Below are 70,452 nucleotides of genomic sequence, written 5' to 3'. Positions count from 1 at the left end.
AACTTTAGCATATTTGGTTAGAGGCCAAACTCAATATATTGAAAGTTTCACATCGATTAACAATTTTATTATAAGTAGATATAAATCTTACCTTACAAATTAATTTTTGTGAGATTGACTTAGATTTAAAATCCACCTCTTAATACGGTATCAGAGAGAGATTCACAAGACTTTCCTAATGAAATAGTCACAAAGTGATGAAACTTGTAAACTACTTGATTAAGTATTGACTAGGTTTTATAGGAAAAAATAAATGCTCTGGCCATTCTAAATTTCTTGAAATTGAAAACAAAAATGTAGATTGCTCAAACTTTTCAAGTTAAAATTTAAATTGCTTTCAAAATCGCAAAATCATGTCTTTTCAGCGTTAAATGTAAAAGCTTATTTTCCCGCACCTCCAATTCCCCTAGGTGGAAGCTACTTTATTTAGTGTCAATTTTCTCGTTTTGATCCCATTGTTATTTGGTGACTAAAAGTGAACAAATAACGTATGGTGTCCAATGTCTGCAAACAGTGGTTTCTAGAATAGCACGGACTTAATGGGTAAAAAGCTTCATACATGGAAACTATAGGAAGTTTCTTTCGGAAAGGAAATAAGCATTTATAGTGGAAGAAGCATTTATAGTGGCTCTGCACTTTACACAACAATATACTTTCTCTCAATTGAAAAATATTTGAGATTACTCAACCGAAAGGCATTCAGCGGAAGTTACAGCAGCTTTCAAAAGCTGGTATTGAACTTTCTCTAAGAATGTCCAAACTGTGTTTAGTTGATGCAAGTTTAAGCGTTTTTAGAAATTGAGATAAGTCAGCATCTTCAAAGTAAAACTATAGCTAATTAAGTAATTGCTGGATAGATACCAAACTCCCTTCCAATGGAGCAAAGTGCAGAGCCACTATTTCGACATTAAAACTTCTCTGTGTTCCTTAGTTCTAATGTTGTTCTTTACAAGTGGAATGTTAAACTGCTGAATTAACATCATACTTCAACGAAAAACAAGAAGAAAAAACGGTAACTGTAGAAGTAAATGAAACAGTCATCCATTAATAAACAATAGAATCAGTCGCTAGTTTGTCCCGCGATACAAGATATCATGACGGTCAGAGAAAGAAAAACATCGAAAAGAACATTTTTACAACTAATGTTGTTGTCCTAATCCTTGTAGGATTTGATGCTAATCTGGGAGGAAATTCGCCACTATTATACAGACAGTGTCACTGGGTGCAAACCTGTGAAGGAAGAATAATATTCTTCATCAAATTTCACAACAGCTGAAGGTGGCCTGAAACCATCAAAAGAACACAATTAGCTTTTCATTGTTACAACATATATATATGCTGTTTAAACACTGGTAACAGCTACGCATAGCTAGGATTATACTAAAAGTGAAAAGATTAGATATTTCCGAGTTTGATTCTTAGAATCATACCTTGTATGCAGAATGAGTTCTGAAACAAGAGTTGAGTGACGTAAGTTATGCTGGCACCCAACAAGTGGAAGCATACAAAATGCGACCCTTCCAACCTTGAAGCATCCAACCGCCATCTTCATCAAAGACAAAATCCTTGTGGTACCATTCCCTTAACTTGCCCCTAAATTTGGCCATTAACTCCTTGTCGAGTGGTAGTTGCCTAAAACCAGCTCTAGTATTCCGAACCTGCCATTGTTTGTATGTCTCTGGCCTCTCAACCCTTTCAAGAGCTTCACAGGCTACAACATTCATGATCTCCCGACCCAAAAATTCTCTCTCAAGCATCAACCTCCATTCATTTTCACGGGAAACGAGAGTGTCAAACATGTCATAAATGGAAGAATAATGGAACAGTGCCTCCCGGAAGCGCGTGACAAAGAAAGGGGCATTGTAAGATCCATTTACCACAGAGTGAACAAAAATATGCGGATTCATCTTCCTGATTAAATTCAGAACTGCATTTTTGGGACTGCTCACTTCAATTGATTCATCAAGCAAATTCTTAAACCTTACCAGACAGTTCACAGCAAGCACCTCGTTGCTCTCAATCTTAAGGTCTTCAATTTTAATGGTTTCCCAGTTTCTTGATGGTATGGCCTTGTACTCAAAGGGAACATTGAATCGGTTGCAATACTTAGCTAGACGACGACCAGTCTCCTCGATTCTTTCAGATGGACGAAAGCCTGGTTGAGGATACTCTATTCCTGTGATGCGCAGCTTGGGAGGCCCTCCAGTTCTACTTGATAAAAACTTGATGAGAATTGGCCACTGGAAACCATACAAGATACCAAAGTCAATAATATGAAGAGTTTCTGCCTTTTCTGCTGTTTTCATAATCATTTTATTTGCGAAGAAATGTGCAAATTTCTTGAAAGGACAGGCAGATATGAAAACTTGGTAAGCTTTCAGGAAATCAGTAGTAGTGAAGTTCTTGTAGCTCATATAAAATATCTGTGTTCCAGTTCCGGCACCGATCAAGCGAGCCTCCAAAGCATTGGCCACGTAATGAGCCAACCTTTGTGAGGCATCACCCAAAGCAGAAGAATGTTGCCTAATCTGCTTCAATAGTTCATTAGCAGTTCTGTTGTCACTGGCAGACGCAGCTTGCGCACATAGAACCAAAAGGGTCCTCAAATCCACTGTTTCCTTCTTCTTCCCTTGCCTCTTGGAACGAACCTTCCCAACATCAACCGATGGAGGTTGCTCACTCAGCTTTGTGTTACTATCTCCCACTGCCACAGACGCACTCTTACCAGCATACAGTGGCACATTTTCAACACTAAGCAATACCTTATCAAATATTTCAGATATTTCATTCTCCTCATCAACACAAACCTCAGAGTGTTTGTTGCTTCTTCCTTCTTCTTCATCCTGGCGCGCGTGATTCTTTCTACTCTTCACCCCAATTGAATTCTCACTCTTCACGGTTAATTCCCCTCCTACCTTTGGTTCCGCAGAAACCGTGGCGCTCTCCAACCCAGTGAAAAGCTGAGGTCTCTGAGGAAGAAACTTACTAGCCTCCTCCAACCCTCTCCTAAACTGCAACATAGATTCTGCATCGCTGAAAATATTTTCAGCCAAGAGCTTGCTCACAGAAGAATCCATATCCACGGTTCCCTCGTTAATTTTAGTCAAAGCAGACGGCGGAACAAAGAAAGAGGGCGCGTGGGTAGGGGAATGCAAAGCCTCACCACCACCAGAAACCGGTGTATTGGGTGAAGAAGGTTTCAAGTCGTGAGAATTTGCTGAATCAGTAGTGGAATTGGAAGAATTACCATCGGGGCTCTCAAGCGGGTGCTGATTAGGGGAAAGGGGCAGCGGCGGTTCCAATTCCAAAGCATCATAGAATGATTTCTCAGTGTGTTGCAGAGTCAAAGGGTCATAGCACATGCACGGTTTCTGTTCGAAGTTCTCTTCCATGAGAATTTGACTTATGAACTTGAAGGTTTCTGAAAAATCAGTGTCTTCCTCAACCGTAGCCGCCATAGCGGCGGAGTCCGCCGAGGATGAAACAAGCGGGTCAGAGTTTAAAATTGTATTCGGAGAAAACCCAGGTTGGCCCACATCGGACTGATAGAAAAAAGGATCCGTGACGAGGTTCGTGTAGTGTCCATTGAGATCCCACTCATCAAACTCGTAGCCGCTCGTGACAGTGTTTGGATCCATAACAGTTTTTTCAGGATAACAGAAGCGCAGAAGAAGATGCAGGATTTTGAAACCAAGATGGGGAAAAGAAAAAAACTAACATGTCATGGAAAAATACTATAACATAAGAGAAGAAAAAACACAAACCCCTAAAAGAGAAAGATTATGAGTGGGCATGAATTATGGAAGTTGCAACTCTTCTGGGAAACTGGGAGAAAGGAAGGAGAAGATAGAAGCTGGCATAGGAAAAGAAACGCGGTAGATATTAGTGAAGAGGTGTTTATATTCACCAAACAACACCATTTTATTACTCAATTCTTTTTTTTTTTCCATATTTTCTGCTCTCAATTATAAATAAAAAATAAACTCCAACAGAAATCAATTTTAATTTCATACTTAAATTTCCGTAATTCCAATTTAAGTATAATTAATATGAATCACTATTATGAACAGTATAATTAAATTGCTGTCCACTTCTTACATTTTGAAATTTTTTCTTACATTTTGTTTTTCTTTTTAAAATTTAGTTAAACTGGCTACACTATAGGCAAAGTATTAAACTGAAATATTACAGATGGAAAATAAATTTATTTAATCAAAAAGTAAAATGTATGTCTTTATTTTCACCGGCCACCGACAATTTAACAAAATAGGACATTTGATTAGCCGTTAATATTTTAATTAGGCCTTTTGTGTTAGTGTGGAATGAGAAATGGGAGGAAAAGAGAGCTATGTGATTCACTAATAATATAGGAAAAGATTAAAAAAAAAAATATTGATTTCATTTTTTTCTTAGTAAATTATTATATTATCTCTAGTTGATAGTTGACGTGAAAACTCCAATAATTAAAAAAAAATTATGCTTTTTCATATCAACATTTAATTATTTAGTTTTGATACATAATTTGATTACGTATAAATATGTATATGTAATCATTCTAATAAACATTTATATACAGTTGTATTAACATGTGAATCGTGTTAATTTATATTTAAGATAGTATAATGTACTCATTGAATATTGCTTTTGTAAGATACCAAATTCAAGAGATGAATTAAATATTATTGAACTCTATTAAATGTGTATTTTTCATTATCCTAAAAGTAAAGTACTTTCAAAGGGATTCTCCTAAAATTAAATAAAATATTAAACAAAAGGGTAGTTCTTAATGATATGAATGAAGGTGTTGTTTGCCCTATCTTGGTTGAAGCTGTTAATGGTATAATTATTGAGTCTGCCATTAATGATTGGGTTGTCTTAATGTAATTATGACTATTATTTAGTTATTTAGCTAATTAATGTCGTATTATCGGAAAGATCATAATTTTCCCACCTTACAACCACGTGTCTTATTTATATGTCATTGTCAGTATCTGAAAGGAATCTCAACTTCCTAACCTTATCAAGCTAAAGACATTAGTTTGGCTTTGCCAACTTATTACTAATCACAAAATCATCAGAAGAGGGAAAAAAATAATCTCAGTCAATTCATGTCTGATCAGAGTAATTTTGGTCCGTAATGAGAATAATATTTAATTAGGAAAACGAGAGTGATGTCTTAATTATATTAGTTGTTTTTAAAATTTCGAAGACAGAAAAACAAATGATTTAGAAGTTGAAGCAGGTGATAGAGACGTACCCAGAATAAACAGTGACAAAATATAAGATAAATGTTGAAATTCTGATAGTCAACCTCGCTAATAAACTCATGTTAATTCCAATTAAACATGTATAATTGAATTACTATTGTTTTATTGGCTACCAGAGAAAGACCAGGTTGTTATTTTTACTTGGTCGTCAAGGATTCAAACTTTCTTAAACCGCACGAAAATAAAACAGTAAACTTTGACAAGGAAACAAGTCTTGATTTAAGACCAGATATGTAATTTTTTATGTGTTGATGTTTGAAATGTAACAGTAACATTGATGCTGAGGTAAAACAGATTAAAACCAGAAATATGTGTTGTGGTTGAAGGAAGTTTTGTTCCAGTGGGATGAAGTATCCGTTGAACCAAGAAAAAAGAAGTATCCAATCAAATATGAAGAAATTTGAAATTTGAAATAAATTTATTTATAAAGTCAGACACGGTTCAAGCGTGGAAAACCTAAAACAAACCAAAAATAATGAAATATTTTTATTTACAATTAATTTAATAAAAAATATTAATATTTGAAGATTTTTTTTTTTAAATCTAAAGCAAAACTTTATCTGGTGGGCCTTAAGTTGATCTGCATAATGTCAGTTCGGATTGGATAAATAAATAATACTGGATAATAGGTTGGAATTCTATGATACCCAACTCAATTTTTTTTTATGTTTTTATATTTATAATTTTATAAATACATTTTAAACTTTTAGTTTTACTATTTAAAATTTAAGAATAATTTGTATAAAATCATAATCTATTATAATAATTATTATGAAAATTTTACATATATTTTTTTAATTAAAGATTTATCATTATTTAAAACAAAAATAATCTTTTTATTAAAAGCAATTTACTTAATATAAATTTATAATTAAAAAATATGATCAAATTAATCTATAATTCAAATAATCTAGGTTGGATTAATTCAATAAATTAAATGATTAAATATAAAATTTAAAATATTAAATTTAGATTATATTGAATGTGTGAGATGGGATCCAAAGTGTGATCCTATAGAATCTATGGTCAGCAAGTAATGGGAACTTTTATTGATACCTTATCTATCCAATGTATTGGGAGAAGGGAGTTTGGTGGTAAATTATGAGGTGGGGAGTGATTATAATGCTTCCAAACTATAATATATTAATGTTGTTATGAGGTGAATAATTGACTTCCCAAGGTTCGTTTCTGTTGTTGAGATCACAACCTATGATTACCATATCCATGGTTGTAGGGGTTTCTTTATGATGTTGGTCCTTTTTGTCAGTTTTTCTTTTTTACCACAGGAGAGACATGTCCTATATATATATAAACTTTCCACGTAAGAGTGTAACAGTGACGAGTGTAACAGAGACATACTAATAAACAAAACTATATAAAAAACATGATTTTTTTTTTTTATTTTACTATAGAAGTAACCTTTAATACAATCAAGTTCTCTCAATGTACCATCTTGAATTGTATCTGAGAAAAAAAAAATGTTTTTGCTTAACAAAATGTCCATCTATAAGTATAGATTAAAAAGAATATATAACAATAGCACCTATTTATATTTTGCAGTGTAAAGAAAAAAGAAATTATGCAGAGATCTCAACCTTGTGTTCCATGTATTCAATGTGCAAAAATAGACCGTTCAATTAATGGTGTTGAATTATTATGCAGAGAAATTATTATGTTGTCTCGTAAATTTATTGTTTCGAGGTTTTGAATTAATGGTGTTGTCTATCCTTATGGTAGATTTCAGAAAATACCTTATTGCATGTTGTTGTTCAAATCATCAAATGTTATATTTGATTGACTGATTATGTCTCTGATAAAGAAGGACAATAATGTAGGTGATTTTTTTTAAATGCTTTGACATGAGAACTAGAATTAGAGAAAGAAAGGTTACTAATGCAGAGCAAGTTAGCTAAAAATTTTCAAGTGTGGACTGAGTTAAAATAAGCATTGATGGTGCTGCTCTTAATAGCCTAAAATATGCTGGTTGTGTTGATTTATTTAGAGGGAGCAGGGAAGAATATATTGGTAGCTTTTCAGCATTTTGGAATTTTTGGAAATTCAAAATTTCTTTTACACAAAGTTAATGGGGGACATTTTTGGCTTTTTAGCATCAATTTATATATAAAATTAAAAGTTAAAAGAGTTATATCATAACCGAAAAAATAAGGTAATATTGGAAACCTATAAATATCATCGTATTTACATCAAGCGTGAAGAAAAAAAAACTTAAAAAGATACTAAAAAGTTATCCTATCACGTTTGAATAGGTAAAGTGATCTTGAAAAGTTTATTAGCATCTATTTTTCTTGTGGACACATACATGTGGAGAAGGTACAGACATCGAGGACATATCCTCCATTTCTGGAACCTATGATTGTTAGATATGTAAGTAGAAAACAAACTACATGTCGGTAGAGACTGACTCATAATTTTGCTTTTGCTGATATGAAACATGAAATGAGGTAGTGAGTCGAAGGAAAGTAGCAGTTATGTGTAAGACTAGATTTTGAAGTTGGAAATTACACTATGCCGGAATCCAACAAGAGGAAGCATGTACAATTCGACCCTTCCAACCTTGTAACACCCAACCACCATCCTCCTCAAGCATGAAATTGGTGTCGTGCCCATCCTGTCTCAACCTGTTCTTCATTCTGTCAATGATTCGTTGATCCAAAGGAAGTAACCGAAACCCAATTCTCATGTTCTGAAGCTGCCATTGCTTGTAGGTTTGTGGCCTCTCAACCCTCTCACAACCTTCACAAGCTACGATGTTCATGATCTCCGGTCCAAACAACTCCTTCTCAAACATCAACCTCGTAGGATCTTCACGGTCCATGTTGGTTTCAAGCATGTTAAACAGTGCAGAGTAGTGGAAGAGAGCCTCTCGGAACCGTGACACAAAGAATGGAACATCATGGGAGCCGTTGACAATGCTGTGCACAAATATGTCAGGGTTTGCCTTCTTGATCAACCTCAAAACAGCATCTCTTGGATTATCCAACACCACAGACTCGTCAAGTAGATGCTCCAACTGAAACATGCAGTTCAATGCTACGAACTCGTTTTTCTCTATCTTGAGGTCCTCGACTCTGATGGTGTCCCATTTTCTTGCAATGGCATTGAACTCAAATGGAACATTGAAACGCTTGCAATAATGTTCGAGTCTACGCCCGGTTTCCAGAACCCTCTCCTCTGGCCTGAAACCTGGCTGCGGCTGATCTATCCCCGTGATGCGAAGCTTGGGTGGTCCACCGGGACGTTTTGACAGGATGCTGATAAGCGAAGGCCACTTGAAGCCATAGCGGATACCAAAGTCTATGATATGAACAGTTTCTGCATTCTCAGATAGAAAACAAATTGCTTTGTTGGCAAAAATGATTGTAAGCTTTTCAAACGGGCACACCGAAGCATATGCACAGTAAGCTTTTATCATGTCTTTGGCAGAGATTCTTTTGGAGGATAGAACACGATAAACCTGGAAACCGGTTCCATCCAAGCATGCTTCAAGGGCATTTCCAAAGTAATGTGCAAGCCTCTGAGTATCATCCCCTATTGGAGAAGAATGCTGCTTAATCTGCTTCAGTAGTTGCTTTGCAAATGAAGCACTATCAGAAGCAACAGCTTGTGCACAAAGCATCAATAGTGCCCTCAGATCCACAACTTCCTCGCTACTTTTCCTGACATCAAACATGTTTGTTAATAATGTTGCATCATTTTGGTAAAGGCCTGTGTCAGAAGGCACCCCTTTTCCCAAACCAGTGCCTAGCACCACTTTATCAAGCAATTCAGATAGCTCACTTTCATCCGTGTACGTTGCTGATGTCTTCCTGATTCTCCCATCTGCCTCATACTCTTCCTGATCCCGGTTTCTCCTTCTTGACACAGACAGAAAATGCTCCTCTTCAACACCTTCTTCTGCTTCTGTCTTGATTACCACAGTTGGAACCATTGTGAAAGAAGGGGAAAAGGCTGTGCTGTCCGTGTCAACAACGAATGGAGTATGTTTAGGAAGGAATCTGGTACCTTGTTCAAGACCTCTCTTGAATTGCTCTTGAAATGCAGAATCAAGAAGGGTATTATCCAAGATTCCAAATCCAGTATTCATGGAAGATTGAGCGGTGGAGGATGAATTTGAGTGGGAAACAAAGGTATCCGGAAAGGTAAAAGTGTTTGGCAGTGCAGGGGTGTTAAAGTCAACACTCCACTGAGACTCGGAGGAGATGGATGTACTGCCATAACTATAACTACCAGAACTGTTATCACTGGAGCAACCAGAGACATTTTGGTCAGGACTCTCCACTCTGAAACTGGGGAAACTCTGAACATGATGATGGTGTGTGGAAGAAGGTGAAGAAGATGTTTGGTGAGTGATAACCTGATAAAATGATCTCTCAGTATGTTGCAGAGCTAAGGAATCATGGAACATACTGTACTTTTCTTCTGTGTCCTCTTCCATCAGCATTTGCTTTATGTAGCCAAGGACAGCAGAGACATCACTCTCATAAAAGCATGACTCTGCTTCATCATTAGCAAAATTGATGGTGGAGGAGACTCTTCTATCCATCTATGAATTGTATTAATATGATCACAGGTTAAGGTGAGGAAGAAAGACAAAAAATTTCATACCAAATTAAGGGTGTAGTGTCGTGTGATCTGAAATTAAGGGCAAGGAAAAGGAGTGTTGATGAAATAAGATTAAGTATAGAGAGGAAATGAAAAAAAATGCATACCAAAGCAAAGCAAAGGAATGAAGGAGAGAGAGCAGTATATTCAGCTTTTAAATGTGGCAGGGAAATCCCCAGAATTAGAAGATAAAACCATCCAATTCCAACCTCATGTGAACAAAATCATCATTTTCATTCTGAAAATATTATAATAAACAAATTTTACAGACTAATTCTCTTATTATTAGAACTTATATTTAGTCGTCTGTTAAATATTAAATTAAATCACTATTTAAATATCAATAGATGTTGAATATTTTTAAAACTGTATAATTTAATCAGTTTAAAAAATATCTAGAAAAAAAAAAAAAAACTAGGAGGACTAATTTGTAGTTTCTAGGCATAACAAGTGTACCTGACTCTGCCACGTCACATTCCACTTCTTTACTAAGCTGGTGAGTGTGGTTCACGACACAACAATCCAGTCACATGAATTATAATTTAAGATATGAATACAAAACGAAAGAAAAAGTACTTTGGCTCCTGAAAATAAAATCCACACCAGTATTTTGAGACTGTATCTTCATTTATTATCATTTGATATTATTCTTTATTTTTATTCACTTTTTTATAAATATAAATTAATTTCCATTAAGATTATTTTACAAGATTATTTTATTCTTATAAAAATTATTAAATGACACCGAAGAATCTTTTTTCAAATAAAATATCTTTATTTAACCGCCAATTTTAATAACATAAAAATATATTTATAAAAATATTAATATATTAAGTTATGATGGAGTTTTTTCTTATTTTAATTAAATATCAAAGTATCACAAAATTAGGGATAAAAATAAATTTGTGATTAGGGATGTCAACGGGGCGGGTAGGGTACGGGTAGTAGCTCCCCTGTATCCTACCCGCTGGATAAATATCTGCCCCGTATCTGTACCCATATCTGTCGGTTATCTGTTTTGCGGGTATCCGTCTATTTTTTTTATATCCGCGGGTATCCACCGGTACTCGCAGGTATTTGAAAAATTATTTAAAAAATAAATATTTAATCATAAATTCAAATAAAATAAAATAAAATACATCACTGTCATCAATTTTAGATAAAGTTCAAATAAACTCAAGTTGATACAAGTCTAAATAATTGAAAAGTAAATATAAAATGATGTTCAATCCAATGAAAATTCTTTAATTAGTGTTTTGATCAACAAACTCACTTTTTCCTATTGATTCCTAAATAATAAACAAAATAAACAAATAATAAACCTCAATTGTCACGTGCCAAGTATTCTTATTTTGATTCCATTATTTGACAACAAACATACCATAAACATCATTGTCTATATAAGGTTTGATGTATATGTCCAATTTCAAAGAAAGGAAAGAGAAGAATGTCAAGGGGTGTAAGTTTAGCGGGTACGGGTATCCACGGGTATGGATATTATGATACCCGTACCTGCCCCGTTAACATGCGGGTATCAAAAATACCCGTATCCGCAGGTAGCGGATATCCATTTTTAATATCCATTTTCTAACCGTTGCAGATTTTATCCGCGGATACCCGCGGGTACGGATAAATTTTTTGACATCCCTATTTATGACGATTATCCGAACTTGAGCTTGTTCTTATTTTGAAAGAAAATTTTTATATTGACTTTATAATGATATAAGTATGGATAATATCTAATTTTTTTAATTGAATATGAGACAAAATGAGTATGTACATAATGCTCTGTCCTTTTTCTTATATCCGTTCTAATATTTATCTACTTTAGTTTAAATTATTAAAGTATCTACAAGATATACTTTTATCTTCAAGATATATTTTTATCTTATCACACCCATAATTATATATTTTCTTTTTTCTCTTTGTGTAATTTCGTTGAATCGGGAATTAAATTATTTATAATAAGACACATATTTAATATTTTTATTTTTTTTTAATATTTTTTTATTGTTTATTTTTATCATATAAAATATTATTTTGATATTTTTATATAATTATTTTTATTTTTCAACTCATTATTATAAATATATCGCTGTAATTATATTAAAACATTTTATTTACTATAATATAGTAATTTAATGTCATTATAATGAATTTTATTTATCATCATCCAACATTAAATTGAAGTTCAAAATGTAAAAAATTTGTAAAAAATTTATGCTAAATTTTAATTACGTTTAACTTTATTTTTGTGATTTTGTCTTAGTGATATACTATAATTTTTATTAGTGTCTTAAAGAAAAGAGTGCATTAGGATTTAGAGAAAAAAAAAGTAGAGATACATCTAAAATATTTTTAAATTTGGAAACTTGTTTTCTCTTTATAATTTTTAATAATATTTTCTTAATTTTTCAACTTCATTTCATTCACGTATGTAAATTTAATATTTTAGTTTTCATAAAATTTTATTTATAATCTCTTTCTAAATATATAATATTAAAAAAATAAAAATATGTTCATTTGAAAATTAATATTTAACAATATTATATTTCCTTTATCATAGTTTTATAATCGTTTATGAAAATTAATTTATTGATATTAAAATAGTAAAAAATGTGCATGAATACAAATATATTCATTATGGTAAATATGAAAATAAGATAAAAATAATATACCAGTTAGATATGAATATGAGAATTAAAATGAATTCTTTTTCTTTCTAAAAATAAATATATGATACTAATATCCAACAAACAACGAAGTTCAACAAAGATTGAAGACTATTTTGTTCTGAAAATGAATTAAAAGAAGGAGATATTGTTATCTTTCAAGTAGACAATGATTTCATCGAATCAAATGTTGAAGTATTCGTTAATGATTGTTGTTGTGATTAGATTAAACATAATTTTGTAATGTTGATGAATTGTGGTCATTGAATTTTGTTATATGACAATATAGTTGTGTACTTCATCAAGTATGGTTATTGAACTTTATTATATTACAATATAACTGTTTATAATAAATTGTTAAACTTTTTTTCATAATTTAATAATTTATAATAATTATTACAAATAATCTTGTGCATTGCACGGGTAAAAAACTAGTTTATAACATGAGAAAACATCAACATGAAATTCTTTTACGTACTTATTATTATATTGGTCATTAAATATTAAGTTTAATATTTAAAATAAAATATAACATCCGCTATAATGAAATATTCTGATTAAATATATTTAATATATTATATTTATTGTTAATATATTTTATTTAAAATTAGTTGGGGATAATGATAATTGTAATCACTACTTTCTGAATATATTATATATAATTTTCGCAGAAATTCCTATTTTAATTTCAGACAAGTACATGCATCATGACCTTTGATATCCTACTAAATATAGCTTTCATTAGTTGCTTTGTTCGACTGGTCCCTTTTTTGACTTAAAAACAGAAATCTTAAGAAATCTTACATCAACGTATTGCATGATAATTAGAAGAAAAAAAATAGTTTATTATCACTTTATCCTTTCTAGTTTCTCACTTTTTTAATTAATTCCCTTAAATATACATATTTTTACTTCATTTAATAGTGCTACTTTTAGACAAGAAAGAATGAAGCTAATGATTGCAGTGTTGGTGTGCTGAAAGGTTGGTGTGTGGATAATGCAACTGCTTCAGTGGAATGAAGTAGGAAGAAGGGAGTGAGAAAGATTGCAATGTGTAAAAGAGAGAGTTGAATGTGGACACTGAAATTGTAGAAGGATGACATTGTAACAGAAGAAGCCGCAAGAAACCCACCGGCCAGTCGGCAACGTAAGCTTCAGGTGAAATCCTACTTCGGTCGTTACCACCGTACATTCGATCGTTGACGATAATCTCATATAAAACAACATAGCATAGCAGCGCCACCGGCCACCGGCTAATTCGTGTAACACATGGTCATGTGATGTTTTCTTTGGTGGTTGACTCGTTTGCGGTTTGAAGCTGATTCAATTGAAGAACACAAACGAATGTGAAACGGTTGACGCCTCGGACGGAGCAAATGTGACATCGATCGCTGTGAGGTTAGTTTGCTTAGGAAGTGAGCTTTCGTTGCTGTCAACATGCTTTTGAAATCAAAACTATTTTCGAAAATATAATCTATTTTTGCAATAATTTATTCAAACTTAAGTCATGGACTACTACCATGCAAGATATTTGTAGGTCTTAAAAATCTATAAAATATAAAATATCATTACAGGAAATACTCATCTAATTTTTACATTTACTATTATAATTATAGATTTTACAATTTTCTTGAAGATTTGAGTGTGGAAGAAACTTTTTCACTTAAATCTCCTATCCATTTCTCTTTAAATCAACTAAGAACAATAATGGATATTTTGGTGGGATATTTTAAAACTTCTTCAAAAACACATAGGTCCAAATCGCCTATAGATAGATACTTTGAAGTCATTTCAACTTGTGTCACTTCATTGTTAAAATAAAGAGTAGATAATGTTGACACCACAAACTTTTTCTGAGATTTCATACATTCTTCTTTTTGCGAAGTGCGTCTTTTGGTGCAGACTGAGAGATTCTTTTCGAGCTTCACATTTAGACATGAATATTCTTATTAGTTTAGCTTTGCCTTTTTAAGAATATCTTTTTTGCATACGATGATAACCATATCAAGTATATTTATGTTCTTTAAATATAAGAATGGATATAAATGCCCTAACAAATCGTATTTAGAACAAGTCTTGAAGCTTTTTAGAAGCACTGTACTGTTGAATAAGCAAGTGCAGGTTTGTTTCTCAAAATGAAGAAAAACACACAAGATATAACAACCTAATATCAAATATGTAGAGTCAGGTGAAATTAGATTAATATAATGGTGAAAAGAAGTAGTCAACCATAAATTTGCAGAAGTAGTTTTCTCTTTTATTCCATTTCATGTGCAGTTTAAAAGTAAATTATGTGAAGAGTAGTCATAAGTCAACTTTTATTATGTAAGTGCACTATACAGCAATTAGCACATGGATAAAGCTCTAACTACAGTGATTAACATTATTAGCTTCTGTGGGTCCATAATTGAATTTGCAGATAAAGTTGTATCATCAACACGTGCTCCTCCAGTTACATACCGAACATGGACTTTGGAGTGGACAACCTGTTAGCAAATTCTCTACAGGAATCACTTGTTAAAATTGTTTACATGGTAGATGAAGTGTGGCATAGTACTAAAAAAGAAAGTGATAAACACATTTTTGATAAATAAATACAAATGACAGAAGATACTTTTAACAACCGATCTACAATGCCAGGTGGTGCTGTCATCAATGCCTTAAAGGAGAAGGCAAGGTTTTGAATGGTGCTTGAGCTGTTGCTTAGTCTGCTGCTGGGACCAATATGCGTGGGCCGTTAGAACCCTATCCAAAAGTTCCTGAGGAACAGGTTCTCCCCTCCTTTGCTGAGGGGATATTCTTGCAGTGTGCACCAGTGTTTTCCATTTATCCTGCACTATCCCATCCCTAAATCATATGCCAATACCTTTTCAAACATTGCTACCAACATGTTCTTTAATATAATATCATTTTCTTATGCATATTATATTCTGGTTTATTTACTCCAAACTATAAATGAATCATTCAAACTTACTTTGAGTAATAATGAAATGCTCAAAAGGGTGTCTAGATAATCCTATACTTTAATCTATTTCACCTTTTTCTATGCTAAATGAGGGCATCATACTGATGAAAGTGATCTTGTTCTTTTCATTTAAATCTCATCACTGTCTTTCCATAAATGGATAGAAGTATGATAATCAAATTTACACAGATCAAATTTTACGAGGGAAGTACATCACATTCCTTTTTATTTCGTGTCTGGCCAATTAAGTTTGGAAACAAAGCAAAAGATCATAAATGAAGCAATAAATGGTTTACCTAACTAACATGCAAAGAATTACTTGACTAGAAACGAAAATTAGATGGTTTTTAATGGAAGTTAACGGATGATGAAGAAGAAAGCGTGCCACCTAACAACCTGAGGTGTTCAAGTTTCTCGTCAACAATCCATTGGAGAAAGAATAAAATCCAGTACCAGAAAAACGTGCTAAACTTACGGTTCACACATGCTTTTACCTTCAAATCCACATATGTTCGATGCTTTGCATTATCAAAAGCACGAAGCTTAACATCACGCCACCTGATTTCCATCCACCAAAAAGAAACTATATAAAGGGATTGTCAAAAGGAAATGTAAAAAACTAAATTTGCCAATGCTAAAGACAAAAGCACGGTGAGAGACAAAGGCTAAAGTGTTGCATACTTTTTGAATTATGCACAAAGCTGACTTGATCGTAACGGTTACACTCTCAATCACTAAGTTGGACCAAACACAGACCAAAGTAATTTTACCTTCCAGTTCCAAGTTTTTCAACTGCTTGAACCAATGCTTCCACTTCAGCAACAGAAAAAGGCCTACGAATACGGCGCTGTGCAATCTCGGTTCGCTTTGACTTTTGATGTCCAGGTAGCACAGCCAGTGCCTCCATACCCATTTCAGGAACAGTAATAAGTTCTTTAGAATCTGACAATTTTTTTTCACCTGATGTGTTGATGGGAGAAGGAGCTGAATCATGATCACTTTCGACGAGGTTACCTAAACCTGTTGCTTGATGCTCAGCTAACATGTTAGAAAAGCCATGAATCCTTTGATGAATTACAGCAGGACTTGAAGGATACCTGAATATCAATTATCTTCCTTAGATAAAAAATAGAACATTTATGGAAAAGAAAGAAAGTATGAAAATTATTATGTTAGATGCAAATATTCTGCAACTTACATAATTCATATATAGTGAAGTGGGTCATTAGTTTTGATAAAGAAACAAGGAGAGAGAGAAAGAGAAAGGAAAGTGGCTTATTGCTAGAGTTATGGGACGAAAATATTATCTGCAAGCAACATTTCCATGAAAACAAACATCTCCAAGAAAAGATGAAATGTGTGGAGAGGCAGTGAAAGCCAAAGCATTAACCCAAGCAACGCACTAATGCATTCAATTGCAAGTTAATCATTACCCCATAAAAGGTTGAGGCATATCCGCACTAGGAACGCGAAGAGAACTAGTTGCACATGCAGGTGGTAGATTCTGTGAAAAATTAGGCTCCAAGGCGAATCCCAAAGCATCCAGGTGGTTATCATGAGAAATTCCAGTCTGGAGTAGAGTTTTACTGTCATCTCTAACCTTCTTTCCATGGAGAATCACTCCCACACGTAATCCACCTCCAAGTACTGCAGTCACTGCCTCCATCACTGTCCTCTGTAGAGCAAGATTGTCATAAATATGAGTTGCAGACCAACTTATTTGAAAGGTGCAAACATGATCATACCACATGATGCAGCATGTCAAGAATACACGGATACAGAAACAGATACCATACATCATTACTATCCAAATATAAAAAAAGATCATAGTGTGTATGGCATAATAGAATTCTATCATACCTTTAAGGACCCAATGGTTGCAGTTTCTGGAATCTCTATAAAAAGCTCGGGCACTCTAAATGATTTGATCCTAAGCTTCACTGGTTAAAAGAAATACATCTTCATGTAAGAACCCCTTTGAAGACATCAGTCAAATCAAAGAGTATATTACGAATAACTCTCTTAATCTTCCTATACCATGAGAATCTCTAGACCGTAATGCAGAGTGTCCCAAGGATGACGTTCCATGATCTGCATCAAAGTTTTGAAATTTATTTAGTAAAGATTTCCCGAGTGACCAAATAAATTCAATTCTAATGGAAGGAAATCATTCAGAGTAAAACCTTTGCTCATCCCTGAAGATGAATATGAAACACTTTGATTCGTTTCATTCTTGAGTGAAAAATAAGCGTCACCACTTCTGATATATCCGTTAGAATTTGTATCAGAGCTACATTTAAAAAGTTTCCTCTTTTTGAAAGGAATGTTCATTTGAGATCTTTGGCTTTTGTAGTAGTTCTTCCTATTGCTGTAAACTGGCTTCAAATTTCCATCCAAAACTAACACGTTTTCAATTGAAAAACAGACTAGTGAACAAGCAAGAATAGTGATGTGTGAAGAAACAAGAAAGCTTATAATTCCGTATGATTAAAAAAAAAAAAAAACTCACCACTATTAGATAACTTATCAGGCTTGGATTCTTGAGCAACTTTAAGATATTTTGAAGCCAATCTTTTCTTTATTTTTCTATCATCTATACAAGTAATTGGTCTACAGGACTTTATTTTGGTACTAGGGTGAGCACACCCAGAAAAGTTTTCGTCATCATCTCTACTATCTACTAGTACATTGTCACAACCTTTGGACAATGAGCTATGAGGCATGCTGTCGTCATACTCAGACAACTTGGCATTGCAACAAGAACTTACCAGTGCTGGAGGTTTTTCATCCATGTGATCCTCAGAACAGCACAACACAGTCCCAGTATCCATGGGAGTCTTCCCAAACTTAACATCTTTTACTTTACTTACATCACCATCTAACTTGCAGCCAATACTCTCTGGACTTCCAGAAGAAGCTAATTCAACTTTGCTAGCTATATTTTCAGTTCCATTTTGGCCTTTCCCATCCACCAGTGTTTCAGTAACAAACTTCTCTGAGCAACTAGAACTTGTTACTATAGAAGCAATGCATGAATGGCCTTCAATTTCATGAACTGCGAATTCCTTCAAACAACAATTTTGATTGTACACTTGGGAAGAAATATTAGAGAAACATTTTCTATCACTACTTCCTTCGTCTGAAAGCTCAGCTTTTAATGGTTTATTTGCATCTGGGCATCCTTCTTTGACAAATTCATGCTGACATCTTTTGTCACAACTTGCTTCATCAGAAAGCTCAGTTTTTAATGGTTTATTTGCATCTTGGCACTCCTCTTTTACAAATCCATCCGTATCTTTTTCCAATGAACTATCGCTACATGTGGTTGGATTCTGTTTCTCTTGCAATAAATTGTCAGCTACGGTGGCCAATAAGTCAAATGCACACATTTGATTCTCTTCCAACCTTCTTTGAAATGTGGCGTTCCTCTGAGAAATATTAAAATAAAACATGGATTGGTTTCAAACTCTGAAACTAAATAGAAAATAGTAATTAGCTCCAAATCAGAAATAGAACTCATTTTTTACCCTAGCTGATCTAGTAGCTCGGCGCTTGGTTGGCACCTGATGTCCATTAAAGCTATAATATGACCTCTTCTGCAACACCATATCTCAGAGGAACCATGCCAATAAAGGATTGATCAAACACGAAACATCAGACGTCCAATACACGTTGCTTGATCCCACCGTTCTCAATATAAAACCTGACAATAAATACTCATTAGTTATAGCCCAGATGCATTATAGTGAACTAGAATAAACCAAGGTTTATGCTACTAAAGTGGTGAATGCCAAAACATATTGTCTGATACAGAAACTGATCTTATCTTCCCCTACATTATGCAAGGGCGTTAAATTATCTAGTAAGGGCAGTAGCTTAAACCAGATGGAGAACGGGTTTAGCTCAAATAAGTGTCTTATGTTTAAAATGGGGACTAAGTTCAGAAGCTGCTACACTGAAAGCAAATATCACGCTAATATTTTTTAAATAAAAACACACAACAATTCAAAAAGAAAATCAAGTGGTTTTTTAACATTTGCAGAATCAAACTTTCACATTTTAAATATTTTTATCCATCAAACTCCAACTGTATGTTCTCTAGTTCAGATGCATGAAACCAAATTGTACGCTCACTTCAACAGTCTCGATCCCAACTGGTACCTTAGGGAAGCCAATTCAGTTCCATTGGATCAAAGTACCTTGAGGATAAAGGTTATTGATTACATATATGTATATCAATATTTGTACGTAATCATTTTACCAAATGGGAAAATTGGTGCCTAAAACTAAAAACCAAAACCTTTGTACAGAGAAGTAAACATTGAAAATAGACTTAGATAAAGACACAATAAGGAAGCAGGGTGTAAGATACAATTTGCCAAAAAAAATCCCATAAAGCAACAGTTTCCTCAAAAGTCCAAAAGTGAAATTAAAAAGTAAAGGTAGAAAAAATAATTGACAGATAGAGGTTAAATGAGAAAAGAAGAAAAGGATACAAAGACGAGGCTAGATTCCAGTCATGTTCACCAGAAGAGGACTAAACTAAATTCAGACCAATAGAGATCTAAAATCATGGAAGAAGATTGAAGTCGGAAAACAACCAATTTACAACCAAAACCCATCACATGATGCCCGAAACACAGAGATCAAATCATCACAAGCTCGAATTCATTAATTGAAGTAAAAGAGGGTCTTAGAAACTGAGAATTCATCTCCTAAAACCATGAAACAGTTCCCATATAAAATCATAGGTCAATATTCCAATTTTTGTCTTCCCGAACCACAAGAACCACAAGTCAAACCCCAAGGATAAGCCCGATATTTAAGAAGTAAAAAAAAAAACTTAGCATATTTTCGAGAAACAAAACCCATCAAAGCTCGACATGACCATCACCTCTTGGCAAAGATTATGGTTCAAAGACGAAACCTTTAACTCCCAGAGAATGTAAATTTGGGCAAATATTTTCAATTTCAAGAGGGGGAATTGTGAGAGAGAATTCAGAGTAGAAACGATTCCTACCGGGAAAACAAAAGAGAGTCTGAATTAGGCAGGAAATGTTGGTTTAAGAGGGTGGGGATTTAGAGATTTGTGCTTTTCTCTCATTGTGAATCTGAAATGTGAAATGTAAAATGTGAATCTGATAGAGATTATGATAATGTGTTGTGAATGGCTAAAAGTAAAACCCTATGAAAACCACCAAAGCAATGGCTTAAACCCCAAGAGTTTATAGCATTGACCGTACGTCAGTGTGACCGGAGCTCTCGGTGATTGCAAGGAAGGGCACAGGATATAGTAGGTCGATGATAAGGCACCTAAAGACCGGTTCCACGCAATTGGATGGGCCAACGCACAACCAGATTCCGCCACGTGGCACCCTTTCGATCATGTGGTCGCTTCTGGTCTGAACCATCGTGAAACACGCCGGCTCCTCACATTTAATCTCTCACTACTGCTACTCCCGCTATACCCTATAATTATTAATTAATTACACTTACTTTGCATTTCAATTTCATTTCTGTCTAATTTGGGGGCATTATTTGTGTGTCTTGTCACTTCCTTACGTCTTCATCATGCACTTGCATTCTGGTAAGTCAGAATGCATGCACCTACAAATTATAAAAACATTAAAATATATAATTGATTCTTATTTTCGTTATTTTATTTAATTTTGTCATCATGTTTAATTAGATCTTTAATTTAATTAAATTTAGGTTAATTTATCTTTTCATTAGTGTTTAAATAGTTAATTTTTTAACAGTACATATCATGTATCATCTTACGATATTTTTTTTTTTAATTTTAAAAATAATTGTTCACGTGTCAAGTCATAATTATGTCACGTGTCAATGTTAGTGTCACGTGTCAATATGTGGTTACATTGATTTTTTGTTCAATTTAGTTTATATATTTATTATTTTTGTTCAATTTAGTTCTTATATATGTTATTTTTGTCCATTTTTATCCCAATTTTGGTTAATTTTTTTTTCTAATATTTATATTCTAAAATACTGATACTTCTAAAAATGAAATTTAAAAATATTTCAAATATTAGAAATATTATAGAAAAGTAAACTAATATTTATAAAATTAACATTTAAATATAAAACATTTTAGATTTTAATTTAATATCTAAAATGAAATAAAAATATTAAATATTTTAGATTTAAATGTCAATTTACAAATGTTAATATATATTTTTGAAACATTTAATAATTATATTTTAATAATATTTAAATAATTATATTCTATTTAATAATTGAATATAAGAATTATATTCAATTTATAATTAAATATAATAATTTATAATTGATTTTCAAAAATAACTAATAATAAAGTAAATTATATATATATATATATAATATTTATAAAAAATTAAATTTGGTCTCAACTTGAAAGAGAAAAAATTGTTTCATTTTAACAAAATTTTGGATTAAATTAAACAAAAATAATGAATATATGGATTGCATTGAACAAAAATAATGAATATTGAGACTAAATTGAATAAAACATAATAATACAATCACAGACTGACACATGACACAATTGTGAATTAACACGTGGAATATTTTTTTGAAACTAAAAAAATAAAAAAAGAATTACAAAAATTACAAAAATTAAAAAAAATCAAGAGCTGACATGTGGCATGTACTGTTCAAAAACATTAACTATTTAAACAAAGTTAGTAAAAAAGACTAAATTAACCAAAATTTGACAAAAATATAAATTTAATTGAACACAAAACTAAAATGAAGACTAAATAAAATAAAAATAACAAAAATAAAGACTAAATGTATATTTAAGTCTTTAAAAAATTAGAAAGATGAAAATCGATAGAATTTGACGTGTGAATGGAAAGTGTTGACACCCTTATTGAATGTGAAGTAGCCTTTTGAAATAAAAACACAAATTGACAAAAAATTGTAATGGAAGTTCAAGAAACTGTAATGGTAGTTTTTTTTTTCCTCTTATTATTATTATTATTTAATATAAAAATATAAGAAACCATATGACAATTTTATGTTAAAACCTTTTTTTAATTTTTAACTTAACTTAAATAAAATAACATAAATCTAATTTTTTATTTTTTAATTAACATTTATATTTTTGTTTTGAGTTTTTATTTTTTGACTCCTATTTCTAAAAATTACTTAAACACCTATATTATTATTATTATTATTTTAAAACAAAATACAAAGAAAATTTTTTAATTTTTTTTAATTTTTAATATATATATATATATATATATTTATTCTTTTTTGATTAACTTTTTTTGGATTTTTGGAAAAACAATTTTTTTAATCACTAAGAAAAAACGACGAGGATCTGCGTATTCTCTTTCGTACAAATTTTTAAAATTTACTATTTAATCTTTTTTTAATCATCATATGGGATTTATATGTTATGTACAACGAATTTGATGACAACTTACAAAAATCTACCCTTATTTTATTAACTGGGTGGCCGACATGAAGAAAAAAAAACAGGTCGCAAAATTTATGTGCCACGAATTTGCTTAGAATTCGCAAAAACGACAAGTAGCTGCGTATTATCTTTCGTACAATTTTTTTAAATTTACTATATAATATTTTTTTAATCATCCTATGGGATTTACATGTTATGTACCCCAAATTTGATAACAACTTACAAAAATCTACCCTTATTTTTTTCACTAGGTGGCCGGCTTGAAGAAAAAAACAAGCCGCAAAATTTATGTGCCACAAATTTGCTCAAAAGTCGCAAAAATGATGAGGATTTGCGTATTATCTTTCCTACAAATTTTTAAAATTTACTATTTAATCTTTTTTTAATCATCCTATAGGATTTACATGTATGTACCACAAATTTGATGACAACTTACAAAAATCTACCCTTATTTTTTTCACTAGGTGGTCGGCTTGAAGAAAAAAACAGGTCACAAAATTTATGTGCTACGAATTTGCTTACAAGTCGCAAAAACGATGAGGATCTGCATATTATCTTTCATACAAATTTTTTAAATTTACTATTTAATCTTTTTTTAATCATCCTATGTGATTTACATGTTATGTACCACGAATTTGATGACAACTTACAAAAATCTACCCTTATTTTTTGCACTAGGTGGTCGCTTGAAGAAAAAAACAGGTCGCAAAATTTATGTGCCACGAATTTACTTACAAGTCACAAAAATGACAAGGAGCTGCGTATTATCTTTCGTACAAATTTTTAAAATTTACTATTTAATCTCTTTTTAATATTCCTATGAGATTTACATGTTATGTACCACGAATTTGATGACAACTTACAAAAATCTACCCTTATTTATTTCACTAGGTGGCCGGAAAAAAACAGGTTGTAAAATATATGTGCCACGAATTTGCTTACAATTCGCAAAAACGACGAGGATCTGCATATTATCTTTCGCACAAATTTTTAAAATTTACTATTTAATATCTTTTTAATATTCCTATGGGATTTACATGTTATGTACCACGAATTTGATGACAACTTACAGAAATCTATCCTTATTTTTTTCATTAGGTGGCCGGCTTGAAGAAAAAAACAAGTCGCAAAAGTTATGTGCCACGAATTTGCTTACAATTCGTAAAAACGACGAGCGAGGATCTGCGTATTATCTTTATTACAAATTTTTAAAATTGACTATTTATTCATTTTTTTAATCATCCTATCGGATGTAACTGTTATGTACAATAATTTGATTATAAATTACAAAAATATACTCTTATTGCTTGCACTAGATGGTTGGCTTGAAAAAAAAAAGTCAAATTCGATCTCAATCTAGGTGGGAAATAATAAATAAATCAATAGAAAACTCATATTACTTTTTGTACAATTTTTTTAAATATACTAATTAATCTTTTATTTGTTATCCAATGAGATATAAAAATTAAAAAAATCCAGGAGCTGACACGTGACATATACTGCTAAAAAACGTTAACTATTTAAACATGTTAATAAAAATGACTAAATTGACAAAAAAAATGACAAAAATGAGGACTTAATTAAATACAAAATGAGAATGAAGATCAAATTGAATAAAATAACAAAAATAGAGAACAAATATATTTAAATATTATAAAAATATATAATAATATACAATATTAGAAATTCTTTTCTCACATCAAAATTGTATAATATTTTTTGTTAATAAAATATTAAATAAAAATATTTATGTTATTTTTTGCTAAAGTCCTAATTCTACTCATGCACGTCTACATATATGTGATGTGTAACTCAATCGTCAAGACTTTTTTTTAACTTTTTGAAGAACTTCATTAAACATAATTGAATATTTCCAAAACCAAACCATCAAAGCGATGCAATATTACTCATTTATTGCAGACAAAATAAAATCATACAAAAAAAAAATCAGATAGAACCAAGAGAATACTCAAAAGATAATAGTATTGAATAAAAATTATATTTGCTATGGTAATAACTTCACTAAATTTTATTTAATTCAAGACTTGTAAACTACGCGAAGTTTTATAATCAATCGATTTTTTATTATATAAGTGGGAGGAGTAAGAATTTAACAAATAATCGAAAAAAAAAAAGTTGTTCAAATTACCTAATCTTTTTTATACAATTATAAAGAAAGTTGAGCATATGTAATTATTCACAAATTCAATAATAAATGTGAGAACATACTTCACACGTGATGAAAAATTACTTAATAAATTTATATGTTTAATGAATTTAGCTCGTATAAGCTACGGCTAATGGTTCACATGAAATAAAATAATATGTTAAATTAGATTAATAATTTAGGTAAAGACTTGTATTAATTAAAATTAAATTAATTTATATTTTACATTCAGTTTTTGCAAAAATATTCATTGAGTGAATGTTTCAAATTAAGAGAAAATATTAAAGAAATTGTTTTACAATACATAATATATATATTATTATACATTTTTTAAAGATAAAACCACTAAGAAGTTATTGAAGATTAAAATATACAACATCTTAATAGTAATCATCATAAATATATTAACAAATTTGAGCTGCAAATCTTGATTGGGGTTAAAAGGTTGTGCTTAAATGGTAGAATTCATAATTATAAATCCAAATATATTTCTCATTAATGTAAGTTTGTAGACAAAGAGCATTATTCTTTCAGAATAGAAGTTGAGAGAAAAACATCATGATTCTTATTCCGTCAACTTTATAATTTTCTCAAGTGTAACAAAATAAAATTCATGTTTTCCCACCCTTTTTTTATTATCTACGATAGTTTTGTAAGATACACGGTAAATATGTTCTTTCTAAGATGTTATATCTTTCTTTCCACATGTTATTGGTTAAGATTTATATATATTTTTTTACATGTACATCAGAATGGAGATGTAGAATATATTATTTATATATTTAATATACCGTATTAAAAATCTCACATTAACTAAAACTTAAATCGATATAAATATCACCTCACACTTTCATCCTTGTTTTATTAGATTAAATTAAACCTAAATCATTATTTAATATAGTATTAAAGTCGTTAAGAAGAGTTTATCCAGACAAATATTTTTACTTATTTTATTTATTTATTAACAAGTTATAATGAAAGTGTGTTAGAAAATCTCAAATTAATTAAAGATAAAAACTAATTTATAATATATAAATGTGTATAAACTTCACTTTTTAACTAATATCGTAATATTATTACATTAAGTTAACCTAAAATTTATTTGTTAATATATTATAATATGTTACATTTTTACTTGTGAATAAAACTATATTTTAGGAAGCATGAAAAATATCGAGGAGAGTAGTTTGACTGGGGAAATGCGAATAAAAAAATATAAATTTTTGGATACATGAATCTTTTATTCGTAAAGAAAAAAAAAAGAAAAATCGGGACAAACACAAATTATTATCATTTATTGATTTTAAAGTTTCAATTTTAAATCAGTCCCAGAACCAATTATTAGAGATTGCAGTGTTTTAATAAATTATAAAAAAATTCAAGATGAAAAACAGAGTAAGAAAAAAAAGGATTGATGAGACAGAATGATGAACTGCAGCTATAAACAAAATTCTTCCACTTATAAATCAATAAATGAAGTTACATGATCTAACCGTGGCATAGAAAACCAAAAACACACATAGAAACTACTCATTCTTTGGACAAATCACCATACTGCCATGGATTAAATTCAATATCTTTATTATCAACATGATCAATAGTGTCTGAGTTATCAATAGCAGTACGATGCTCAGTGTATTTACCATTGTATTGGTATATCTCCAAATCACCCCATGGAGTTGATGTGACCTCTTCAGTCAAATCAAACCATCTTGGTGTAAATTTATGCTCTTTGGCTTCTCGGATTTTCTTTTCGGCGCGTTGCCTCTCTTCCAAACTGTGAGAGAAACCAATACAATCTTAGAGTGAAGTTATGCCTACAAAACTCAATAGGCAAAATTGGCAGTAAGAACAATGTTTCTAATTTCAAAGTATCGTCACTTTGCAATCACTGGGCATTAGAGTATTAGATCAACGCAGAAAGCAGCAGATTTCTTTGCTATTCCTCCTCCTAAAAAGTTAGTAGTTTCGTCCGGTTGATCCAAATTGTTGAACTTAATAATTTCTATAACACTGACCATGCAAAATTGTTAATTTTATACTTGTATTGCTTGCTTTTATTCTGCACACACTAAGTACATATTTTCAAACATGTGAAGAATGAAAGTAAAGGTCAAGAACCTGCTTTTATCTGCCCCTGATTTGGATATATCACCCATTTCAAGTGCAAATCTATCCGGTCGTAAACGGGAGTCTGATGGCAACAATTTTCTAGGAGCAGTGTCAAAGCTGTTTACTTTATGCGCAAAGTATGTATAGTCGAATTGATCATTTGCTGGAACATCTGCAACATGCCAAACCTGCAGAAAAAAATTCAAGAGAAACTATTAATAAAAATTATAAATAACTATGCCTTTACAAGTTGTATCAGCAAAAAAGAATATTAAATTAAAAATACTTCCTATTTTGAAGTAGAATATTAAATTGATACTTGATAGCACCAGTTCTAACCTATTTTTCTATCATTCTCTAATTGATGTGAGTCTAATCCAAATGAAGTTTAAAATCATATTTGTAAATTGAGTGTTTGATCTACAAAAGCTAGAATAGAATCATCAACTAATGATAGTTGGAAATTTGAAAGAATTTCTGTCACAAAAATCACAGCTTCTATACTACTAGGTAGGAAATGAAAAGAAGAGAAAAACCTTTCCTCTTTTGAATGGAAGAATGATGATGGACACAAAGAAAATGGATAACAGAGGGAGGGATGGCTAGAATTGGCTGGGTAGGTAGCGTGTTTATGGATGGAACTATTCCGAAGGGTCACCTTGAATTCTTATATCATAATTGTTTTCCACTGGAAATAGGGTCGGCCATCCCCACTAGTACAATTGTATTGTACCAATCATGCCAACCGACAGACCAAGAAAACAGCATAATCCAATGTAAAAAACAAAGCTACAGCCCATTAGCATATAACTGGTCCTGATCATTTTGTATACTTTTTTCAAACAAAACAGAAAAAACACCTCTTTCAATTCTGTGTCCGGGAGAGGCTCTCCTTCCAAATCACAAGGTTGATAACTCATTGACTCATTCCACTTCCCAGTCATCAATATTTTAGGCTCCTCGGCCGAGTTATAGACATATCCATCTACTTCATAGCGACCAGCCCTGCAGGATATCAAGAAACAAAAAGCTATTTAAAGAATCAATATCTGAACGGGGAATGATAATAGAAATAGAACACATAAAATGGAAGGGATTTAAGTCATTCAATTCTCCTTAAAATGAAAACACAACTTTAACAGAGGATGCAAATTTTAATGCAATTAGAGAACCAGATTAAATAGTCCGATAACTAGAAAATTCAATGACATTACACCTTTTGAAAATTCCACATCAACTAGAAATATGACTGAATTATAATAACTATGTAGATTCAAAATTCACCTTAAAAGTTGGTTTTAGAGGCTTAGGTAGACTTAAAACTACTTTCTAAGATTGTATTAGAGTGTATCCTAGGAAGGTTTATTGGACATATCGAAAGCCATTGGATTGCTAACAAACCACTCATAAATATTTAGTATCATATTTGAAATTTCCAATCCTCGACGTGAGTGGGTATGTAAGAGATTTCACATCGACTAAAGATATGGACAAATTATGGTACCTTACCACGCAATCTAATTATTTTTAAGCCGATTTTGTAGGGATGAATTAATCCTAAAACCACCTTTTAAGATTTTATTAAAGTTTGTATGGTAGGTGTTGGTCTCACCTCACAACCCAATTTTTTAAGGTTGAGTTAGGACTAATCCAACTTTTAACAATACTCCCATGACATTTTAGTTGCATTATACATTGAAGTCCAACTTTGATGATATCGGCATAGTTGCCATCCAGTTGAATCTAAATTCAATATAGTACTAGTACAAACCAATAAAAGATGTGTTAATTGGAAAACAATACAATAATATGATGTCACATACCCAAACCATCCACATGGTTGAAAGTAGAGTACAACTTTGTCCCCTGTTGTCAAGTTCGTCATTATCATCTCCCCAGGTGAATCAATCCATGTTCGTCCAAATATCAAATTATTAACCTTGGTTGGAGGGGGAATCAAATCTATGACTACACCATCCTTCTTGAGGGTTACACGTGTTCTGCAAATAATAATTGCAAAACCTATATTTATTATTTCCTTGCTAGCAAATGATAATAAAATGACAATTCTGCAGGGAACTACAAAAGTAAAGCAAAGACAAAATTTGTTGTATAATTATTATATACATACTGCCTCTCGTAGCAATAGATTATGAAGATTCTTCATTAAAAAAAAAATAAACTTCTTTTCAGATTCTTCAAGAGAATTGAAGTTAGATTTGAAAAAGCATAACAAATTAAATGAGCCCAGAATACTGTTATACGTCTGTCACCCAGCTAAGAAATACTCATAACAATGTGAAAAGTAGAGTGTGGCGTATGAATGGAGCAGTAGGAAGTTGGAAGTATATAGACTACGAGTGGACAATAAGAATATAACAATGTGATATGCTAAACAAGTGTAATGTATTGATCGATCACCTTCCAACGGGGTAAACATCAACAGAATTTCCCAAAAACTTAGTCTTTAACTTTGAAGTCACATCATATGTAAAATGTTCATTCTCAGCATGACCAGCACTCATCGGGGGATGGTGACTCACCTGAAATTAAAAATACAGCAACAAGATATCCAATATAAGGGATAAGATAAAAGAGACGAGGAAACAAAAATTTCATGGATGTGTTCACCTAACAATGCAAAAGAAAGTAGTGAGAAGAACACAACAGTTCTTGAAAATGCTGGTATAAATTTCCAGGGAAATATTAAAGGTGCGGGGAGACAGAGTTTTTATGAATCACATACTTAAAAGGTACCTGTTCTGCAAGAAATGAAACTCCACCATGGTTAACCATCTCATAAGTCTCTCCAAGGATAGGGTTAAAAGGCTTCCAGGTTCGTTGGTATGCAAAGTACACCGATATAGCCCATGACGCTGCAATGATTCGATGAGTCATAAAAGTAATGAAGTAATCAGGAACTACAAGCAAAAGGCTCCCAGACACTCTTGGAAGAACAAGAACTAACACAACAGGCTCTAGCGGCCAATTGTTTGGGTCAATTAAATCACATAGTCCTTTACTATAAATAAAATATTCACTACAGCCTCGATCACTTTTCGAAACTAGATAGAATGTTATTCATTCTTAATTTTAACTAAACCCTCCATTACCTTTAAGATTACAATTCAATTGATCAAAACAATTAAAAAATACCAGAGAATATACGAGGGAAACGAATAACTCACATGCATACACCATCCTCATGTATGGGTCCTCACATTTATCTGCCTGATCTAACAAGTAGGAGTACTCCATCAACTAGTTCAAACAATTCGAAGTTCAGTCAAGTGCTAATACAAACAAATAGTGCAATTTAACAAACCCAAAAGAAGTACTGGTATGCAAACCTCTGCCATTTTCTGAAGCATAGTCATTGGTTCAAAAATAATAACAGGTAGCGTTACCATTGATGTCACATCTGAGCCAATATATTTGTGCATCATCTTCCAGTAACTGTCTCTTTCCTGAATACAAAAGTCAAACATAGGGAAAATGCAATAAGATCACGGCATAGTAGTAGGCATTAGATGTGTGCCGAAAAGAGAAATAGGAAATAAGTAAAACCAAAAAAATGAATGGCATCCATATTATCAACAATAAATAAAACTAAAAGGCAACACGAGCAGATAATTTAAAGCAGACAAAGGAACGATAACCAAGAGCATTTTCAAAGTCTAAGCAGAAAGTACAAAACAACTAATGCCGAAAAAGGTTTGAACCAAAAAATAACATTTCTGAAATAAACATGCAAAAATAAGCACCTCAGGTTTCCATCTTCCTCTCTGGGCTTCCTCCTCTGCATCCTCTTTACCACCCTCCGGATTTATGACTTCTACCCCTTCATACCCCAGCAACCTATAAACAAAGGAGAACATGAGTAAGCTTGCATTCCCCAGAATATCTACATTTCTTAGTGATGAAGCTGACAAGTTCCACCGTAAAAAATGTAAAATATGAAACTAAAATGGATGGGCGCGTTATTATTATATGAAGTCCAACGACCAAAAACATTTGGGGTAAAATTTCCACAAGCTTTCTTCATTTCTAGATAATGTCAGTGATTAAAGAGATTCCAATTAGATAAACAGAAGGTTACTTTACAAATTACTAGTAGCTCCCATCCTTGATATATTGATATATAGAACTGCTGAAAATTGCACTGCACTGCAGATCCTTGATGGAACACTACTCGATAAGTCTTTCCAGTACCACGTCCAGGTATGAGAGCTAGGAACTACGAACAAGTACATGGGACGGCAATTCTCTCTTCTAGCCATTATAGAAATTTGAAAGTTTAATTAGTAATGTGGGTTATATATTTAGACCTTTTATTCATTTTGGTTATTATAATTTGTTTTCGAATCCTATTATTTAAAAAGGATTCATTATAGCTCCTTCCATTTAAATTGGCTTTAACTCACTTGGGAGCATCGAGTGTCAAAATATAAATCTGTCACATGTCAAAATTTCGATCATCTTTTATCTTGGGATCCTTTTGATTTTAAGGCGTGACATTTTTTCAAGTAGAAAATGAACCATATTTTTATGGATAACGATGTCTTGATTCACTATTTTTATAGACACAAACTCTGATGGTCACCTGTCACACGTATCTCGACACTGACACTTCCAAACAGGCCAATTTGAGTTTCTTTTACAAAAATAAAAACTCATTGAGTATTTTTTGTAAAATACTGACTCAATGTAGTAAAAAATATATATATAGGAACGAAAAGGCTTAAATAGAGAGAACAACCTAATTTGAATGATGATGATAACACTATAATATCAAGTTGCCTGTTTGCCTCACAGTATCAATGCAACTTAAAGAACAGAGGTAAATCTAAGTCTATAATCCAACAAATATCAAATAATCATTTGGCTTTGTGAATGACACTTTAAACTACAACATAAGAACACACATAAGTGTAGATTACGATGACACAACACATACGAATACGATTATATAGATATGAATAATATAGGAATAGGACAATCCAAAAATGAAAATTCTTTGTTTGAGAAAAAAAAAATACCCGTTTACTGATCGGTGCATAGCATTGCTGAAGATGGAGAAGCCGGAAGTCATGGTGGCGAAAAAGCCCTTGTTGTCATTCTTCTCAGGGCTACCCATCTCGTTTGAAACCTAATTTAAAATATCAGAAAGAAGGGAAAGAAATCCACGATGGCTATTCGAATTGTCAAATTTTGTTGTTCGAAATGAAAACAGAAGAAAATAAGAATAGTTGGAATCAAGAAACAAAGAAGTGGGAGCAAGAAAGAGAAAATGGAAGAGTGATATGAGGGATGGATTGAAACATTGAGAAAGGAACAGGAAAATTTGGTTTCGATTGCGTAGGTGACGGTTGTGTTTGGTGTTTGGATTTGTGAAAGTTTTTTGGAGTTTTAGAGAGTCCGAAGAAACTGTGGAGTGGATCAACAAATGAACGTAGAAACAGTGACTCTGACGCTACTTTTATGGCGCGTGCGGATGGCAGGGAGGGAAGTGAAACAGAGATTATGTTTAACGGCTATTATTAAAGGAACCAAAACAAGCTTTGACTTTCTTTACTCCCTTCTAATTTAATAAAACTAATTAATTAATTAAAATAATTCTTAATTTTCTTAAAAATTATATTTTCGTATACAATCATTTTGAAATTATTGAGGTATATTGTTGTCTCACTCTTTTTATCAGATTAAACATTTTATTGTTCGATATTTCTATTAAAATCTCTTGAGAAAGTTTTTCAAATTTAATTAGCGTTTATTCTTTATTAATTACAAAAGTGGAAAATAATTAACAGTATTCTGCTCCAAAATAATTAAGAAAAAAATTTGAAAGCCTGTCAAGTAAAAATAAGTGATTTTTTCATAATAATAATAGTAATAATAATATATAACATGAGCAACCTTTTCTAATATATACACTCAGTTTTCATGTTGTATGGCGTGCATCAATATATATTGATTTCCCAATATTAGTGGAAATAAAGGAAGGCACTAACAGCGTTTTAACTAATATATTTCCGTATGCTTAAAACGGTAAAAGATATAATTATTTTTTGTTTAATTATAACTTATTCTCGTTAATATTCTATTGTAACATTTTTTTATGGGTTAAATAATCCTTTGGGTTATAAATTAATAGATCTAATTAAAACGAATTAATTAATATAGAAAAATATAAAGTACATTTATAATGTCAAAAAAATTTGAAAACAGGCAGCTTCAAAACAAATTCTGTTAAACTATAATAAATTATTTGGTATATTACTAATGTTTAAGTTTTTCTTTTTTTTTTCAAATTTAACATCTTTCCATTTATAATTAAAGTTGCTAGTATATATTTTTAATTGCATTACCCTTATGTGAAATATTTGGATAATTATTTATAAACCAAATCAGTGTGAAATTTTATCAAATATATATGCTCAATTATCTTAATGTTACATTAGTCATACATAATTGAAAAGATAGCCATTAAAAGCAATTATGTTATCATTCAGAATGGTTTTTCTAAGGAGCCTATAGAGTGAGGTTCACCTTCAACTCATACTCGTATTTTAAATTACATTTTTATTCTATAATTCTCTTATTGACTTCCACATTGAAAAATGTTTTCAAGATAAACCTTCTTTCGTTATTCAAACAATCCCCTCAGAAGAACTCATCTCATAGCTCTGCGTAAAGGATCTTCCCCTTCCCAACAGCTTTGTCCAGAAAGTCTCCATTGGTAAGAACAATAAATAAAACTAAAGTTACATTTAATGTCTATAACATATTGAAAGAAAAAAAATCTTTAACATTAACACGCCCTCAAATCGAAGAAATTAGGTGTACATGTCAAGTGTTTCCTTCATGAGAGTGTTACAAGATGGCTTCTGAGTTCTAACAAAACTGTTCTGGACTAAGAAGAACTGAACAGAATGTGGTTTTATCCATTCCTTAACAGCTAATTGATATTCACAATCATATAAGCCCTTGATGGGAAGAAAATTTACGGCTCTCTCTGGCGCCGGGATCTTCGAACAAGGTAAATACGCCCATAAACCCACTGTCTACCTAATCTTAAATCCGATTGCTGCAAAATAATAACACCATTGGTCATGCAAACACCTGCAACTCTTGTTTACATTGACACGTTTTTATTTTTCTTCAATTATACAAACTGTCTTATGCAAGATGTAAAAGGAATCTACTTTATTACCTCAGCTTTGGTGCGAAATTCCAATAAGCATTCACATACATGACAATCTGCTCTATGAGATGAGTTATTACCCTTGTCCGTTCTCACAAATGCAAATACCTTAAACAAAATGAATTCAATACCGTGAGAATGATTTAAGTGAAGTATAAACATCAAACAGTGCTTCTCTAGCTGGACAAGTAGGACCATTCAGCCAAGCAAGAAACAAGACACCTATATGACATTGCCACTGTGGGAGCCTATGTATATAACTCAGTTACTGACCTCTTCTCCACAATTTGGACATGAACCCTTCAGTGCCGCTAAATCACCCCTCCACAGGCCTTGAAGCACCTTAACTGTGGAAATAAGCAATTAGTAACATGTAAATACAGAAGCAGCCATGTTGAAGTAATAGTTAGAAAAAAGAGTAAAATTTACACTCAGTTCCTTCCCAGGGTGTTTAACATTTCTTTTAATTAGAATTAGAGTTTCATCGTAGCAATTCACGTTTACATTAAATATCAGCAAAGTTTTTGAAAGTGAAAGTCTAATTCTAGTTAGGGAAAATGCTAAAAGTACACAAGGAACCACAGACTGATAAATTTAATTTGAACTAGTGTTTGGAGTTCAAATTCGGAAATGATTTTTACCTGAAGCTGAAGCAACTGGGTAGCCAATGACCAAACCGAGTGCCGTGAGGATAATGCCGTTGACCACAAAAAGAAGCCCTACTCCTGATGCTTGACTACCATATGAGAATCCTCCCGAGTCGAATGCTTTTTGATAAGCTGTGTTAACAGTGTACAATATAGGCCAAACACAAGCTGAACAGCCAAGTGCAAGAAATAGGGACCATAAGCTTGCTAATGCAAAAGCCATAGAAATATCTTCCTGCCCTACATCCACAGTCACTCAATATAATTCAAGTGAAGAAACCAAGAGAACAAAAAAGGAAGGAAAGGGAACCTCAACATTTTAACCACACAAAAATTGTCCTTATATCCAAAACATTCAACAGAAGAACACATCACACCACACACAAATGTAACTGTTCAATACATTCTTAACTTCATTAAGAACACATTGAAATAAGGAAATTGAAGAAGAAAGTTACATCAGAATCAGCATATGTGGAATGCCTCCGGATGCTGCATCGAGGGTACTTGACAACTGACTTAGAACCATACCACTTAAGCTTCAACTGTTCATAAGACAAGCTAATATATAATTAAGAGACTTAAGCGTGTAACGAAATGTTGAGTGGTGAAATCAAGAAAGACAGATAGACAGATACCTCAACTCTATCAAACATGTCATCGAGAATCAAAGGCTCTCCACTGTAATACGCATCCCGCGCCTATAAACAATCCAAGTTCGTCGCATTAGCCCTTGAATAGTTGCATAGTTAATGATTCTTCTGTGGTGATTATATTAATGGATAAGAAAAGTGAAATTGAGACTGAAAAATGGTGAATTGAAAAGACGTGTGACCTGAGAGTAAAGAGCTTCGAGGGTTTCTTTGGCGGCGGTGTGGAGAGGGCCAACGTATATGCAGGATGGCCCACGAGGAGGGTCGTCGGAGGCTCGAACGGAGAACAAAGAAACGGTACGGTTGCTTCTGAATCTGCGGCTGCGGGTGGATAATATAGTTAACTGCGCCGCGCTGAAGGCGTTGCTGCTACACGCGCCTCCCATCACCCTTCACTTCATGACGGTTTAAAATAGAAAATGGGAAATGAAACAGAAGCCACATAAATATAGAGACAGAGATCCGAATTCAAGAGATTGCTCGTTCGTCCTCTTTTGTTCTTTGTCTGTTCTATGCAGGTAAAAATAAAAAGTAAGGAAAAAAAAAACAGTTACTGCGTTTGCCGGGAGTCGAACCCGGGTCTATTGCTTGGAAGGCAATTATCCTAACCGTTGGACTACAAACGCTTTGATGTTAATAGTTCTAAACTTTAACAATTTGTAAGTTATATAAAAAAGATATTTATAAGAATCAAAATTTCAAGTTTCAAAAACTTATATATGAAAAAGATATTTATACGAATGAAATTTTTTTAAAAATTATACGAATGTTAAATTGAATACATAAACATTTATTGGTATGTCCAAAATTTCAGTGGTAACAACATTGGCGACTGAAGTTCGTATTGGTTTGTGTCTTTCCTGGACGTAGCTAAGAGATTTGTACTCACTTTATTTTTGGTCGAGCTGCATTCCATCCTCACTTTATTTTTAAAGTCTTTTATCTCGTCCTTCCAATATGATCTAAATGTTATATTTGTAAATTGTGTTAAATTTTAATTTTGAATCCTTTAAATAAATAAACGAAAATTCAACATATGTAATTCAAATGGAAGCTTTGAGTGTTAAAACTGTTGTTTTAATCACTAGGTATAATTATAATTAATGAATATTAAAAAATTATAATTAATGATATAGGTCATCAATTAGTGAAAAAAAAATGTGTTGAATCCTTTTTTCTGGTTTGGTATTATGGTGATAATAGCCGAAAATATATAAAGAAAACAAATGAGAAAGAAAAGAATGAGAATGTTAATTGAGCAGTGCAACTCAACCCATTGCTTGGAATACAATGCAGGGATTGCTTTTGAAATTAGAATGCTCCAAAGGATGCGTGCATTCAACATTCTTCAACCTTTTTTTTCCGTAACGTAACTAACTATAATAAGTGTTTGCCACAACAACATAAACTGTAACAAAGTATATGTGTTCCCTGCATAATTAAAAATGGGTTAAATATGATTTTGTCCCTCAAGTTTCAAGTCAATTTTGAAATTAGTCCCTCTTCAAAATTTTATACCAATTTAGTCTTTTATTTTTAGAAATACGTGGATTTAGTCCTTCTTATCAAATTTTATTAAGTTTATTTGACATTTTAAACGCATTTTATGATAATATTTGAGTTAACATTGAAGCAAAAAATGTGCAAACAGTATAAATAAGTTAAATACTATCATGAAATGCACTTGAAACGGTAGATAAACTTAACAAAATTTAGTTAAAATGACTAAATTCACACATTTTTAAAGATGGAAGACTAAAATGATTAAAAATTTTAATAAAGGACTAACTTTAAATTTCGCTAAAACTTCATGGCTCAATCAATCAAAAATCTACATTTTTTCTTTAGGTCCGTTCCTATTTTATGTCTGCAAAAAATACCATTAGATTCATTTGAACAATACATTTAAATACTCAGAGATAATTGGAGGGTTTCGATGTTGTAAAACCTCTTATTAAACTCAAACTAAAATATAGGAGTAATGTTAGAAATATGTATAAATTGAGAGTCTCACAATAAATTTAACAAATTAATATTTATTTACTGTTTTGATTTTTATATTTAAGTTTATAATTCACTTTAGTTTTTTATGTATTTTTACATTTATTAAATAAAATTTAATACATAACACCTTTTAAAATTGATTTTTATACCGTTAATATATTACATATATTACAGTATGCAAAGGTTTATGTTTTGTTGCGTAATCTTCTCCTAAAAAACATTTCGACTTGAGTCAACATCTCGCCTAATATAATCTTTCCCATTTGTCGCATTGTGCCAACATTTTTGTTTCTTGTAAGAAACACCAAATATTATACTTACGACAAACGTTAAGATGTAACATTAAAATAACTATATACTGTTAACCCATTTTTTATAGATTCAATTATCATTTTAGTCTTTCTAATTTTTAATTTATTTTAAAAAAAGAAAGAAAGTAGAGTGTTTTGTATTAAGGTTGTATTTAGATTGTAGACAGAATTAAAAAATTTGTATTTAGATTAAGGAGTGAATTTGAGATAACAAAAAAGGAGATATGTTCGGTTGGCTAGTATCGATGGATCATGTGGCAAGTGATCTTGTTTTTATTAAAGAAGGTGAAAAAAGTTTGTAATATATTTAATTGATGTAATTGAAAAGATTTAGTTAAATATTAATATATTTATAAAATAATTTTTAAATGAATAAATTTTTAAATAAAATTATGTTAAAAATATCAAAATTTAAATTGATCAATTTAGTTTAATTATTATCTATACTTGTATAATTGAATATTTATTATGTTAGAATAGTAATAATTACTTTTACTACTTTAATATATATTTAAATTATTATTATACTAAAAGGAAAAACCATTACTAAAAAATAATAATTGAGTATTTCTCTTAATTTATATCTTCTTTTAAAATTGATAAATCATTTGCATTTATAAAGAAAGTATTTCTATTCAAAGATTGATTTTTTAAAATACTTGTTCAATCAAATTTATTCTTAATTTTTGTGTCATTTTTATGCTCTTTTTTTATTTTATAATTCATGTGTAGTTTTCATTTTCTTCTTATTTTTACACAAACTATGGTATTTTTTTATCATTAAGATATTCACTGAAATTCTTTAATTAGTGACTCATATCGATATTCTTAAAATGAAAATGAAATTCAGAATTTAAAATAGTACTATTGTGATTTTATTCCTTTATTTGTGGATCATGTTATTTAAGACCTTTACGTGTACTAGCAATAAATACCCATTTATTTGGAATGGCTAGTTCGAAATTAGGAGATACCTACATTTAGATATTAGTTTGACTTATATGATTAGATCTAGTTCGAAGTGTTTTTTTTTTCATTATTAATTTTATGTGATCTTGAATTGAGATTTTTGGCTTTCAAAGTTTAAGATTGAACTCTAAACACTTATATGAGTAAACTTAAAAATATATAATTGAATTACTTCTTATTTGAGTACTTGAATAGAAAAATTCTGCCCAAAAATTTACTTTGTAATATTTACACAATATCATTGAATAAATACAATGGAAGACACGTTAAACGGGTTAGAAGGTAATGAATTATAATTCTTTTATAAATAAATCTTAAAGGAGAATAAAAAACAAAACCTTTTTTAATGATCTAATTTAGAATGTTTAATTAGTTTCTAAAGCATAGGCATGCTTATGTCATATTTATTACAAGTATTATTCAACAAAGTTTTAATTTATTTGATGTAACTTCCATTCTATGAAATGATTTTGAAGACTTTTTTACTCTAATACAAGATCTTATAAAATTAATATTTTATTTAGTTGTTAAGGGAAGAATATATTTATAAAATTAAAAAATGTTCTTATTAATTTTTTGTCAAGATTTTATTTAAGATTTAGTGTTTTAAATTTTACATAATCATAGAATTCAACCCACAATCTTATTGTTATGGCTTATAAAGTAAGGTGTCCTAAAATAAAAATGTTAAATAAATTAAATTAAAATATCCATAGTCTCGAATTAGAAACGAGTGGAGCATGTGCTATTTTATTTGATTAGATCCAAATCAAGGGTCACATCAATTAATCAATTAGAAAGAAGAAAAAGGAAAAAAAAAACAAAACACATCACTGAGATCACATAAACAATTTCACAGTACAGCACAACACAGTATATCTTTATTAAGGTGAAAAATAATAATTAAAAATATAAACGGTTGAAGAAGTCAGGTAGAGATTGGCATGGTTGGAGGCATTGGTTAGAAAATTGGCGTAAAAGAAACAGAAGAAGAAACAAGACCATGCGAATCAAGAACACCCAACCACCCATCTCATAACTTGCATCGTTACCCTATGTTGGATTCCGTTCACTAACTCCCAAACCCCTAAATCTTAATCATTCCAATGCATTAGATTAAAAAAGTTTCAATCTTTTGCCAAAGGGTCGACGAGGAGGAACATGATGGGAACCGACCCATCTTCTACCAGCATCGAGGTCAAGGTCCATCCGCGCCGCGACTCCCCCGCCCGGAGACCCTTACCGTCGCCGCCGAACCCCCCCGCCGTCGACGATCACAACTTCAGCCTCTTTAGGCGCTGGTTCCCCTGGCTCGTCCCCACGTTCGTGGTGGCCAACATTGTCATCTTTATCGTCACCATGTATATAAACGATTGTCCTAAGCATTCCTTCACTGGTAGCTCTTCATGCGTTGCCTCTTTCCTTGGAAGATTCTCTTTTCAGCCTCTTAAAGAGAACCCTCTCTTAGGCCCTTCTTCCTCCACGTCAGTTCTTGTTTCTCCATTCACCTATAATCACTGTTTTTTTTTTTTTTTTTACTTTAATCGTCTGTCATAGTTACAATTACTAACGGGTAGTGTAACCAGTTTTGTTCATGTTACTATGTAGGTATATATCCATATTTGTTGGGTTGGAGCTGTTTTTATTCTGCTATTGACATTTTTTTTTTATTTAAAAAACAAATGTTTAGATTAGGGAAGATGGGTGCTCTTGAAGTGGATAAAGTGGTTCATAAACACCAGGTCTGGCGCCTCTTCTCTTGTATATGGTTGCATGGTGGGGTTGTTCACGTGCTCGCCAACATGTTGAGTCTTGTTTTTATTGGAATTCGCCTTGAGCAAGAATTTGGATTTGGTATGGTTCTGGTAATTATCTTTGCATTGTCCCATTATATAATTTCCTTTTCTTTTTTTCATGACAACAAAAACAAAACCACATTATAACTTTATAAGGGTTTATTGCATGAGTGTTCTGGAAACCAAGAAACTTGACTGAGTTTAGCAACTATCCCAGTTTCAGATTGTAATATATGCTTTGCTCGTCCTTTGTAGTTAGGATTGGATTTCTGTATGTGATATCTGGTTTTGGAGGGAGTTTGCTGTCTGCTCTGTTCTTACCAGAAGGCATCTCTGTTGGTGCTTCTGGTGCATTATTTGGTTTACTGGGGGGCATGCTATCAGAGCTGTTGATAAATTGGACAATATATGCCAACAAGGTGAACGATTAAATAAATGTGTTCTATTCAATAGTGCTTGCTTCCTAATAAACAATAATCCTCCGTTGTATTTGTATAACTGACATTTTATTTCTTCTGCATTCCATATTTGTATTATTTTGTAGTTGGCAGCTTTATTGACTCTTATAGTCATTGTTGTAATCAATTTAGCTGTTGGAATTCTTCCACATGTGGACAATTTTGCTCATATTGGAGGATTTGTCTCTGGCTTTCTTCTTGGGTTTATCTTTTTGATTCGCCCCCAGTTCAAATGGGTTAGTAGTAGACACAGACGCAGGAATTCTAGCTCTGCGCATACTGGACCTCCAGTGAGATACAAGCACAAACCTTATCAGTATGCACTGTGGGTCATATCCTTCGTAGTACTGATTGCTGGGTAAGTTCTTCATTTATTTTCTTTCTTTCTGTTTTGAACATTACCATCTGTTTTGTTAGGTGATCTAATTGCATTATATTCTACTTAGTGTATTTACAGAGGATTATGACTGGTAAATTTACTAAGCATATTGCTTCATGTAGTATTAAAGAACAAGGTTATCAGATCAGGATTCACCCGGAAAGAAATCTGTTTATTCATCATCCATCTAGTCTGTTCATCCATTACAATGATATTAAAAAAGTAAAACAGATGAAATATATTCATTATTTTTCAAAATCCAATATATTCGTCTATCAATACTTAATGGATAAAAGATTTACCCAACTGCCTTTTTATTATTAAAACTTTATGAAATTTACTTTCTAAAAAGTTGTTTTTGAAAAATTGTTTTAAAAATGTATTTTTTAAATATATTTTTATGGATGGTTAAAGAAATTTGTTGCCATGCTTATTAAGATTCTGAGTGTCTGGTCATGGGCTTTACAAAGGCTTTGTTAGACGCATTGGTATTGGAAAGCTCTCTTTAAATGCTCTCTCTGTGGTTTTGTGTATCCTGGCTTTTCTCCCCTATAGGATGGTTCTTGATCCTCCTTGCTCTGAGTTCTTTGTATATTGCCTATGTTTTTCTTCCTGGGCAAGATTTATCAATTCATGCTTCAATGATATATTAGTTAAATCTTATTGCTTAGTGCTACTTTTTCTTCTTGTTTACCTCTGCAATTTGACAGGTTTGTTACTGGGCTGGTTTTGCTTCTTCGAAGTGTTAACTTGAATGACCACTGCTCATGGTGTCATTACTTAAGTTGTGTCCCCACCTCAAAATGGAGCTGCAAAGCACAACAATTTTTATGTGAGGTTAGTGCCCTTTCACGGTGTACATGGCATCCATGCACCTTCCTATAGCAGAAGCTAATGGAATTAGTTATGTGGCTGTGTTAAAAGAAATTATATGATTTTGTTGGCAAAATATAATGCCTGAGAATTCAAGCACATTATCTTAAGAAGATTTCTTACAATGTTTTTCCTATACCTAAGTTGGTTGGTCTCGATACTGATGTTTTCTGATGCAATGCTGCAGTCAACCCAAATGGGAAACCAGCTTAACATAACATGCTTGAGCAATGGGAAAAGTGACGTTTTTCCTCTTTCAAATGCTACCTCGACGGATGCTCAACAACAGATATGTTCTCAACTTTGCAATTCATAGATCACTCGTGCCAAAGTGACATTTCATAAAGCAAATGGCTTCAGCAACTTGTGTATATGATCATACTTACAGATACAGAGAAATTATGACCGCCATTACTAGTAGTATATTCTTGTCACTGCTTTTCCATCTTAGTTATGAATTACAATGTGCTAGTATTCTTTTGTAACAGAAAGAGAGGAAGTTATATTTTATTAAAGTAGCAAAAATACTTCTCAGATGTAGTAAATGTTGTCAAATGGATTGATTGTAGATTTTTATTTCTTTTAAATGATAAGGCATCAAGGGACCAACACTGGTTAGAGCAAATCCAGTATACTGACCAAATCATGAAAATGATAATTGACAAATGAAGCTGAATTGTTTTCTCCATTTTGTGGGGGTAAAAGAAGTGGTCAAAGCTTCATGATCTGTATTTTACCACACTAATTTCCGACATCACACAACACCTATGCAGTTCAAAATTAATTTGTAGAATGAAATGGTTAAATTTCGAATTGTTTATTCTTAAATAAATGGAAGGTGGTAAAAAGGTTGTGGGTTGCAGAAAGAAACATCCCAATATAGTCTTCAATTTCTTGGTACTTATTTAGTTCCTATTATCCTTTGGAAAGAAAATAGGTTTTTTCTTTCTTTTTTACTTGGGAGGACAGGTGCCATAAGATGAAAAAAAAAAGCTATAATTTTCTTAATCTTTATAAACTTTAAATTTTCTTAAACTGAAAATAACATCAAATTTATGTTTTTAATATATATATATATATATATATATATATATATATATATATATATATATATATATATATATATATTAAATCAAGTTAAAAAGGGTAGGTTTCTGATGGGTTATAAAAGAGCATTTAGAAGTCTGGCTGAGCCAGTTGCAGGGTTCCTGTTTGATGCCTTGAATAAATGAAGTGCTATGATTGTTTCAACTGCTTGCTGAAACAATGTGAACAATTATTAGTAGTTCAACACTCTTGTCATAATAGGGTACGTTCTTTAAGAATTTCTGGTGTGCCACCTAACTTTTTACGGTTGGATTGGGAGAATTTGTGACTCCTGGTAAGAAGAAAGAACCATTGATGCTTATGCCTTTCTCTTTCTGATATCACCTCAAATCTCCATTCCTAATTCTGTGGCCCCCCTCTCGCATGTTGTAACCAGTAGTTAAATATGATGGTATGGTAGTTGGTACTTTCGACAATGGTAGTTAGGAATACGAAGAGGACCATAAAGAAGGAAGTTACTTGCTTCCATGATCATAGGAACCCCAAAAGGAGAAACAAAGAAAAAGTATAGACAGTGGGATTAGAACATGAAGTTTGTAAATTATTGCAATGAGCTTAAGAGAAAACTTAGCTTTCCAAAGAAGTTAAAGTTGTCCACTGATACAATAAAATATTCTAACGTTGAACGCAGGGCAAGTTTTATGAATATGATGATTACTACATCTGCATTCAAGCCAAATTCAGTTACATACATATACTCTACGACATCATCATTGTTATACATTTTCAACCTTCTTCTTGCTTGTTTTTTCAGTATAAATTCATTTTGAAGGCATCTTGGCAAAGTTGACAGAGCAGATGAAAGTGCTAGCTAGGCACAAATTGTTTCCTTCCTGAAGGGGAAATTAAAGGAGATAAATCTGAACTACTATGGTATGTGTTCATGTAAATCAATTCTCAATTATAATTATGTTGGATGGGAATTGACATAGTACCAACTTCCAATCATTAGTTGATAGTTTCTGTTAGACCAAGTTGGGTGATGCATCTTGCATCACCAATGTGCTTCAAAATCAACATAATGTATTTCTTAAACATACAAACGTGTATCTTTAACTTGTTCTTTTATTTATTGTTGCATAAATTTGATATACATAATAAATTAGTGTTCATATATGTCCCAGTTATGAAAAAACTACGTGATCACGAAATAATTTAAGAGTTTCTGGTTAACTTAAAACTCTTAAAATAGTTCTTTTTAGTTAAAGTACTTTCACTGGTGCTTAAACTTCTAATTTCACGTTCAAAAGAAAAAGTTACCAAAGATCTTAGAAGCATACTATATTATATACATTACTTTATTTCTCATCATATTTAACGTATTTTTTCAATGAAACGGTGACACATCCATTGGAGAAAAACGTTGTTTACTTAATTTAAGGTGTAATGAATGAGTTTGTCCATTTGACTGACAATGTTGTCTCCCCTTTTTTGTGAAACTGGTATTGATCCCCTCTATCTGTTGTCTATCCTTCCCTCGTACTGTACATTCATTCGAAGTGAAGCAAATCATTCCAGAACAACAAAATGGGGTCCTGTAAACAAAAGCAAGAACAATCCCATAATGTGGTTATGTGTGTTTTTAACTGTGGCCAAGTTTTATAATTAGTTAGCAAAGTTTTGAAATTTACTGAAGTCAACAAAGAAAAAATGTAATGGAAGAGTTTAGTTCTTAAAAAGTAATATTAATTAAGAGTATAAAGCAAAAAGTAAAGATGTATATTGTATTTGTATTTACTATCCTTTGGTCACAGTCCAGCCACAAACTTTGACAAGAATGAATGCATATTCTTAGCTTTGTATTAAATATCACATGGAAGGAAGATTGAAATGGATAAAGTTGCAGAGAGTAACTGAATATTTGCAAGTTGGTGGGGGCAACCCATCTTCTCTAAGTTAGTGAATAGTGTGGATTTTGGTCTATTTTTCATCACACATTCACACCAATCACCACATGCAATCTTTTGGACTATCTTTGCTCTTGGTCACAAAGGGCATGTGCAAGACAATGGTGCTGTTCCAAGTTGCATCCACACCATTGCAAGGAAAATACAGAGAGAAGGTGTTAGATTAGGCTACCTCCGGGTCTAAATTTGTATGTTAATTTGAGAAACTTTAGGTCAAGATGCTTATGGGAAATGGAGACTTGTTGACTAACTTTATTCCAAGCATTTAAATATTTTAGTTTTAGGGAATGAATCTATTTACAACCAAACCAGCCACTATAGTGTTGCTTTCAAATTAAAAGGGGAAAAAGCTGGTTGTGGAGGAGTGCATTTGGTCATCGATGACCAAATAAATCAAAAGCATGGTGTGTGTGTGTGTGTGTCCCCAGCAATTAAGCCTAAAATGGTGGCACCAAATGTTCCCCGTTCTCTAGTCCATTCTCTGTATTGAGAATATGGTGTGGAAAGTGAAGGCCAAAAAGATCATCACCTAACGTGAAAAATACTCCGTTCTAAAAGTGAAAAACAAATTAAAGTCAGCAAATAAAAGTGGTCAGGTTTCATATTCCCACTATCCCACCTAATAAGTCCTTCTGTTAATTGAAAACACAACACAACATGTCTCTGCATGTTAAGTTAATTTCATTTGAATTTTAGATACATGTCCGTATCAGTATTGGGGTTGTTCAGAAAGAATCTTAAGCAAAATTTACCAATGAACTGAACTGAACTAATCTAAACGAGGAATTAAAATGTCCAACCATTCTCTATAATGAACAGAACCAAGATATTTGTTTGATTCCATTCCAACAAATTACTTTTCAACTGTTTGTTTTTTTCTCTCCAAATAGGTATTTTATTTACTAGTTTGGTTCAGAATACAGGAACGATGCAATTCATTAATCTTGAATCAGTTCAGTTTGCATTTTAAAGAAAAATCATTGGTTGCATACTTTCAACTGAGATCCTGTTTTCTGATAATTTTATATGAAAAAGTTTTGTCCTCTTGTTGTACTATCCATACGGGAAAGGAATCAGAGACGCGAGATTAAACAGTTCTTCCTCTTGGCTTTAAACTCGGACTCGTTACACGATTACCAAGTCCCCAGTTAAACCCAACCAGTTAATGTCAATCATGGATAGCGTCCAATGAGAAACACTCGAAAAACATATTAACAAAGCGATTCCCGTCGTACACGGTACACTGCTTCATACGCAGTCACAATTTTTAATAGTTCATAAGATACTGCATTGGGACATTAACTTGAGTAAACTATAATAACATGGTATTGCTGACAAATATAATAACAACAAAAGGAAGAGAATAACGATAAGATCTCAGATTACTAAGGTCAACGTTCAATGCCTTTTGCTTTCTTTAGGAATTTCTTAATTTCTTGGTAAAAAGCATTGGAGTGTGCATAATCACAACAACGTGAATTTAGCTCTGCACCATTTTTTTTCAGCAAAGAATAACTCATCTGCAAAATATCATACATACATACCGTTCTATGTCTCAAGTAGTCCAGAAATAAGACGAATTTACAGTTTGTAAGTGACCGCAAATCTTACTTTACATGTTGATTTTATAAGATTGACTTAGGTTTAAAGTCCTTTGTTAGATCTATTATTCTATCTGTTATCGGGCCATCTATTAATATTTAGTCTCATATTCGAAATATATATGTCTGACGTGAAGGGGTGCATTAAAAATCTCACAACAATTTAAGTTTTATAAGATTGAATTAGACTTAAAATTTACTTTACTTCTTAACATATATTCGGTGTATGAGCTTAGTCTCCCACCACATACTTCTTCAGATTGCCGTGATTGTAGAGACTATTTTAGTAGTCACTCTTTTTTGGGTTACATTAAGGGACTATAAAGTTGATCACTCTAATCACATTGCTATCTGTGCCCCACACCATGATGCTTGATGATTCATGATTGACGAAACACAAGTCCACAGATGGTGCTAAACGTAGTGACTTCACTGTTTGTTTCCACATTCACTTAATTAATTACCTACTAATCATATTTCCACATGACCCAATATCATTTACACAATTTGAATTTAGGTACATGCATGTTTTTCCTCCAAATTATTATCAATAAACAACAAACAATTGACTATTGAAAAGTGAAAAAGCAATACATATATATATATATATATATATATATATATATATATATATATATATATATATATATATATATATATATATATATATATATATATATATATATATCCTTGTTGACAATGTTTGGATTCCCTTTTCACGCTAAAAGGGTGTCTCTACACAAAAATATAACCTACTTTTGTAAAATTATGACATTGGCTAGGGAAAAATAGGGTTCTAATTTCTAAATAAATGTTCGGTTACAGTGTCTTACGTGGTTGTGCATATGTGATGCCTCACACCTCTTAAGACGTCTAATTGTGAAAAAAATGTTTCCAAAGTAATGTATGAGTTTCTATCATCAACAGATATATATGGAATTGAATTTCTAGTTACTCATATCCTACTTGAACCTTTTCAGTTCAATTTGAGCTTTACTTGAATTTGCTGGTTTTGCTCATCAGAACAAAATTTCCCTCCTTTTTCAAGTGAGACATGTTTATAAACTTTGACAACATAAGAATGTTCCAAAAAGAGGAATCAAATGATGAACTTAACGAAATACAGGGTATGAACAGTAAACTGTTCATCATCAATCAGCTTTTCATATTTGGGGTATCCAATGCTACTAACTTTCCAATTTATTTAGTTAACAATACAAATGCAGCTATTTTAAACAACCCTCCCTATTCCTATGGTTTGCATAGCCAATAATAGTTTTCTTCAGGATCAAGGACCAAATAGCAGTGCTCGTGACATCAAAGCTGGTTTATTCTCAATATTAAATAGGTGTAATGCCAATTAGCTGGTGCTGATATAAAACAAACTTTCTGATTAAAGTTAACAAAAAAAGAGCGTACTTATTATTATAGATTATAGTTAAGGAATTATCTACAAGCTCTTATCATAACCAAAGAAAACTTGAAGAATTAGGGTGTGATGAAAATTTTCATATTCAGTGGTAAGAATATACCTTAAAGGGAAGACTGCTATGGTGATATAAAGATTATACATATTAATTTATTGATAAAGATTAAAAAGATATTATGGTTAGTTAAAAGCAGGTATTTATGCATGCATGTGCATTGGGTTTGGGTGGACCACGTAGGCATAGTTAAAGGGCACTGAGAGCGGAGCGATGATTAAGGAGAGGAGAGGCTCCACCATCCACTCTTTCTTAATATATATATATATATATATATATATATATATATATATATATATATATATATATATATATGAATTAACATATATTAAAAAAGACTTAATAAATCATTAATATAACATATTAAATATATTTTCCGCTTGTATATATCTCAATAAAAAGTCGGTATAAAGGTTTTTTTACTTCGATCAAATGAGAATGTTATTTCACAGGGTAAAAAGTGAGAAGTGTATAATGTATTTACTCTAGTGTAAAGTTAAACATAATTTGATTCTGGTCATTCTTGGTTGACGTGTGACACTTGTATGATTTATATAATAAATTATGTCGTTGGGGGATTCACCTACTCTCATCAAACCCGCACATCACGCCACCCACTAATCTCCCCTTCTTTCTTTGAACACCACTGTCACCCTCAGTTCTTCACATTTTTTGTTATTATTATAAAAGATAAAAAAAAAAAAACACCAAAAACAACCTTATCTGGAGACCATTAGGTTTTACAGAAGTTTACCATGAGAAGGAAATGAGGTGGAGACATGTTAATATGAACAGAGAATATGGTTACTGCATTCGTTTGCTCTCTCATAGCAGGTTTCATTCCTACTAATATGAACGTGACAAACTGAAAATCGAATTTTCCCAAGGATTTGGTTCGTTTACTTGTCCTTTTCACGTTGTCTGTTGGACGATGATCATGATTCAGGTCCCTCCTTCAAAACGAACATAATTTTACAAAAACAAAGCAGAATCCGAAAATGCCACCAAAGAAATTAAAGAAACGGATTTCAATTCAACACTTCCCGACACAGAGTACTTACTATATTATTGCATGGAACCCACAGTGATGACGGTGGCAGTAGAATTTAGAAGTGTCACCTACGGACACTGATGATGGTGCAGTTGAGCTTTGGTGGGAACATATTTACTTATCACGTAATATAAAGTAAAGTAAAATAAAAGAAAGAAAGAAACTTTTTTTTTTTTCTTACCATTACAATCACGTAAAGAAGGCATTAATTTATTTTTAAGAAAAAAGGTGGCATTTAATAAGCAGAGAGAAGTTTGAGAATTTCGAACGTGGCCCCCACAGTGAAGAGGGTTTTGAGTTCCCACCAAGAAGGCTTCTCCTCCATAAGTACTCCAACCTTCCCTACTCGTTACACACTCAATACTCAATACTCATCCCATTATCTCTCTCTGTTCTTCGCATTCTCTTCACTTTCAAGGGGAAAAAAAAATGGGTGTGCTAAGTATAGCACTGTGTCTTGCGTCCATAATGTGGATGGTGGAAGCTCGAATTCCAGGCGTTTATACCGGCGGCGCGTGGCAAAGTGCTCACGCCACCTTCTACGGAGGGTCCGATGCTTCCGGCACCATGGGTGTGTGTACTATGTAGTTTTAACATGTAGCATGTAACATGTTTTGTCACGTTTATCATTTTCTCTAACAATGTGCGTGTGTGTGTTCAGGTGGAGCTTGCGGGTACGGAAACCTGTACAGCCAAGGGTACGGAGTTAACACGGCGGCGTTGAGCACGGCACTGTTCAACAATGGCCTGAGCTGCGGGGCGTGTTTTGAGATAAAATGCGCAAACGACAAGCAATGGTGTCACTCCGGAAGCCCTTCCATCTTCATCACTGCCACCAACTTCTGTCCGCCAAACTACGCTCTTCCCAACGACAATGGCGGCTGGTGCAACCCCCCTCGCCCTCACTTCGACCTCGCCATGCCCATGTTCCTCAAAATCGCGGAATACCGCGCCGGTATCGTACCAGTCGCCTACCGCAGGTACACACACATTTATTGTTAAGGTTTGGGTGGTTTTGTTGTTAGTTAGTTGGTGGTTAATGTTGGTTGGTTTTTGGTTTAGGGTGCCATGTATGAAGCATGGGGGAATGAGGTTCACGATCAACGGTTTCCGTTACTTCAACTTGGTGCTGATCAGCAACGTGGCGGGTGCAGGGGATCTGGTGCACACCTACATTAAAGGGTCGCGAACCGGTTGGATGCCGATGAGCCGGAACTGGGGTCAAAACTGGCAGTCAAACGCGGTTCTTGTGGGCCAAGCTTTGTCCTTCAGAGTCACCGCCAGTGACCGTCGCTCTTCCACCTCCTGGAACATTGCTCCGCCACATTGGCAATTTGGTCAAACTTTCACCGGCAAAAACTTCCGTGTCTGACTCTCACTACACAAACACTTTACTCTATTTCTTTTTCTTTCTAATTTTATTTTATTTTATTTTCTTTCTATATATAAATATCCATATATAAAAAGTACAAGGTCGTTTTCTTTTTGTTCGGCTTCCCAATCCCACCACCACCACCATTTATCTATTTCCATTTTTGCCCTTTTTGGATTATTTTTTTGACTGCAATGTTTGGGAGACTGTGATGGAGTGCAGGGGGAGTTGATTCGTGATTAGTGGTTAGTGATGATGAATCGGTGAATGAGTGAGTGAGTGACAGCTTTTGTACGACAAAGGGTTTGACTTTTGTTTGGTTTGTTGATTCATAGTGTTTTATTTTTGAATTAATTAATGTTAGGGTGCGCGCGTGAAGTTGTACGCTCCAATAGTGTAGGAAATGCTGAAGCGGCTAGGGAAAAAATGTAGCCCGCGGCTAATTAGCATTTTTATTTTTTAAAATTTTGGTATTATATTTTATATTGCTATCAATTGAATATATATTATGATGTCTCCTGGAAGCATGTGAGTTATGTTGATTTTTGAAAAAAAACAAAAAACAAAAAAGTGATGCCCGATAGTATTTGGATCGTTGCGATCTGTTGCGATCTGTTTTCTTGGGTTGTGTCCTTATTCTTCTTGACATCTAAGTTCTACCGCCAAAACCAAGTCATTTTCAACTTCCAACGCTTTATAACTTTTTATTTTTTGCATGTATATAAATTTAATTATGTAAATAAGTATTTAATTAATTAATTAATATTTTTAATAGAGTAAATTAGAACTATATTTCCACATCTTAATTTACTTCATTATAAATAATATTTAAAACTTAATAGTAAGGATTAATTATTCAAACTATTATACTATTATATATTTGAATTATTTAATTAATTTAATAAAAAGTTAAAAGAATTAAATCAAATGAAATTAATCAATAAATCAGTGAGTTAAATGTAATAACCTGACCAGCCCGCCAGATTAGTGACAAAATGACGAGTCAACCCGCTGCCCCTATTCAAATATGATGTTTCTATCTTCATTTATGACTTACACAAAAACTAACAAACTACATTAAAAAAAACATTTCTATATCCCTTAAATGAGGGGTTAACAGCTATTGACTTAATATAAAAGTATTTATAAAAAAAATTAGCTTTAATTTATAAATTTTGTATCAAAAATTATTATTAAAAAGATACTGATAATAAATAATTTTAATTTTCTATTGTAATAGATATATAAAAAGAAGGTCAATCATTTTCATATTCACATAAATAATAGATAATATTTTGTATAATTTGGGAGAAAAAATAACTATAATTGAATTATATTATTTTGAATATTTAATTAAAGAAAATAGTTTACAGTATAATATCTTTCTTATCTGATCCATTTCTGATTTCAAATTTAGTTTATAAGGCTATATCTCCTTTGAAAAAAAAAATCCTACAACACAACGTTGGAAATTGCCTGTATATCAATTAGATATAAAATAAAATAAAGTTATAGTTTATAAGATAAGACAATTTCATGTACGGACCAATTTGTTCATATTGACTCAATTAGGGAATTAGGGATGTTATTCGATTCATTTCGTTTCGTATAAGGAATGTGAGTAATATTTTTATTCTCCATATAATATCTGACCAACGAATTTGTTTATTTATTAATTGTTATTTTGAATTAATTAGTATAATATTTTACATTCAAAAAGAAAATAACTCAAACATAACTAATAAAATTTTCATTTTATTAGAACAAAATAATAGTTATATTTTTTAATCTTATTTTTTAATTATAGTTAATAAGAATTTTTTTATTGAAATTAAAAATATTATTAATTATAATGATTAGGTTATTTTGTAATTAATAATCCTTACTTTTATACACTTAATTATTACATCATGGAGTTTTTTATCTTCATCTAATATTAAAAACCATAATATTTTTTACAATTTAAATTTATAAGGACTGTGCAGGCCAACCCACTCTCTTCTATGTGAAATCAAGTCCATTAGCTTTGTTCAGACTCTTTAGTTCTGAACAGTAGAAAGAAAAAGGAAAATACTCCCAGAATTGGTAAGAATAACTTTTCAAAATCTGGTCCCATTAATGCAAAGGATTGTAGTAGAGGCTCTGGAGAGAATAAGAAAAAACAGAGTCCTCAAACATTCACAACTGTTGGTGCTTACATTCACCTATAACTGCTTTCACTAGCTTTTTATCAAATATTTCGTTTTTATTTTAATTGAATATTACGATTTTATTTATTAATTCATTCACAACTAAGATATTAATGAATTAACAACTTTTCCTAAAATATTCAATAACAACCAAGTGTAATAGAAAAATATTCAATTAAGATATAAAATAAATTAGTCAAAGCAGAGTTATAGAATAGGTACATGAAATAAAATACTTTCAACATATTGAGACTCATCCGTAATGCTAAAATATTGCCACCTTTGATTAAAATCGTAACACATGGTATGCATGGTTATATTTTTCTCAGTTTTTAATTTATGAATTAACAAGATAATAAACTATCAAATAAAAAGCACCACACGAATAACAAAAGAAATTCTCAAATTTAAACAGTATAATGTGCAGATTCACTTTCAACCAAGGTCTGATATCAGTAGTACATGTAAAATTGAAGAACATGTAATTTGTGACTATGGAGTTAAAGTAAATCCTGTTTTGTGAATAGGAAGAACATAAAATTGAAGTTCCGAATGGGATCCTACTTCTTTCGCTGCTTTGACACTTTCCATTGCCTAATTAAATATGAAATTCCCTCCTTTAACGGTGCCTTCCTTCCTTCCTTTGCATTCCATATCTCCGGTATTGGGTATCTACCACTAGGATTGTACTCATTCACCTCCATCAGAGCTGTAGCCACAGCTCGATAGACCTCATCACCATACTCATCCTTCAAATGTTTCAGTTTTTCATCTTCTTCATCTAAAATTTCCTATATAATACATCCAACATAAGTTAGATCATTATCCATGTAGGACTATCAGAAAAAGAAAAAAAAGAAAAAACAACGACAAACTATGTGCACAAAAACATGAGGGCACCTTACCCTGCAATTTCATCTTTCTACAATAGAATATTAAGATGTTTGTAATTATGAATAGTAATTACATGTAATCATTGTTTATTTATAAGACTAATAATGAACGAAGGTGTCAAACCTTCTCCCCACAGTTTTAACTATTATGAAATGATGCAATGAATTTTTGAAGTGCTACTCTAGCTAGGCTAATGAGGCCATCATCAGGTAGCTTCCGGAATTAAAATGACTACATGAACAGTTCTAGGGATTAAAAAGATGGTTTCAATTTGAAGACGTAATTCTGGAAATCAGTGTACCTTAGCCTTTTCTCCTTCCTTGTCTGTTAAAATTTTAAATGGATACCAGCTTGGATCTCTAAGATAAGCTTCGTATTGTGAGCACAACTCCACTGCTCTCACATCCGCTTCATCATCAGAAAATTTTCTCCTGGCTGCTCCCACAAAGGGTTTTTCATCAAGCTCCCCCATTCTTTTAACACCAATAGTAGCCCGATTACTGTGTGACTTCCCCAGCCACTGTGAACAAGAATATTATATTATGTACAGAAAAATACAAACATAAAACAACCATCGCGGAAACAATAAGCAACACAACAAACTAGCCGAACTATAGAACATATTTGCTACAAGGTTAAGCAGCATACCAGTTTTATAGACAATGGATTTGACCTAATTCTACCAATTTTTTTCAGAAATGCTAAACAACGTGGATTTCAATCATATCCAGTAGACACCAAAACACACAGTCTTTCTACAAAGGGCCAATAAGCAACCACGTGATTCAAAGAACATAATACCATTGAAAAACTGCACTTGAGAAGTATTGAGACACAAGTTAAAGCACGATAGGTGTAGCTGGTGAATCGCAAATACATGGATAACAGATAAGTTTAAGTCCATTGCAGCTAATCACCAATATCATATTTTGAATATGATACAAATTATAAGACTATAATGATAATAGGCAGACTGCTAAACATGAAACAGTATGCAGCGATTAATATACAACCAGTTGTATGTCAATTAAAAAATTAAAAAATTCAAGACAGGCCTTATATTTGTTCACAATTTTACCAGGTAATTTAGACAAATAAAAGCCCTCACTCCCGGTTAGTAAAATGATTAATTGGAAGAGACCTTTCAATCAAATGACTAAAGTTGAAATAACATCAAATACATACATTTATGCTTAGAAAAAGACATACAAGTATTAACTCCTTGCGAGCATCTTGCAACTCGTCATTGGTTTTACGTTCTCTGACAACAAGAGTTTGTTGAAGATCTTCGTGTTCTTTTAACTCCTCTTCCTTATCTTCAAGTTCCAGTTTAATTTCATCCAATTTTTTTTTCTCCTCGATGTCACCCTCTCCGATGTGTTTCATTACTTGAAGAGCTCCCTTCAACCGTTGAATTTCCAATTCCAATGTTTGTTTGGCATCGAGTTTTTTCTGCAGTTGAAGAATCTTTTTATGCATTTTCTGCTTTTCTTTCTGCATTTCAAACACAAAAATGACTCTGTCAAACCTTATTTAGATACATACAGAGGAACTAAATTAATTACTGGTACAAAGAAGAACATTCAATCAGTGCCTTGTGTTCTTCTGCCAGATGCAACACTCTCTCATCCGCCTTGTTTTGCTCCATCATTGCCATATCATTCTGCAATAAATGAATCACTCTTCAAATTATTTAAATAAATGCAGCCTTATTTGCACTTCACAAAAAAAAAAAAAAACTGGCAATATCCATAATTTTAAGCAGCCAAAAATGATTACGTTTTTCTTTTCAAGGTCAAGTTTTTTTCTCTCATTCTCATTTTGCACTTGACATCTCTGGAGATCCTTCTCACGGCCCTCTAGTATTTTCCTCTGAGAACGCAGATCCAATCTGGCCTTTTCATGGGCCACATAAATTGTCTCCCAATTTTTTCGGGTTTCCTGCCGCATTTTTTTTATTTCTAATTGAACAATGAAACACGAAGATACCAAGAAAGATTAGAAAATTTTCACTTCAAATAAACAGAAAGTAGGTTGTCAGGAAAAGTAGATATGATCACAACCTGATTGTTTCACCTTTCAACACGGAAACAAACAATAAGCTATGAGGAAAATAGCAGAAGCAAAAAATAGGAATGTAAACCATTCACTTCAAACTTCAACGTACCATTGTTATATGATTCAATCATTGCTTCTTTCTCAGTCATGACCCTGTTCAGGGACACATTAACATCATCATATTTGCTGCATACTTGTTCCAATTTCTCATGTTTCACTTTCAAGGTATTAGTTAAATCACAGACAAGCAGTGAAGTTTTCCTTTTCTCCTCTGCCTGTTTTTCAGAAACAGATTGCAAATCTCCATTCTTCTGAAGGTAATCACCGATTATAGTCTTGGAATGGTAGTCATCATCACGGGCTACCCATCCATACAGTTTATCCCCTCGGTTTCGTGAAATGTAGTAATCTCTCTTACCACAGTGTTCTGCCTCAAAACTTCTTTCAAAGTTCATTGCATTGGTGAAACCCTCCCAGTCTTTGGAGAACTCTACAATCGCAAAGCCTGAATGTCCATAACGGTTCCACAATGGATGAACTCTCATGGGATGAAATCCTTTCCGAGTAAACTCATCCCTTAGATTGGCACCACTTTCACCAACACGTCTTCCGTCTTTAAATTCAGTGGCAATGTTTCCAACAACACCAAACCAAGGCCAGACAAATAGATGATCTTTGGCAACATTTTCAGATCTATAATGGACATTTCCAAGTCTATTACTGACAATGTTTACTGGTCTATCATTGACAACATTTTCAGATCTATCATCGACATTTCCAAGTCTATTACTGACAATGTTTACTGGTCTATCATTGACAACATTTTCAGATTTACCATCGATATTTCCAAGTCTATTACTGACAATGTTTACTGGTGTATCATTGACAACATTTCTCAATTTATCATGCACATCATTTGTTGATCCATCAATGATGGCATTTCTTGGCCTATCATGAGCAACTTTTTCAGATCTATTGTTGACACCAATATGTCTTTCAATGTATAATTGAAGAGCAGAGTGCTTGGCTAACTCTTTTATCCTCATTGTCCGTGAGTACCTTTCAAATCTCACTGCATGCCTCAAAAGCTCACTCAACGAGTAATCATTGTCCCGGCAAAAGGGACACCTATATGATGACTTGGAGATTTCGAGTTTATAGTAACCATCCTTCAAATCTTTATAATAGCCGCGCTCATAGTATTCGAAGTCAGACTCCCGGACTCGTCCTGATTTACCGGACATCTGCAGAAGAGAAATTTAAGATTACCCGCATGCTTAATGGAGTATTTTGAAAATAAGTCGACCCACACATCTTTCATATAACGTAAACAACACAAGAGAATATTAAAATTAAAATCAACAGGATATGTAAAATATATATATATATATATAAAGGAAAAAGCCATATCCTCAACAAAATTTAGAGTTTGTCTACTCATCAATATATCCCCTGAATGAAAATAGCATGTGATTTTTACAAGACAATGATGTGGAACATGTCCTAATCACCTAAGACAAATAAAATATACATCTAGAACTGAAGAGAGCATATAAAAACCGAAAATCGCTATTCAAACCAGAAAACTCAGAATCTCTGCATGTGAATGTGAAGGTGAAACATCCTTACCCTTCACCTAAGACAACTAAAATATACATTTAGAACTGAACAGAGCATATAAAAACCGAAAATCGCTATTAAAACCACAAAACTCAGAACCTATGCAGAAACAGTGAAAATGATCATGTGGATGTGAAGGTGAAACATCCTTACCCTTCACCTCAGACAACTATAATATACATTTAGAACTGAACAGAGCATATAAAAAATCGAAAATCACTATTAAAACCAGAAAACTCAGAATTTCTGCAGAAACAGTGAAAATCCTCATGTGAATGTGAAGGTGAAACATCCTTACCTTGGCTCGACCACAAGCACAGAGATATTAGGGTTTGTAGTTAGTGAAGGTGAGAGAGAAAAAGGGATTTTCGTTTTTGAGGTGTTGCAGGAGAACCCTCACAACTTCTGCTATGAGGATGCACGCATGCACAGCTATTGGTTTGCGCCTTCTTTTGGAACTACTACTCCATATAGAAAAATAAAAAATGATAATAATGATTATATAATAAATAATAGCTTAATTATGGTGTGGTATTAAAAGATTAAGTAATATAAGCTTAAAATATTTGTCCATTTTTTTCTTTAATAATAATATTTGAATGAGGGAATTAAAGTTAATAATTTGCATTCAAAGGAAAACAAAAGCTTAAGTTTAAAACAAACGTACAGTTTAATTCAAATTCAAAATAAAAATCTGTTGTTTTATGTTTCTCTCTCCTGAATTAAACCTAACATTAATTTTTAATATCATTAGTTAGTTAAATTAAACTGACCAATATCTTATTTTAAAACTCATCAAATTTTGATATATAAAATTATTTTAAATTGGTACTTTTTATTTTGTTTAGATTAGTCATTTTATTTAAATTTAATATAAAATATTTAAACAAACATATTTTTAATAAAATGGTATAAATTTTTTTATCAATCACTGGTTTTTTATATCAATAGCCAAGTTACTCATTTATATTATTAATTTACGATTTTTTTATCTTTTTTTCTTATTAGATTAGTTTATATTTTTTTTATCATATATCATATATGTTGATATATTAACTAATATTCCTATGTTCAATTGTAATTTAAGTATATGATATACATTATTGCAATTATTGTGTTTATTTTATATGTTAAAAACTTATAAAACAGTAATTTATTTATAGTTTTAAAAATCTTATTGCAATGATTGCTTAATGTTATTATACTATTGTTGAACTTTTATTAATACTTATTCAACTACAATTTTACCACAACTAAGCTATTTAAACTTTAGAGTTCATATTTAAAAATATTGTTCTTCCCTATGGTTTCGCCTCTCATTTCTTCTTATAATCAAAGATAGAGTAATTATCAAATAAAAAATTAATAACATATGTAGTGTTGACATTTTTTTAAAGATAAATTAATAATAACAACCATGATCACGCTATAACCAAATCAGGAACATAATAAAGAAGTAATGAATTAATCATTTAGAGAGAAAAAAAATACATAATACAATTTTGTACAGGAGTGAGAATGGTAATCTTTTTATAAAGAAAATTAATTATTTTTATATTATCATTATTCCAGGAAACAGAAAGTGCACAAAGTGTTCTTCAAGCACATATGATCAAATTTTCAATATTATGAAATTTGATTTTTATCAATAATTAAAAAATAAATAAAAACAGAAAGAAAGATAAGTGAAAATGGGAATTTAAATTTTCTGCTGAGTTTTTTAGTGTTTTTTCTTTGTTCTGCCTTAAAAATAGCTTGATGATCATTAATTTTGAAATTTAAAAATATATTAAAAAAATATTTAAAGTATCAGCATAGTATATTTTCAGTGCTCAGTAGATGACCACACAAAAAACTCAGTAAAAAATCCAAACTTGTAAAAATAGTGACTCTTATTATTCAATTATGGTTTTGAAGACAGTGAAGAATGAGATATGAGAAGGAATAGAATTTTACAAATTCCCCACCCAATCAAAATATGCAGTGACTTTTTATTAATAAACAGTTTGATTTCAAAATCCTAATTAAATAAAGGGTTAAATATGTTTTTAATCCTTAATTTTCAATAATGAAAAAATAAATAAAAATACAGAGAAAAATAAGTAAAAATGAAGACTCTTATTATTCAATCATAGTACTGAAGACCCTGAAGAATGAGATATGAGAATGGATAGAATTTGACAAATTCCGCACCAAATCAAAATATGCAGTGACTTTTTATTAGTAAACAGTCTGATTTCAAAATCCTGCTTAAATAAAACATTAAATAAATGGTTAAATATGCAATGGCTTAACTTTCAATAATGAAAAAAAATAAATGAAAACACGTAGAAAGATAAGTACAAATGGAGACTCTTATTATTCAATTATAGTATTGAAGACCATGAAGAATGAGATATGAGAAGGAATAGAATTTTACAAATTCCGTACAAAATCAAAATATGCAATGGCTTTTTATTAGTAAACAGTCTGATTTCAAAATCTTGGTTAAATAAAGCATTAAATAAAGGGTTAAATATATTTTTGATTAACTTTCAATAATAAAAAAAAGAGAAAGATAAATAAAAATGGTGACTCTTATTATTTAATTATGGTATTGAAGACCGTGAATAATGAGATATGAGAAATAATAGAATTTTGCAAATTCCGCACCAAATCAAAATATGCAATGGCTTTTTACTAGTAAACAGTCTGATTTCAAAATCCTGGTTAAATAAAGCATTAAATAAAGGATTAAATATGTTTTTTTTCCTTAACTTTAAGTGAATTTTGTAATTAGTCTATTTCGAAACTTTAGACCAATTTAATTCTTAATATTTCGAAATACGTGGATCTAGTTTTTTTAATCAAATTTTGTTAGGTTTATTGATGTTTCTTACGCATCTCAAGATTTTATTTGAATTGTTTATACTGCTTGACACATTTTTGCTTTAATGTTAAGTCAAATACTATTATGAAAGGTGTTTGAAATGTCAAATAAACTTAACAAAATTTGATTAAAATGACTAAATTCAAGTATTTTGAAAGATGGAGGACTAAATTTGTCCAAATTTTCAAAATAGACTAATTTCAAAATTCACTGAAAGTTAAGGGACAAAAACATATTTAACTCTTAAATAAATGGATGATATTCACACATTTAATTTAGTTCATGCTTTAGGCTTTAAACTAACTTATGTTTTTCAAGACAATTTTTTTTTTGTTTTATTCTTATACCTCAATCTTAAATTTTGTTGTATCTTTTACTCTAACAAATATAAGAGTTTTATGAAACTTACACTTTTGTTGATGCTTTGTTTGGTTGTTGGATACAAATATATAGTTTCAACGCACACAAAATATATATATTTTTTATTTGTTATGATTCTGAGTTTTTCTTTTTACATCATACCATTGTATTTTAATGAAAATAAGGTCTTATAAAGTTTTAATTTTAAATCTAGTGTAAGGCATCTAGAATGAAGATACTCTTAAGTATATGTTTTAACCAATAAAAACTTAAAAAAATAGTAAATATTCAAGATGTGTTTTATTATTATTTAATGTTGATTTATTTTGGTAATACCTACAATTATTTTTAATTTTTTTTATATCTTTAACTCTTCATATTTCTATTCATCGTATTAGGAAGTAGCATAAAAAATAAAGTATAATAAATACTCATGAATAGTTTGAGTGATGTTATTAAAGAAAATATTAAGGATTGAAGTGAATTATAGTAATAAAGGGTAAAAAAAAGGAAAGAAAAAACTATTAATAATGCTTCACTAAAACACTTTAATATTGTGGCTTAAAGGATAAATTATTAGACAAAAATCAAAGAGAGGATAAAATTAATAAAACAAAATATTATTAAGGGAATATAGATCGAAACAACTTTTTAATAATTTTGTTAAAGTAAAATAATGAATGATTTTAATATAAAATTTATATATTTTTTTTAATTTTCAAGTTTTTAATATATTTGAATACTTTTAATCAACTTTTTTTTTCCAATTTATTCAGTACCTAATGTTTTCATATTTCGATTAAATTTTATTTTTTAATCTTTATTAAGTGAATGATATATTTATTATTTTTTCTAGTTATTTTACTTAGCTGTTTTCACATGTTAACGATGGGCTTATATTCTCGTAATTAATATAAAAATATACGAGGTGTAAGTGTTTCAAATAGTCAGGTTTTCTAATGAATTTCACATCATCATTTGTAACAACTATCTCGCCAATAATGATAGAATCATTATGATTATTCAATATATTTTAATAAAAATGATAAAAATCGTTGATTATTTTATATTAACCATAATATTATTTTCTAATATTAAAAAAAACTTGTTTTTACGATGACAGGATTACATTAGCTAGTAATGAGTAAACAGGTAAAATAAGACTAATAGTTGTCATTTTCATTGTGTCACCACATATCATTCTTGTACAAGGAGGCTATAGCCTTAAACAACCAAAACATATGGAATATATTAATGTTTAATTATAATAAAAATAAATCTCAATTTATTATAATATGTATATGTTAGGTTATATATATTTCATATAGGAATTATGAGTATAGTTATCAAGAGAATGTGTTTAAGGTCTTTGATCCTATTTTAATATCAAAATTTTAAGACAATGATGTTATGGGTTTTTATTTTTATATAGTGTTTAATTTTGTCTATTTTATCTAATATGAGATTTTGACTCTTCTCAACGATATATTTTATTATTTTAGCGCAGAAATTAGTTGATTGTTTTTGAAAATAACACCTTTTTGAGAAAAAATAATTCTCGGTGTACTAGATTTAAGCTTATTTTTGTATCTACCCTTTACGGTTAACATTGAGAATTCGACTTCTAAAGAGTTATATCCTTCGTTTTGGTGTTCCAACGACGAAATCCCTTCCAATATTTTGTTTCCTGGAATCCAAATTTTGGGCACAGTGACTTGCTTTCTTTTTTTAGCATGCTCGCGGAGGATCATGAGTGAGCCTTGTAGCAATATGGAATTCTATTATAGGAAAACTAAATTCCAATCTTTATGCATTTTTTATGATGTTTTTCCCACTTAAATTCACGTTTTAAAGGTATGGTTTTTATGGACGAATTTGCCCAAGTGAAGTATAGAAAACAAATAAAAAGGAAAAAAAATGAAAAAAAAATAATATTTTTTGTAAAAAAATATTTGTTTAAATGTGTTCACAAATAAATTTTAGTTATAACTTCACCGTAAATCCAATTTATAAGACAAAGTTTGTGTCCACTTATATATTTTGAATTGTAATTATCTCTGGTCGATGTGAAATTATAATATATAAGTAGGTGTAAATTTCACTTTACTAGTTGATTTTATAAGATTAATTTAAACTTAAAGTTGATTTCTTAAAAGATATCAAATTCATGAGTTAGAAATCCTAGTGAATTTTGTTGTTTGTTAGGTCTATTATTTCACTTGTTATTTGTCCGTTATCAAACTATCTATTAATGTGTAGTCTCATACTTTAAATGTATAATGCCTCACCATGAGAATATTGAAAGTCCTACATAAAGTCAGTTCACATTATATAAATGTGTGCAAACTTCATTTTACAAGCTAATTTTGTAAAGTTAAATTAGCTATAAAGACTAATTCTTAACAAAACTAAGTAATTGAAATTATGCAGAATAAAACTAAATTGGTTTTAGAGTAGAAAAAAAAATTAAATTAATTATATTCCACCTCAAATAATTTCTCAATTTCTTTCATCTCTCAAACCAATTAAAATGCATCCTATATAATTTAATTAATATTTTTAAATAAAGACTGCAATTTTTTAAATAATGATAGCTTGACACACATTATATTCATTTGACACACATTGTAAAAATAAAATATTATAAAAAATGATTTTTTTTTGTATTTATAAATAAAAGAAAAAAAATAAAGGATGGTGAAGAATACTATCAAATAAGTGTAAAAGAAAAATTTGTATATCAAAGTATGATTAGTCTTTTTAAAATCCAATCCACCGATTACAATAACAATAACAAAATTTATTAAAAAAAAAAATACAAAAGCAAAAGGACCACACCAAACCTACAATAAAAATTACACTCCACAAAACATAAATAAACTATAACAATTATGAAAAATATTTAAATAAATATATAAACATAAAATATTAAACTATTAGTTAACTTATGAACACAATTAATTAAAAAAAAAACACAAATAATTTTGAATTGTATATACTTACAAAAATACAAAGAGACTACTTATTGATCAAAAAAATTGTGACAGGTTAAAAAAAATCACTATCAAACCCAAACTTTTGAAAGTCCTCCCACCAAATATATTCCAAAACATAAATAAAAATTATATTTCACCTCACATAATATATTTTTTAATTTATTTCATGTCTTAAACCAATTAAAATTATTCTACATAAATTTAATTAATTTGTTTGAATTAAATTCTTTCTACAAATATATTATTTTTTATTTTTATTTTTACTTATTTTTCACGGGTTTTCATGTTCTCCCCCCTTACAAAAATCATAGAAACCCGATATCAAAGTTCACCCCCGAAAAACGAATAGTGATAAAAACGCATAACGAAAGTCTAAATTCATCTTCGCAGAAACTGAATTGTGACCTGCTACATAAAAAGTCACCCTGTCCAAAGTTCAGCTCCCGAAAAATCGATTTAAAAAATAATATCTTATTCAAATATAAAAACATCAAAGAAAGTTTGTTTGTTACATTAGAAGATATAAAAAATCAGCGACTATATCTAATTATCCTTGTACAAAATACTTTTGTAAAAAGGTTTATCTTCGAATATATTTTGTGTTCTTTAACTATGAACACAAGAAATCTATAAACACATATAAAATATAATTAAATAGTATATTTAGTCAATTATTTTTATTATTTTATCATATATCATACTCTTTACATTCTTATTGAGTATCGAAAATTCTTCTAGAAGTGGAATTTCTCCGCAAATTATCTTAATATCTCAATTCCTTTTCATCAGTAGTTGCCATCTCTGTTTTTCAGAATCTCATTATTTCACCTTTCGAATTAACAACAACAATTTTTTCTTCAGAAGAACATAGATAAAAAGTACTGAAATTGAAACAACCGACTAACATCATTTGAAACTGAGGAAAAAAAATGAAAAACAAAATATTGAAATAAATGAATAATTATTTTATTGAAGATCGTGAACGTCTTTGCCACAGTTCATTAACTCGCTCGTGCTCACTTTCGATGAAATTAATGTGTTTGGTTGAATTCAAATTTGTTATAATAATTTAAAAAATTGGGAGAACAGAAGTCTTTCTCAGCGTGAAAAGGTTCGGAAAAAGTAGAAGAAATCATTGGCAAATTAGAAAAGTGAAAAAAAATGATAAGAGAGGTAAATGAAGGTAAAGCCCAGATAAAAAGAGAAGATAGGGACGCGGAATGAAGACACTGACACAAAGAGCCAATAGCGATAAAAAAGTTGCTGTCAAAGGGAGAAAAAAAAAACTTTCTTAGTTGTTTTTTGGGTTTTTTCTATAACCAATGTCGAGAATAGGTTGCAGAACAATAAAACAAAAAAAAAAAAAACTTTACAAAGAAAAGGAAAATGCTAAATTTTACATCTAAAATATCTCTGTTTAATTATCTTGGTGTTCTACAAGTGTGAGCATATCATAGGAGAAAGGATCGGAAATTTTTGTAGGCAGAAGATAATTATTAAAAAATAGTTAAATTAAAAAAAAAAAACATGTTATAGTTAAATGTTTTGATATGGTGCTCAATTAATTTGCATAAGTAACAGAAAGTAGTGTGAAGAGTTGGTTTGATTGTATTGCAAAGAACCATGTAAAAAAACAAAATTGAGAAGTGTGAGTTTTGTAGTGAGTAAATAAATGTGGGTCTGACTCCAAAATGTTAATAATAGAACAAAAAAATGAACAGTTGATTCAGTATAAGCATGCCCACTTGAGCAGCTAATAATAATAGTGACAAAAAATACAGTTTTGACAATCAATATCTTTCCATTTATGACAAGGGATTTCTGAAATCTTTCGTCACATAAAGCGACCTGTAACTGCTTCATCTTCATCCTCTGGGATCTTGTTTCTTCAAATTCAATCTGTTCTTTAATATAATAGGTGAAACTCAAGAGTCTATTCAATAACTCTGAATTTATTTTAATGGAAAAATAATTGTGCCAATGCTTATATTTAGATGATATCTATGAAGTTAAGATCAAAAGTTTCTTTGGGATCAATTGGATCTTTACTATTATGTGAAATGTTATCACTTTAATCGATGTAATCATCCTCATAATATTTTTTTGTGTTGAAATGCATTTGAAATCAGCGTTTTAGTTTGACATTAGTATCGGTTAAAAAACGTGTTTAATATATAAAAGTTAAAAAACTATATTTATTAATGTTTTAAAATTTTAAATTGAAATTTATCATAATTTTGAATCAGATCAATCATAATTAACGTAAAGTTAGAAGATTAAAAATATATTTAAATATAGTTAAAAGAATAAATAAATATTTTCACCATCCAAAATTATTTTAACTTTCTATAGTTTCACCAACAAAATAGAATATAGCTGGCTGCAAGCAGCACAATTTAAAAAAAAAAATAAATAATTATCAGAGATCGAAATCCATATAACTTAAAAGAAATTCCGGGACCATAAACCATTGAAAGACAATTTCAATGTTGTTCCTTTTCTTTATATATTATATTTTCGTTTTAGTTTATAAACAAAATGAAGCCACTCTTTAACTTTTACACATTAAAAACTCATAATTGTTAATACATTACAACCCAAATTAACACACCTTATCTAATCATTCTCAATTCAACTTTGCATAATGTAAAACTTGATCATCAATTCTACACTTGTCCATTCACATTCATTGAAAACATTATTTTTCTATTTTTTTTAATTCATTAAATACAAGATAATATAATTAATAACATAGTACAAATCACCCTTTAGAATAGTATAAAGTACCTTCTAATATTTGAATGTCTATATATCAGAACAGCATCACTTAATACATGTAAACCACTTTAAACCAAAAATTCAATACTACTTGTACAAACTAAAAAGAATCTAAAAAAACTTCTATCAAATATTGAAAACGCATAAAACCTAAATAATAATATTGATCCATATTTATAGAATAGATGAAAAATTAATTACGTAAAAAATTGAAAAACTTGATCATATATATATTTTTTAATTTTAAGAATCAATGTGAATACACGTGGGACTAAAATAATAATTTATTTAGCTATATATCTGCTCCACGCCACAGGACTGTTTAGGAAAAAAAATAAAGACAGAGAAGAAAAAGGGTTTTAATGGTATACTTTATTTATTTATTTATTTTAGTATTTTAAATGAGAATATTAGGGTAAAATAAAAGTATCTGAAAATGAGAGTGCACCTCTCTCACAACTCACAAGCAGATCTGTGTTCATATATATATGTATCTGTGTGGTTCTTGAAAGAAGAAGAAGGTATTCACGTGTTACAGCACCAGAGTGTTATTGCTATTGCTCTTGCTTAGAAGTATCAGACATTGAAGAAAAACAGAGAGAAAGAAAGTGACAATGTCTGGTGTGTGGGTTTTCGACAAGAACGGTGTGGCGAGGCTGATAACAAACCCTACAAAGGAATCGTTCGAGCAGAAAGATCCGAAACATCCTGGTACAGCCACCGCACCAGGTGCCAGACCAAGAGTCCTGGTCTATCTCCCGAGCAACCAGGTCATCCGTTCCTACACGGAACTTGAGCAGCGACTCACAGAACTCGGATGGACTCGCTATCACGACTCAGACCCAGACTCAGACTGCTCCGAGCTCATCCAGTTCCACCGTTCTGACACCTCTTCACATCTCATATCCCTCCCCAGAAGCTTCTCTAACTTTAAGCACTTTCATCTGTACGACATCGTCGTTAAAAACCGCGCTTTCTTTCAGGTTCGTGACCCCACTACGCTATACCAGGCCTAGACAACAGATGTGAATCTAAAAGTTCATGCAAACTGCTTATATTTTCCACCATCAAATCTTACCTTCTCCTACTTAGCTTCAGAAATGTCCTTATCAGTCCCTACCACCCTACCCTAACATGCATCTTCATATCCCACCTTCTTCCTTGTTTTTCACTTTGTCTCCTTCTACATGTATTTGTTTCTTGTTTCGTTTGGTTCAAGGTTGTTGTTGTAGTAGTAGTAGTAGGTAATTGAATTCAGGCTTGTAATGGTTCTTCTACTTGTACGTGATCAAGCTGTCTTTTTAAGAAATTCATTCATTCTCCGTCATCACTATTCTATTAAATTCTAATTAATTTGCTTACTGAGTTGTTGTTGTTTGAATTTGATCTGAGTATTGAAAGAGACCGCAGTATCGATGAGTGAAAAAATAAAATGAAATGAAATAAAATTCTGGGTATATATAGAGTTGAGGTGGGGGTAGCTAGCTTCTGGGCTTCTTGGTTTAGTCATTAATTATGAAGACCGAACATTGCATGCAGAGTTACCTTAAAACCCTAAGATTCATTAATTAATGTAGGGTAGGAAGTGGTGTTGTGAGATAACTAGATAGGAAACTAGTTATAGAAGCAGGAATTGAAAATGAACTAGTGGCAGGGGTGTAAATAAGGTGAGGAAGGAGCGTTTTAGTTGGAAGAATGATTCATAGGGCATGGCTTGTGATTAATTGGTGATAGTGAATCAGACTATCTGGTGTAAAAAGCTGAATTAGATGATGCAATATCTTAGATAAGCTGGTAGCTGTCAATTTCAAAGCTGCTACAGAAGTGTACTTTTGTACTATCTTATATATGTTTGTATGAGGGACCATCATTTTGGGTCTATAAAGGCTATGGAGAGTCTATCCCAGCGTGGATGGTCATAGAGCTAGCTAAGGTTTGTGGGGAAGGACGAAGGAGTGAAGGTGCTAAAGGTCCTACGAGAGAGAGAAAAGACTCATTTCTTTGTTTTTCTTTTTCTACATGAACTGTATATATGAACTCATTACACGTATCATATGGTCAAAACAATTCCACCACGGTGCTCACTGATACTCAGTGGTCCCTTATCTTATTATCTCATAAATATTATCTCATTAATAACGATAATAAAATATTATTTTAATGGAGAAGCACTTTTTTATACTGGAGAAAAGAGCTTTTGGGAAGCGAGAGAGATTTGCAACGACTGAGTACAATACAAGGAAAGTGAAGAGAATCATACCTTCTGAATAGACGTAACGAAGGAGGCATACATACATGCATTCCCATAGATATCAGATAATATCATTGTCCTGCAATCTTGTCGTACCAAATACTCATTCACTATAAATTCAAAATAGTTCAATATTTTTTCTGATTTCTGCGTAGATGTGTGATGATAAATTTAAAATAGGTCCTTGTTTATTTGTTAGAATAGACGCATTGATAGAAAATTAATTTATCTGTTTATAGAAACAGAAAATAACAATGTTTTGATATTATCTATTTTCATTATTTTTTAACTTTATGTATTTTTTTTTTCTGTGTCTCCTTTCACAACCTAAACTAATTAAAGAGGCTACTTTTTTTTTTTCTGACAAAGAAAGGAAGACAGTAGTATTCTTGAATTAAATTGATATTAAGTTATAAAAAGTTGTGAAATGAATTGTTGTTAAGGTATAAAGTTTATTAATTTATTACAAGTTATAAAATACAGTAACTTATTTGTTAGTAAGTCATTGATGAAAGAAATAAGATCTATTTATCATATTGTTTTACTTTCAACTTATATGATATCAAATTTACCTTTATTGTAACTGTTATTACACTGTATCTTTAAAATTTTTAAATAATTGCGTTGTTAATCTTTATGTGAAATATTTAACTATTGAAATAATTAAATTATATTTTTAAATTATTAATATATATAGTATATTTTGTGCATAAATGTACGATGAAAAATATTTATATAAAAAAAATTCATGACACAAATTTGGGGCTTGTAGCTATATAGTCATTTTCATTATCATGTCTGCTAACAAAAATCAAATAAAATTTGTACCTAGTGGAAGTGGATATTATCTGTCAGAGTTGGATTAGGTTTTTGTTCATTCCTGAGGTTTTGTTCCTTTTTATGAAAGGTGGGTAAATAAAATTTGAGTGGTAATATATTTCCAAGTAACACACTTTTATGTATTAACTCTAATGTTCTATAAATAATAATATAGGATTTTATAGAATAACTTCTATAATATAAATACTATAAATTAAAGTTTTTACAACAATCAAATAGGCACATTTAAAAACTGATGATATAAGTCTACTTAATTACATCAACACATTGACGGGGTTAATCTCAATTAAATTTTCTTCTTATGTCTGGATTTGAAACATTTTTTTAATGGTGATTTTTTAAGAGTAGAAGGTAATCATTCTCATACAATTATTAAACAACACAGAAAGTGTAACTGTGCTCATATTGAAATTTAAATAGTTAGTCCTTTAACTAATTAAATATTATATTTCAACCATTAACTCATAAATAATTAAATTTGTACTATTATTACAGAAGATAAATTATGTAATATCTCATTTTAATATGTAATACTATAACAATAAACATCAC

The 70,452-nt window shown here is 31.3% G+C and overlaps 9 protein-coding genes and 1 non-coding gene across 17 annotated transcripts; 3 read left to right on the top strand and 7 right to left on the bottom strand.

Moving 5' to 3' along the window:
* Positions 1-1,017: 1,017 nt before the first annotated feature.
* On the bottom strand, positions 1,018-3,891 carry LOC114185630 (scarecrow-like protein 14). The gene is made up of 2 exons (XM_028073478.1): positions 1,431-3,891; positions 1,018-1,283 (listed from the first exon to the last, which is right to left on the bottom strand). The coding sequence occupies exon 1, from the start codon at positions 3,636-3,638 to the stop codon at positions 1,476-1,478; it is 2,163 nt and encodes a 720-aa protein (XP_027929279.1). The 5' UTR covers positions 3,639-3,891; the 3' UTR covers positions 1,018-1,283; positions 1,431-1,475.
* A 3,539-nt stretch (positions 3,892-7,430) lies between these two features.
* On the bottom strand, positions 7,431-10,092 carry LOC114185631 (scarecrow-like protein 14). The gene is made up of 2 exons (XM_028073479.1): positions 9,998-10,092; positions 7,431-9,831 (listed from the first exon to the last, which is right to left on the bottom strand). The coding sequence occupies exon 2, from the start codon at positions 9,829-9,831 to the stop codon at positions 7,792-7,794; it is 2,040 nt and encodes a 679-aa protein (XP_027929280.1). The 5' UTR covers positions 9,998-10,092; the 3' UTR covers positions 7,431-7,791.
* Positions 10,093-14,863: 4,771 nt separating this feature from the next.
* LOC114185629 (telomere repeat-binding protein 2-like) lies at positions 14,864-20,739 on the bottom strand. 5 transcript variants are annotated; one of them, XM_028073473.1, is made up of 10 exons: positions 20,422-20,739; positions 19,055-19,230; positions 18,037-18,955; positions 17,711-17,926; positions 17,565-17,618; positions 17,388-17,467; positions 16,961-17,202; positions 16,298-16,624; positions 16,003-16,085; positions 14,864-15,398 (listed from the first exon to the last, which is right to left on the bottom strand). In XM_028073473.1, exons 2-10 carry the CDS (start codon positions 19,133-19,135, stop codon positions 15,223-15,225), a joined length of 2,178 nt encoding a protein of 725 aa, XP_027929274.1. In that variant the 5' UTR covers positions 19,136-19,230; positions 20,422-20,739; the 3' UTR covers positions 14,864-15,222. The 5 variants fall into 5 exon arrangements, with proteins under 5 accessions (XP_027929274.1, XP_027929277.1, XP_027929276.1 ...); XM_028073476.1 differs by having other exon boundaries at positions 16,022-16,085; XM_028073475.1 differs by having other exon boundaries at positions 14,864-15,393; positions 16,022-16,085.
* A 5,803-nt stretch (positions 20,740-26,542) lies between these two features.
* On the bottom strand, positions 26,543-32,713 carry LOC114183572 (oxysterol-binding protein-related protein 3C). 3 transcript variants are annotated; one of them, XM_028070642.1, is made up of 11 exons: positions 32,269-32,713; positions 31,334-31,501; positions 30,994-31,087; positions 30,580-30,696; positions 30,418-30,490; positions 29,987-30,105; positions 29,651-29,772; positions 29,053-29,229; positions 28,090-28,234; positions 27,239-27,417; positions 26,543-26,894 (listed from the first exon to the last, which is right to left on the bottom strand). In XM_028070642.1, the coding sequence occupies exons 1-11, from the start codon at positions 32,364-32,366 to the stop codon at positions 26,648-26,650; spliced, it is 1,539 nt and encodes a 512-aa protein (XP_027926443.1). In that variant the 5' UTR covers positions 32,367-32,713; the 3' UTR covers positions 26,543-26,647. The 3 variants fall into 3 exon arrangements, with proteins under 3 accessions (XP_027926443.1, XP_027926444.1, XP_027926445.1); XM_028070643.1 differs by having other exon boundaries at positions 31,334-31,498; XM_028070644.1 differs by lacking the exon at positions 31,334-31,501 and having other exon boundaries at positions 32,269-32,709.
* A 1,265-nt stretch (positions 32,714-33,978) lies between these two features.
* On the bottom strand, positions 33,979-36,236 carry LOC114183166. Its single transcript, XM_028070083.1, has 7 exons — positions 35,916-36,236; positions 35,719-35,781; positions 35,539-35,625; positions 35,075-35,315; positions 34,707-34,780; positions 34,443-34,541; positions 33,979-34,316 (listed from the first exon to the last, which is right to left on the bottom strand). Exons 1-7 carry the CDS (start codon positions 36,117-36,119, stop codon positions 34,233-34,235), a joined length of 852 nt encoding a protein of 283 aa, XP_027925884.1. The 5' UTR covers positions 36,120-36,236; the 3' UTR covers positions 33,979-34,232.
* A 51-nt stretch (positions 36,237-36,287) lies between these two features.
* TRNAG-UCC lies at positions 36,288-36,359 on the bottom strand. Its single transcript has one exon. It is a non-coding gene; the product is annotated as a tRNA-Gly (tRNA).
* A 3,578-nt stretch (positions 36,360-39,937) lies between these two features.
* Positions 39,938-43,148, top strand: LOC114183567 (RHOMBOID-like protein 1). Its single transcript, XM_028070635.1, has 6 exons — positions 39,938-40,501; positions 40,708-40,871; positions 41,069-41,232; positions 41,358-41,629; positions 42,361-42,487; positions 42,711-43,148. Exons 1-6 carry the CDS (start codon positions 40,179-40,181, stop codon positions 42,837-42,839), a joined length of 1,179 nt encoding a protein of 392 aa, XP_027926436.1. The 5' UTR covers positions 39,938-40,178; the 3' UTR covers positions 42,840-43,148.
* Positions 43,149-50,016: 6,868 nt separating this feature from the next.
* LOC114183254 (expansin-A6-like) lies at positions 50,017-51,559 on the top strand. Its single transcript, XM_028070194.1, has 3 exons — positions 50,017-50,244; positions 50,335-50,653; positions 50,736-51,559. The coding sequence occupies exons 1-3, from the start codon at positions 50,103-50,105 to the stop codon at positions 51,043-51,045; spliced, it is 771 nt and encodes a 256-aa protein (XP_027925995.1). The 5' UTR covers positions 50,017-50,102; the 3' UTR covers positions 51,046-51,559.
* Positions 51,560-53,620: 2,061 nt separating this feature from the next.
* On the bottom strand, positions 53,621-58,251 carry LOC114183086 (factor of DNA methylation 4-like). Of its 2 annotated transcripts, none has more exons than XM_028069939.1 (7): positions 58,105-58,251; positions 56,296-57,430; positions 55,908-56,089; positions 55,723-55,791; positions 55,314-55,622; positions 54,430-54,648; positions 53,621-54,025 (listed from the first exon to the last, which is right to left on the bottom strand). In XM_028069939.1, the coding sequence occupies exons 2-7, from the start codon at positions 57,428-57,430 to the stop codon at positions 53,795-53,797; spliced, it is 2,145 nt and encodes a 714-aa protein (XP_027925740.1). In that variant the 5' UTR covers positions 58,105-58,251; the 3' UTR covers positions 53,621-53,794. The 2 variants fall into 2 exon arrangements, with proteins under 2 accessions (XP_027925740.1, XP_027925741.1); XM_028069940.1 differs by having other exon boundaries at positions 55,338-55,622.
* Positions 58,252-67,175: 8,924 nt separating this feature from the next.
* LOC114186037 (flowering-promoting factor 1-like protein 2) lies at positions 67,176-68,136 on the top strand. The gene has a single exon (XM_028074035.1). It carries the CDS (start codon positions 67,424-67,426, stop codon positions 67,823-67,825), a length of 402 nt encoding a protein of 133 aa, XP_027929836.1. The 5' UTR covers positions 67,176-67,423; the 3' UTR covers positions 67,826-68,136.
* The last annotated feature ends 2,316 nt before the right edge of the window (positions 68,137-70,452 follow it).

The sequence above is a fragment of the Vigna unguiculata genome, chromosome 5 (assembly GCF_004118075.2).
Source record: "Vigna unguiculata cultivar IT97K-499-35 chromosome 5, ASM411807v1, whole genome shotgun sequence".
Taxonomy (NCBI): domain Eukaryota; kingdom Viridiplantae; phylum Streptophyta; class Magnoliopsida; order Fabales; family Fabaceae; genus Vigna; species Vigna unguiculata.
This window is presented reverse-complemented; position numbering and strand designations above follow the sequence as displayed.

Bases quoted from the DNA above. Each gene is read 5' to 3' on its own strand.
- LOC114185630 (XM_028073478.1), bottom strand. From the start codon at position 3,638: ATGGATCCAAACACTGTCACGAGCGGCTACGAGTTTGATGAGTGGGAT.
- LOC114185631 (XM_028073479.1), bottom strand. From the start codon at position 9,831: ATGGATAGAAGAGTCTCCTCCACCATCAATTTTGCTAATGATGAAGCA.
- LOC114185629 (XM_028073473.1), bottom strand. From the start codon at position 19,135: ATGGTGTTGCAGAAGAGGTCATATTATAGCTTTAATGGACATCAGGTG. The intron at 18,956-19,054 runs GTAAAAAATGAG...AATATTTCTCAG, and splicing joins GAGCTACTAGATCAGCTAGG to AGGAACGCCACATTTCAAAG. The intron at 15,399-16,002 runs GTAAGTTTAGCA...GGGATGGGATAG, and splicing joins GGTAAAAGCATGTGTGAACC to TGCAGGATAAATGGAAAACA.
- LOC114183572 (XM_028070642.1), bottom strand. From the start codon at position 32,366: ATGGGTAGCCCTGAGAAGAATGACAACAAGGGCTTTTTCGCCACCATG. The intron at 28,235-29,052 runs GTATGTGACATC...GATATCCTGCAG, and splicing joins CAACCATGTGGATGGTTTGG to GGCTGGTCGCTATGAAGTAG. The intron at 27,418-28,089 runs GTGTTTTTTCTG...TTTTTTCTGCAG, and splicing joins CGGACACAGAATTGAAAGAG to GTTTGGCATGTTGCAGATGT.
- LOC114183166 (XM_028070083.1), bottom strand. From the start codon at position 36,119: ATGGGAGGCGCGTGTAGCAGCAACGCCTTCAGCGCGGCGCAGTTAACT. The intron at 35,626-35,718 runs GTATCTGTCTAT...TCTTATGAACAG, and splicing joins ACATGTTTGATAGAGTTGAG to TTGAAGCTTAAGTGGTATGG. The intron at 34,317-34,442 runs GTAATAAAGTAG...ATTATTTTGCAG, and splicing joins AATTTCGCACCAAAGCTGAG to CAATCGGATTTAAGATTAGG.
- LOC114183567 (XM_028070635.1), top strand. From the start codon at position 40,179: ATGATGGGAACCGACCCATCTTCTACCAGCATCGAGGTCAAGGTCCAT. The intron at 40,502-40,707 runs GTCAGTTCTTGT...ACAAATGTTTAG, and splicing joins TTAGGCCCTTCTTCCTCCAC to ATTAGGGAAGATGGGTGCTC. The intron at 42,488-42,710 runs GTTAGTGCCCTT...GCAATGCTGCAG, and splicing joins CACAACAATTTTTATGTGAG to TCAACCCAAATGGGAAACCA.
- LOC114183254 (XM_028070194.1), top strand. From the start codon at position 50,103: ATGGGTGTGCTAAGTATAGCACTGTGTCTTGCGTCCATAATGTGGATG. The intron at 50,245-50,334 runs GTGTGTGTACTA...GTGTGTGTTCAG, and splicing joins CGATGCTTCCGGCACCATGG to GTGGAGCTTGCGGGTACGGA. The intron at 50,654-50,735 runs GTACACACACAT...TTTTTGGTTTAG, and splicing joins GTACCAGTCGCCTACCGCAG to GGTGCCATGTATGAAGCATG.
- LOC114183086 (XM_028069939.1), bottom strand. From the start codon at position 57,430: ATGTCCGGTAAATCAGGACGAGTCCGGGAGTCTGACTTCGAATACTAT. The intron at 54,649-55,313 runs GTATGTATTTGA...TCTTGTTCACAG, and splicing joins GTCTTTTTCTAAGCATAAAT to TGGCTGGGGAAGTCACACAG. The intron at 54,026-54,429 runs GTACACTGATTT...TGTATTATATAG, and splicing joins AGGAAGGAGAAAAGGCTAAG to GAAATTTTAGATGAAGAAGA.
- LOC114186037 (XM_028074035.1), top strand. From the start codon at position 67,424: ATGTCTGGTGTGTGGGTTTTCGACAAGAACGGTGTGGCGAGGCTGATA.